Source organism: Procambarus clarkii, chromosome 37 (assembly GCF_040958095.1).
Source record: "Procambarus clarkii isolate CNS0578487 chromosome 37, FALCON_Pclarkii_2.0, whole genome shotgun sequence".
In the NCBI taxonomy this organism is placed as follows: domain Eukaryota; kingdom Metazoa; phylum Arthropoda; class Malacostraca; order Decapoda; family Cambaridae; genus Procambarus; species Procambarus clarkii.
Window position 1 is genome coordinate 20,576,166 of NC_091186.1, and position 72,089 is coordinate 20,648,254.

The following is a 72,089-nucleotide window of genomic DNA, read 5'->3' on the forward strand; positions in this document are numbered from 1 at the left end:
GATGGATGGATGGAGGGAGGGGATGGATGGAGGGAGGGAGGGGATGGATGGATGGATGGAGGGGATGGATGGATGGATGGAGGGGATGGATGGATGGATGGATGGATGGATGGATGGATGGAGGGGATGGATGGAGGGAGGGGATGGATGGAGGGAGGGAAGGAGGGAGGGGATGGATGGATGGATGGAGGGAGGGAGGGAGGGGATGGATGGATGGATGGATGGATGGAGGGAGGGAGGGGATGGATGGATGGATGGAGAAAGGGGATGGATGGAGGGAGGGAGGGATGGATGGAGAGAGAGAGAGAGAGAGAGAGGGGGGAGGGAGGGCGGGATGAAACAAGCATGGTGTGTGTACAGGGATTAGACCCGTCCACTCACGCTAAAGTTGTTCCAATAACATAGTAATTTCTCAAAGAGCAGATGTCTATCATGTTACAGCATATTTTCGGTTTTATTTAGTTTAGTTTAATTAGGATAATAAAAAGCTATTAAAACACTGGTTTTAGAAATTATTAATTAATATGAAACTTTCAAAAGTCATGGGTCACTGAACTATGACGACACACAGACGAAAGTGAGTGAAACCTCACTGTAAAGTGAGGTTTACAGTATAGTATTCTCTTATCCGTCCACCCTCACTCATCTTGTTTCATCACAGAAAATGTCTATAAGGAGATTTTACCACATGTAGCTAGGTAATCACGCTTCATCCTTTAAATTAATGTACAAAGATACTTGTGCCCCAAATCAGTGAACGAAAATCATGGAAACTCAGTTGTTCACTTGTGTGGATCACTGGCTGGTGTTTGTGTGGACCATTTTGGCTGGTGTTTGGTTCATATGGTTCACTTGTGTGATCCAACTTCTTATGAAGGAATTATTAATTGTAATCTGTGATAGAATGAGAAAGTTTTCCACCACTCTGTGAACTCTGTCCCAAAATCGTAAGCTTGTGGACCACTTGTGGTCCACATGTGTGGTCCATTTGTGTGGTCCACTTGTGTGATCCACTTGTGTGATCCACTTGTGTGATCCAACTTGTCATATGAGAGAATTATTAATTGTAATCTGTTATAGAATGGGAAAGTTTTCCACCAGTCTGTGAACTCTGTCTGGACATCGTAAGCAAATCCGAACATCCCTCGCTTCGGCGAACCATTGTTCGTCGAACCGGGCGAGTAAATTCGGCCTGAAAAGTGTGCGAACTAGCCGGAGATTCGTTGAATCGGGGTACGTTGAATCGAGGTTGTACTGTATAATATAAATATATATAAATATATATATATATATATATATATATATATATATATATATATATATATATATATATATATATATATATATATATATATATATGTCGTACCTAGTAGCCAGAACGCACTTCTCAGTCTACTATGCAAGGCCCGATTTGCCTAATAAGCCAATTTTTCCTGAATTAATATATTTTGTTAATTTTTTTCTTATGAAATGATAAAGCTACCCATTTCATTATGTATGAGGTCAATTTTATTTTATTGGAGTTAAAATTAACGTAGATATATGACCGAACCTAACCAACCCTGCCTAACCTAACCTAACCTATCTTTATAGGTTAGGTTAGGTTACGTAGCCCAAAAAGTTAGGTTAGGTTAGGTTAGGTAGGTTAGGTAGTCAAAAAACAATTAATTCATGAAAACTTGGCTTATTAGGCAAATCAGGCCTTGCATAGTAGGCCGAGAAGTGCATTCTGGCTACTAGGTACGACACACACACATATATATATATATATATATATATATATATATATATATATATATATATATATATATATATATATATATATATATATATATATATATAGATAGGAGCATGAAATAAACTCCTGTGAAGGTGTCCAACAAGGTGACCCCTTAGCCCCCCTCCTTTTCTGCCTAGCTATCAAAGAGGTCACTGATAGTCTGACAAGCGAGCTAAACATCTGGTACCTGGATGATGGCACTCTCGCTGGAACTCCGGAAACCATTTTGGAGGATATAAGGAAAATCCAGGAGCAGGAAGCAGCTTTAGGCCTCATTCTCAATGCGTCCAAATGTGAAATAATCTCCCGCAACCCAGACATCACTGGGCAAATGCAAAATGTTCTTCCAGAAATTCTTGTTGTCGAGCCACCGGACTGCATTCTCTTGGGTGCCCCCATTGGCCCACGAGAAATCGAGGTGGTCCTGGATGCAAAAATCACTGATCTAAAGAGAATGCTGGACAGGATTAACAAGATTGATGCCCATGATGCTCTCTTTCTCCTCACAAGATGCCTGTCTCTCCCTAAGTTGACCTACTTTCTGAGATGTTCTCCATCCTACAGCAGCCCTAAGTTAAATGTGTATGACACCCTTCTGAGGTCCATGCTGGTGAAAGTCCTTAACCTGCCATTGGACGACTCTCAGTGGGAGCAAGCAACCCTTCCTGTAAGACTCAGCGGCCTTAGTGTCCGCACAGCCTCCCAAATTGCTCTACCAGCCTTCCTTTCCTCCTCCCACGACCTCGTCGTCATCGTCATCGCACGACCTCGTCATTTTGGGTGAGGTGATATGCGGGTATAAAATGAAAGCTGTTTAAATCATAGCATAAGTAAGAACTCTGTTTAGTGTTTGCACGTTATAGTTGTGTGTGTGTAAACTAAAATTCTTTGAAAATGTAATAAGTTATTACAAAACGCGTTCAAGTATCGCGTCAGACTAGAAATAAAAATGAATTTTGGAGAATTGATTTTTCAGTTACCATCAACAGTGAAAAGAAACATAAGAAATATTGAGAAAATTCGTGTTAGAATTATTAATCTTACTTTTCCGGTCATATTTATTAATATATGTCTAAAGGAAAGACTGCTACCAAAGTATACTAAAATAAATAAATAAATAAATAAATATATATATATATATATATATATATATATATATATATATATATATATATATATATATATATATATATATATATATATATATATACATATACATACACACATACACACAGTGGTACCTCGGAATGCGATTGTCCCTGTATGCGAGGTTTTCGGAAGGCGAGGTGTATTTACTCCAAAAATTTGTCTCGGAAGGCGATGGTTACTTCGGGAGGCGAGTTTGAACGCGAGTTTGTTGATACGCGTACAGCCGACCTAGCGCGTGGTCGTTCGGCGATCGTCGCCCCTCTGCCCCGCTGCCCCTCAGTTCACCATTGTCTCGCGCTCAGTGACTACCCCCACATCAATTCTTGTCGTGGATTTTCAGTGTTTTGTTGGATTTTTGGTGATTTGTCTATACAATTTGTTATTATATATCTCACCATGAGTCCCAAGAAAGCCAGTGGTAAGGATAAAGGCCAGAAAGTTCATGTGAGGATGACAATAGAGGAGAAACAAGAGATCATTCGGAAGCATGAGAACGGTACACGTGTTGTTGATCTTTGTAGGCAGTACAAGAAAGCGACATCAACAATATGCACTATACTTAAGAAGAAAAATAAGATTATGAGTGCTAATGTGGCAAAAGGAGTAAGAACATTAACGACACAAAGACCACAAATACTTGAAGAAGTGGAAAAAGTTGTTATTAATTTGGATACACGACAAGGAGTTGAGGGGTGATAGTGTTTCGGAGGCCATTATTTGTGAGAAAGCCAGGGTGTTGCACGAAGACCTTCTAAAGAAGACCCCTGCAACGAGTGATGCAGATAAGAAAGAGTTTAAGGCAAGCAGGGGCTGGTTTGAAAAATTTAGAAAGAGAAGTGGTATCCATAGTGTTACAAGGCATGGGGAGGCAGCCAGCTCAGACAAACCAGCCGCTGGACGATTTATTGACGAATTTAAAGAGTTTGCAGAGACTGGGGAATACTTACCGCAACAAGTGTTTAATTGTGACGAAACAGGACTGTTTTGGAAAAGAATGCCTAAGAGGACATACATTACCAAGGAGGAAAAATCCTTGCCTGGACACAAGCCTATGAAAGATAGGTTTACGCTTGTGCTGTGTTCAAATGCGAGTGGCGATTTGAAAATTAAACCCTTGCTAGTGTATCATTCTAAAAATCCAAGGGTTTTCAAACAGTATAATGTGCAGAAAACCCGTTTGTCTGTGATGTGGAAGTCTAATAAAAAAGCATGGGTCACTAGGCTTATTTTTTCGGAGTGGGTGAATGAAGTGCTGTGCCCTGCCATAGAAAAATATCTGCAGGAGAAACAATTGCCACTCAAAGCCGTGCTTCTCCTTGACAATGCTCCTGCTCATCCTCCAGGCTTGGAAGATGATTTGATGCCTTAATACAATAAATTCCTCACAGTTAAATTCCTTCCTCCTAACACCACTCCTCTAATTCAGCCTATGGACCAGAAAATCATAGCGAATTTTAAGAAACTGTATGAAAGGGCACTTTTCCGGAAATGTTTTGAAGTGACTGAAGCCACAAACCTCACCCTCAAAGAGTTCTGGAGAGAGCATTTTAACATTTTTAGTGCTTTAAAACTCGTTGACAAAGCCTGGCAAGAAAAGACTCAAAGAACCCTGATCTCTGGCTGGAGAAAATTGTGGCCTGAAGGTGTGAGAGAACTAGACTTTGAGGGGTTTGAGCCTATAAATGATGCGCCTTTTGTTGAGGAAATTGTTAGTCTAGGCCAGCAAATGGGCTTGGAATTGGATGGTGATGATGTGGAGGAGTTGGTGGAAGAACACAACGAAGAACTGACCACCGAAGAACTCCTAGCCCTTCAACAGGAACAGCAAGCCAACACAGCAGCGAATGATTCTGCAGTGGAGGAGGAGGTGGCAGCAGCACCAACAGCACCAGCGAATGTCCCTTCTGCAGTAATTAAGAAGGTGTGTCAGATGTGGGAAGAGATTCAAACAACTATTGAACATACTCACCCAGACAAAGCTGTAGTTGGCCGTTGTCTTAATCTTTTCAATGACAATGTGATGCCTTACTACAGAGAGAGCTTGCGAAGAAGGGAAAAGCAAGCTTCCATGGACAAATTTGTGGTGAGGAAATCGAGCAGCGAGCCTCAACCAGGACCTAGTGGCACTCAGGTTAAACGTCCCAGGGAGAGCACACCAGAAAGGTCCTCACTGCCTGATGTGATTATGGAAGGGGACTTCCCTTCCAAACAGTAACTCCTCGATCTCCTCCTCCCCCCTCCTCACCATCTTCCATACGCCTACAGCACTCGACAGTAAGGTAAGTAATAACTGGAACATAGTTTTGTAGGTTTATTTAGATGAATTAGGTAAATTAGGTATAAAAATTTAGTTTGATGTGGGGTTTTTGGGGTAGTCAGGAACGGATTAATTCATTTCCCTTTATTTCTTATGGGGAAATTAACTTCGGAATGCGAGTTTTCGGAAGGCGAGGCGTCTCCAGGAACGGATTAAACTCTTATTCTGAGGTATGCCTGTGTATGTGTGTGTGTGTGTGTGTGTGTGTGTGTGTGTGTGTGTGTGTGTGTGTGTGTGTGTATATATATATATATATATATATATATATATATATATATATATATATATATATATATATATATATATATATATATATATATATATATACTGTATATATATATATATATATATATATATATATATATATATATATATATATATATATATATATATATATATATATATATATATAACTGTGCTTGGGGACCCACCACCCTTAATTACCCCTACTCCAAATTAATCAACAAAAATCTGAAATTACAACCATCACACAAAAATAACCTGCACACGTAAATAACATCACATGAAACAAGAAGGTATGACAGGATGTGCAGAATACCCCCGTTGAAAAGCAGAGGTGCAACAGGAACTTCTGAGAGAAGCACACATGTGCAGTATGTGCAGTATGTGCAGTATATGCAGTATGTGCAGTATGTGTACCACCCAGGCTGTGGTACTGCACATACTGCACAAGGATGGATTGATAAATTAATATATGGACTACTGACTTTAAACACAAGTTTATTGATTTTATTAAAAAAATATATCATATATGTTACAAAAATACTTAGGAATTTTTTCTTAGAAATTATATTGTTCTGTAAAGGAAGTAAGATTGATGGGAGTCACCTCTGACTTAATTACATAAAGTTTATTGATTTTATTACAAAAATAAATCATATTTTACATAAATAATATTTTGTTTATATTTATTTTTCTGTAAAGGAAGTAAGATTGATGGGATTCACCTCTGACTCAATTACATTATCAAAAAATAGTTTATTATCTGCTATCAGACAAATAGTGCGTTATTTTCTTCTGAACCATCATGACTTGCCCTTTTCCAACAGATTCATCTTCCTTCTTGACTATCTTCAAATTATTTCTTTCTTCTTTTCTATTTGATGACTTCAAAATAATGGACGTCTTCGACCCTTCTAAGATATGATCTTTGGGAACCCTGATGAAGGTACTTGCTTCAGCAGTAAGTGGACACTGATGTGCTGAAAATGTGGAAAACATAACATATATAATAAATATATATTTCTTGCAAAAAATAAAACACCAAAATCACAGAAATTTGGAACCATAGTAGTCTGTAGACAGAGGCCACCAGGCATTACAACAATCGGTAGACAGAGACCAAGAAGGGCAATTGTGGTGCCACAATGGTTTCCAAGAATCCTAGCATAGATTATTTGAGTTAAAATTGGTTTACTTTTACCAAGGGGCCATTTGGAGGTAGGCCCACCCCAGTACCCACTGTGTGTGTATTCTTCCAAATAGTGTAGAGGTGCCATAGGCACAATCAGAGCACTGTATAAACATCAGGGGTCCGTGGTTGTTCAACGTCCTACCAGCGACTATAAGAAATATTGACGGAACAACCGTGGACATCTTCAAGAGAAAACTGGACTGTTTTCTAAGAGAAGTTCCAGATCAGCCGAGCTGTGGTGGGTATGTGGCCCTGCGGGCCGCTCTAAGCAACAGCCTGGTGGACAAAACACTCACAATTTGAGCCTTGCCTTGGGCCGGGCTTGGGAAGTAGAAGAACTCCCAGAACCCCATCAAGCAGGTGTAATGTACTCAGGTAACTAGTGCCCAGACACAGAAACTAGACACCTCTAGACACCAAACTAGACACAGACACTAGACAGAGTTCCACATAAGAGGTTGTTCTGGAAACTGGAAAATATTGGAGGAGTGACAGGTACGCTTCTAACATGGATGAAAAATTTTCTGACTGATAGAAAAATGAGGGCTGTGATCAGAGGCAATGTTTCGGACTGGAGAAATGTCACAAGTGGAGTACCACAGGGTTCAGTTCTTGCACCAGTGATGTTTATTGTCTACATAAATGATCTACCAGTTGGTATACAGAATTATATGAACATGTTTGCTGATGATGCTAAGATAATAGGAAGGATAAGAAACTTAGATGATTGTCATGCCCTTCAAGAAGACCTGGACAAAATAAGTACATGGAGCGCCACTTGGCAAATGGAATTTAATGTTAATAAATGCCATGTTATGGAATGTGGAATAGGAGAACACAGACCCCACACAACCTATATATTATGTGAGAAATCTTTAAAGAATTCTGATAAAGAAAGAGATCTAGGGGTGGTTCTAGATAGAAAACTATCACCTGAGGACCACATAAAGAATATTGTGCGAGGAGCCTATGCCACGCTTTCTAACTTCAGAATTGCTTTTAAATACATGGATGGCGATATACTAAAGAAATTGTTCACGACCTTTGTTAGGCCAAAGCTAGAATATGCAGCAGTTGTGTGGTGCCCATATCTTAAGAAGCACATCAACAAACTGGAAAAGGTGCAAAGACATGCTACTAAGTGGCTCCCAGAACTGAAGGGCAAGAGCTACGAGGAGAGGTTAGAGGCATTAAATATGCCAAAACTAGAAGACAGAAGAAAAAGAGGTGATATGATCACTACATACAAAATAGTAACAGGAATTGATAAAATGGATAGGGAAGATTTCTTGAGACCTGGAACATTAAGAACAAGAGGTCATAGATATAAACTAGCTAAACACAGATGCCGAAGAAATATAAGAAAAATTCACTTTCGCAAACAGAGTGGTAGACGGTTGGAACAAGTTAGGTGGTGGAGGCCAAGACCGTCAGTAGTTTCAAAGCGTTATATGACAAAGAGTGCTGGGAAAACGGGACACCACGAGCGTAGCTCTCATCCTGTAACTACACTTAGGTAATTACACTTAGGTAATTACCTCTACTGTAAGATAACTAGTGGGAAAATGCAAGTAATGCAATCTAACAAGTGAACAAAACAAATTAAGAGTGCGACACGTGGTAGCAACACTGCCACTATGAAAACACCCACTACTCCATCGACTGGGATAATTTTTTAGCAAGAGGAGGAGGAGAAGAATGGCTAAAAATGACCAGACTCTTCCACCAACTCGGTCAAATGCTAGAGAGGACGCAAACACAGTGGCCTCCTTACCAGAGCCTCAGATATTATCACGAAGTAAGGCATCCAGCACTTTCACTAACACGATAACATCATTTATATTTGCCAACATCCAGGGTATAAGAACACGCAAATCCAACTAAGTTCACTTTATAGATGGTCTCCTTCATGAGGCAAATGCAGTGTTTGCAGCCCTAACAGAAACCCACACAAAGGACTACCATGATGGTGAAATATGGATCTCAGAGTACAATCTTTTCATATGTGATGGAAACACCGGCTTCAGGGTGGGGTCAGCCTCTACATCAAAGACACACTCATCTGTACTGAGCTGCTAAACACCTCAAATGATATGGTGGAAGTGCTAATAATCAAAATAGAGATCCTAAATGTACTTATTGTCCTTGTATATATGTCACCGGAGGCAAACCCTCAGCGGTTTAAACACCAACTAATGAAAATAGAACACTGCTTGGAAAACCTCACAAATCCAGCTCCGATCATCATCCTGCTTGGGGACTTCAACCTACGGCACCTGAAATGGAAGCACCTGGCTAATACAGTAATATCAGAAAGAATACCAGGAAGTAGCCTAAATGAACAGGCACATGCAAATGACCTGCTACGGATGTGCGACAGGTTTGCCTTAAACAAGCAAATAGTAGAACCAACTAGGAAGGAGAACACGCTGGACCTCATTTTCACTAATAATGATGAATTGATCAGAAACATAATGATTACAAATACCTGTTACTCAGATCACAACTTAATTGAAGTTATGACAACCATGGGGAATAGATCTTCAAAACCAGTCCAGATTCCCGGTGGAGGAGATTTCAGCAAATTCAACTTCAATAATAAACAGATAAACTGGGAGCAAATAAACAAGGACTGCACAGAAATAAACTGGGAAGAACAGCTAGAAAATGCATATCTGAACCAGTGCCTGGAAAAAATAAGCTCAGTAGCACTAAAAATATGTTTAAACCGCATACCCCTAAGAAAAAAGAGGAAGAGATGCAGATTGGAACGAGAACGTCGTTCCCTATATAGGCAAAGAAAGCGAATCGCGGAACAACTTGAGAGTCGCACCCTATCTCAAGAACGGCGAAGAAGGTTATGTAGAGAAATAGAAACAATTGAACTCAAGCTACAAGAATCATACAAAACCCAGGAGAGGCAAAGAGAGCAAAAGGCCATCAGTGAAATAGAGAGGAATCCGAAATATTTTTTCTCCTATGCAAAATCAAGATCAAAAACCACATCTAGTATTGGGCCCCTGCGAAAGGGAGATGGAACTTTCACCGATGACAACAAAGAAATGAGCGAGCTACTGAGGAAGCAATACGACTGTTTTCTGCGAGCCATTAAACGCACTAAAGATTTCTAACCAAAATGAGTTTTTCATGGATATGATACCAACATCAAATCATATATCAGACGTCACCCTATCCCCACTGGATTTTGAAGAAGCCATAAACAGTATGCCTATGCACTCTGCACCAGGCCCGGATTCTTGGAACTCCATATTCATCAAAAACTGTAAAAAACCACTATCACAGGCCCTCCACATTATGTGGAGACAAAGCCTAGATACTGGCATTATCCCTGATATACTAAAAACAGCAGAGATAGCACCAATTCATAAAGGAGGAAATAAGGCAGAGGCAAAAAATTAGACCGATAGCACTAACATCGCACATCATAAAAATTTTTGAGAGTGCTAAGAAGTAAGATCACAAAATACATGGAATCACAGCATCTGCATAACCCCGGACAACATGGTTTCAGAACAGGGCGCTCTTGCCTGTCGCAGTTGCTGGACCACTATGATATGGCATTAGATGCTATGGAAGACAAACAAAATGCTGATGTAATTTACAAAGATTTCGCAAAAGCTTTTGATAAATGACCATGGTGTTATTGCACATAAAATGCGTTCAAAAGGAATTACCGGAAAAATAGGTAGATGGATCTACAATTTCCTGACTAACAGAACACAATGTGTAATAGTCAACAAAATAAAATCCAGCCCATCAACCGTGAAGAGCTCAGTCCCCCAAGGTACTGTGTTTGCTCCAGTATTTTTTCTTATCCTCATATCGGACATAGACAAGAACACAACCTATAGCACTGTATCATCCTTTGCAGATGACACTAGGATCTTCATGAGAGTAGGCAACATAGAGGACACAGCAAACCTCCAATCAGATGTAGATCAGGTCTTTCTATGGGCTACAGAAAATAATATGGTGTTTAACGAATATTAGTTCCAGCTCATGCGCTATGGACAAAATGAAAATATAAAAACTGCAACCACGTAAAAAACTCGGGCAAATCATAACATAGAACGAAAAGGCAATGTCAAGGATCTGGGTGTACTCATGTCTGAAGACTTTACCTTTAAAGAACATAATAAAGTAGCCGTCACAACTGCAAGAAAAATGACAGGTTGGATAACAAGAACTTTTCACACTAGAGATCCTATACCGATGATGATACTTTTCAAAATGCTTGTGCTCTCTAGAGTGGAGTACTGCTGCACAATGACAGCCCCTTTCAAAGCTGGAGAAATTGCTGACCTGAAGAGCGTGCAGAGAATCTTTACTGCTAGAATCTACTCAGTAAACCATCAGTAAAAATTATTACTCAGTAAAAAAAGTAACACATCTAAACTATTGGGATCGACTAAAGAGCCTAAATCTGTACTCCCTTGAGCGCAGGCGGGAGAGATACATAATAATTTACACGTGGAAAATATTAGAGGGGCTGGTCCCAAACCTGCACACAGAAATAACATCACATGAGACCAGAAGACATGGCAGGATGTGCAGAATACCCCCGTTGAAAAGCAGAGGTGCAACAGGTACTCTGAGAGAGAACTCTATCAACATCAGAGGCCTGAGACTGTTCAACACGCTTCCGCTAACACATAAGGGGCATAACTGGCAAACCCCTCACAGTGTTCAAGAGAACTGGATAAGCACCTCCAAAGGATACCTGATCAACCAGGCTGTGACTCATACATCAGGCTGCGAGCAGCCGCATCCAACAGCCTGGATGATCAGTCCAGCAACCAGGAGGCCTGGTCGACGACCGAGCCGCGGGGACACTAAGCCCCGGAAGCACCTCAAGGTACTTGCCCTACCATCTCCATGATTTGATGCTCTGCAAATACAGCACACATCAATTCATTGCACACTTTTATAATAATTATTTGAGAATATATAACAAGTACTTTATATTTAAATTTTTTTTTTTTATATTTGTAGCTATACAATATTTGTATCCCTGGTTTCCATACAGTATATTCTAAACAAAATATATATTAACAAAACACATCACAACAAATAGTTGACAGCTGGTAGATTGCCAAACAACAAAAAGAGCTTTGAATATATGATCAGATATTCTTGAGATGGGACAGGAACCAAAGACTCGCCAGGTCCAAAAAGCACACTTGAAGCCTCCCCAAAACCTCCATTCATTCATTCACAAACTTCTCCCAAGACCATCATGAATTAATGAATGAATGCATGATGGTCTTTCCCCCAAGACCAAATGATCCAAGGTATGATCCAAATATGGAAATATATTCCCCAAAGATCAAAATATTCAAGATATGATCAAAATATTCAATCAAAACTAGTGACATCAAATCAGCTTATAGAGTGGGTATCAAATCAACAGGAGGGTATAAATAACAGGAGAATTTGAGTTAAACTAGATAGCTGCTTCCGCAAGTCAGACCTTTTCAAATCTGCAGTCTCTAGTAAATCAAATGTTTATGTGAATAAATGTCTGACCAGGTTCAGACAAAATCTCTTATTTAAACTGCGGGGTTTCTGGAAAAATTCCTCTGTAATTAAACATTGTTTTGTGGGAGACAATACAATTATAGCTAGGGGGACTGACACTGGAAAAACCTATTTTATAACAACTGAAGCTCACCTCAATTCTCCTGAATGACTGTGGGATAGCTGCTGAATAACCAGAGTTCAAATTATAACCTCATTTAACTACCAATGTGTACTTTAGCTGTGCCTTTCCTTCCAAAAGGTTTTAACTTAAAAAAACCCAGCGTTGAATGTAATGAAACGCCATTTTCTGGGTGAGACCCAGAGGCTCCCCGGAGCTTTACCGGCTGATATGCTAATGTCAGACTTTGGCATCAGTCATGTGTATGGAGTTCTAGGGCCTACCGGGGACCACGAGCCAGAACCTGGCCCCCTCAGAGAGGCAAGGGGAGCAATGGCCTATAGAAACCCCCGTGTGGTTGGAAGCATTCTATGTCTGCCATCGACCGGGTCAAGCATCCAGAAAGGTAAGCATTCCAAAACAAACTCCCTATTCTGGTGAAAATTGCTACCTAAGTGAATAGAACTCTTCAACAGAAAACAAGGAAACTAGTGTGACGTCATACGTCACCGCGCCGCTGTCTGCGCAGCTCCCCCCTCCCCGGGAGGGGGAAGGGGGAGCCCCAGACCTCCCACGCCGGCTATCCACCCATCAGTTCTGAGGCTGGATGTCAAAACACGCGAAAAAACGCCGACCGGAGGGAGGGAGGGTTGCCGGGGAGCCTCCGGGTCTCACCCAGAAAATGGCGTTTCATTACATTCAACGCTGGTTTTCTGGGGGGAGCCCCGTCGGCTCCCCGGAGCTAACTACCCACAGAGGAAGGTCAAAGGGACAAAACCGGGAGGCGGACACCACGCACCCTTCAAGGAGGCGAGACAACCGGCAGCAAACGCCAACCCAAGGCGCCACAGCCCCGAAAATCCCGGGAACAACACGAGAACCACGAAGCAGCAAGGCCCCTGCACGAACACCAAAAATCCATGCCTGAAAGACTGCAAGGCCACGTCGCCCAGACGGCAGCGAGAGCAGCGAAGCCACGAACGCCACAGGCATGAGGGAAGAACACAGGCAGCTTAGCCGCAAGAACACGGCTGACCACCCGGGACACCATCACCCGCGAACCGGGAAGAACAGAACCGGATCAACGCAAAACGCGCTCCGGACCCAAACGCCGTGGCACGCAAACAACAGCAGAGGGCCGCCACTGAACACAAAAACGACACACCCCCGGCCCGACCAACGAAGCACCAACAAACCCTGGACCCCTCCAGAATGCAGCAGCCCCACCCCGCGCCAGAAAAGATGGAGACTGCTGCCATCAAACAACCAAAACGCTAAAACCGAAGGAGCAAGAAAACACAGCGAACCGATCCCCAGAGGCAAAGGCCCAAAGGAAACAGCCGACGAAAAAACACACCGGAACCGAAGGGGCACTACCAACCGAGGAGAAGACAGAGCACGCTGACCAGAGACCAGGATGGTGCAAGCGGCGCACGAACAGGCCGGAGGTGAAATGACGCACAAGACAGCTGACTAACGGTGCAGAAGCAACACCAAGACCGAAAGCAAGCTGAAGCGGCTCCGCCTGCGCCGCACGAAAAGAGGCGACAGTATGTGGCAAGATGACGGCCCCCAACCCCCACTAGAAAACCAAGCCGAGAGTAAACCAAGCTAACAAGAGGAACCACCTAAGAAGGGACAGGAAAAGGAAGGACCGCCAAAATACCCCATACTGCCGCCAAGAGAAGCACGCAGGTGGGACACCAACCACGAAGCCACCCGACCACCAACCGGAGGCGAGACCACGAGGCAGAACATAAGCAGCCCCGACAAGGCCCCCCCCGAGCCCAGGAAAAAGGCGGAGCCGCGAGAAGATCTCGGGCGCGACCACCGAAACCCAGGCGGCACAAGGAGATGGAACGTCTGCCGAACAGAAAAAACTCCCCGAAGCATGCAAGCCCGCCAGGAGTTCAGAAACGACGGGTCCGACGCGAGACATCGCAAGAACCCCCCCCCCCAAAAAAAAAAAATAAAACAACAACAACCGGCAGGGCAAGATAGAAAAACCAAAGAAGGCGGAAGGGTCGCCGCCAGAACAGGACCCGAACCAAGGGGCACGAACAACTGCAACAGACCGAGACAAAGAAGCACATCACAGGACACAGGCTGACCAACGCCTAAGAACACACGCAGAACATCCCTGCTGCAGAAGAGGCAGGAGGAAAGAGCAGAAGCACAAAAAAAAAAAAAAAACAGGAGAACAACCAGGGGTGGACAATCAGGCAGGGACAAAAACCCCACGCAATCCCCAGGCACAAAACGGCAGCAAAGTGCCACTCCACAACCGGACACAGGAACAAGGACACGCCACCGTGAAACACGGTACCAATGCACACGTGCAGCAGCAGCAGCAACAGGCACCACTGCAACATGCAACATGTAAATAGCAACTCCCCTCTGCAAAGGCAGAGAACGGAGCAGGCAGACCCCAGACAGGGCCAACGGAGACACGACAAAACCCTGCAGGCCCAGAAACCTGCACCAGGTGACCGACGGCGGAGAAACCCGCTCGATACCTGCTGGATGAGGTACTGGGAGCTCTTTTACACCTCAAGCCCGGCCCAAGGTCAGGCCAGACCGGCCAGAGGATGGCCCACCAGGCAGCTGCTAGGAGCAGTCCACCGGCCCACATACCCCCACAACCAGGACGGGCCGGAACTGCCATACGAAAACAGGCCAGTGCGCCCTGGAAGTCCACGGACGAACCAGCAAGAAGGCTTATGCTCGCAAGTAGGTCGTGTAACAAGCACAGACCACTGATGGTAATACAGTGTTCCCCAAAAGTGCCAATAGCACCACTGCACTCCACTGGTACTATCCCGCAAGTTCTACCAGATAGGCGGGACCCAAGAGCCAGAGCTCAAATCCTGCAAGCACAGCCAGGAGCCTCACCAGGTGAGTACAGAACCAACCCTACAACCCCCACACCTCACAACATTAAAAAAGGAGGGTCCCCTGAATGACTCCAGCATAGGTTGGACATGCACATGAGGGGGACAGGAAGGGGTGATAAAGGGACAGTCACTGGTGTGCGAACGGTCTCAGTCGTACAAAAATATACCTAAATAAAGACAGGTATAGGAAACACCGCCGCATCCAGCGCCCGGCCAAAAGACGCCAGACCGCAGAAACTCACCTGGCGAATGGTGGCTCGAACTTGACACGACTCAACCGCTCCCAGAAGAACTTGGGAGCACTGCCAGGTGAAGACGCCAGAGCCGGACTCTGCCGGACCCGCAGGAGAACAGGGAGAGGCGAAGGAGGCGGTCCACACCCATGACACAGGGAAAACCGCGGTGTCCTCCCCACAACTGGGAACCAGGACACCCCCGGCGCAAAGGGGCACATACCGCAGCCAGGGAGAAGAACGAGAGGCGAAGCACTGTAGCAAAAAAGGGCGCAAAACCCCAGCACTGAACCACCGCCCAGACCAAAACAAACTCCACGGCGCATGCGCATAACACGCTGGCCGAACCGCACACCCTCCCTGCGGGAAGGCGCCAGCCAGGACTATTGCACGAGAAAAGGAGCCAAAAGAGGAAGCAGGAACAATAAAACCGGCCAAAGAAGCCAAGAGCCCAAAAAAAGGGAACCCAAACGGGCGACAAGTAGCCCAACCGGGCGACAAGTAGCCCAACCGGGCGACAAGTAGCCCAACAGGGCGACAAGTAGCCCAACAGGGCGACAAGTAGCCCAACAGGGCGACAAGTAGCCCAACAGGGCGACAAGTAGCCCAACAGGGCGACAAGTAGCCCAACAGGGCGACAAGTAGCCCAACAGGGCGACAAGTACTAGGAGCCGACAGACGTTCCAATAATGCGGGAAGTAGCGAAAAACCTTCCCGTACCCTCGAGAACACAGAAGCCAACACTAGTCCCGAAGGCACACGAAGGCGCAGGCGCACCCGAGATCAGAAGTCACGCAGAACCCCATCGAACGGGGAAAATGACAAAAACACCGTCCCAAAAAGCGGGGGAGGAAACATCCACCCACAGGACGGAACCAACCGACTCAAAGGCCAAGGAACCGAGCCCGGGGAGGGGCCGATGTCCAACAGCACGTACGGCGAATGGGGAGGAAAGACCCCACTCCGCGTAACCACAAGCCCCGCCTAGAGGGGGATAAAACCCCCCACGGGGTCTAACGGGGCCAAGGCCCCCCAAGTCAGCCCCTCCCCAGCCCCGGGAACCTACACGACAGGCCCCGGGGCCGAGCCGTTCCCCCAAAGCCCCGGCCGTACCAGAAAACTGGGGCAGCCGTGAAAACACTAAGGAAGGGAGCCCACTGGCAGACTCATACAACACGGCTGGAGGAACAGGCCCAAATGCCCCCGTCACTACCCCGGAAGGGGAATTCCCCGAGACCGCCCGAGTCTCAACACCACCAAACACCCCGCCCTGAACCTACAGACGGTAAGGAACCGGATGCAGGCAGGAAGGGTGAACCAGGGGAAAGACAAGGGGGCGTGGATGGAACCGAAGCAACCAACACCCCCAAGTCCCAAAACGAAATACAACGGGGCAGCCCCGGGGCTCCCGGGGAGGAAACCACGAGAACGTTGCCACCACCAAGGCTCAAGTGCAACGCCCCTGCTGCCCGCACCCGCTTTGTTAGCACAACTGGGGAACCGAGCCACAACGAGCAACCAAACTCGCAGGACACCGGGTCGAAGGTGTCACCGACCCCACAGGCAGCAGACGGAGGCAAAACAGAGAGTCACCCAGAGACAAAAGGTGAGAGCAACCCTCAAACTCGCTGGAAGCGAGGGGGGGGCTCTGGGGTCACATCCATCGGACCCGCGCGCCCCCAGGGGTTTCCCAGGGTCCCGAGCGTTTACTTTAAGAGGACTCGCGCTCAGGTAATCCCAGGCAGGGTACTGCTAACCAGCACCCAAGCTACCAAACAACTTTCTAAGAGCTGAACCCCCGGGACGTGTACACTCACGGGGACCTAGCAGGGGGTACCACCAGAAATACTCAGAACACAAGGGACACAAGGGGCAAGAACGAAGGCAGACCCCCCCACCAGGTATATAAACAAAAGAAAAAGAAAACCCCGCAAGAGGACAGCGTACCCAAGCGGAACAGAGCCGGCCGCTATGATTGGTAAAGACAAGCTGCACAGTACCCCGCGCCCCACCAGTGCAAACACTGCCCCTTACTCGAAGGCGAACAAGGGAGACAGAACACCCGAGCACACAAAGAGCGGCCGAAAACCAAGCAGTAAACGGCCAAGCAGGGGCAGGACCCAAGGAACTTGTGGAAGGTGGCCCCAAGCCCCAAGGGCAGTACTTACAGGGCACCTAGGGAAGGGAACCCTAGGCGCATGCAGCCCGAGTACTGAAGAATCACACCCGGCTCACGCACCACCTAGAAAACAGACACCACACTCTAGGTACAGTGCTGAAACAACCACTGGAGCCGGAGCACATAACCATTGCCTATAGCATCAGCCGAAGAACTGATGGGTGGATAGCCGGCGTGGGAGGTCTGGGGCTCCCCCTTCCCCCTCCCGGGGAGGGGGGAGCTGCGCAGACAGCGGCGCGGTGACGTATGATGTCACACTAGTTTCCTTGTTTTCTGTTGAAGAGTTCTATTCACTAGTTCGGCTTAGGTAGCAATTTTCACCAGAATAGGGGTTTGTTTTGGAATGCTTACCTTTCTGGATGCTTGACCCGTTCGATGGCAGACATAGAATGCTTCCAACCACACGGGGGTTTCTATAGGCCATTGCTCCCCTTGCCTCTCTGAGGGGGCCAGGTTCTGGCTCGTGGTCCCCGGTAGGCCCTAGAACTCCATACACATGACTGATGCCAAAGTCTGACATTAGCATATCAGCCGGTAAAGCTCCGGGGAGCCGACGGGGCTCCCCCCAGAAAAAAATGGGTCTTCTTTATTATTGTCTCTTTTTTTTCTTTTTTTACTTCCTTGTTCCATAGTACACTGGCTTTGCCTGTGTCCTCTAGTATAAACTTTATCATCCAGTGTACCTGAGTGTATCTCAATTTAATCTACCACATTTTGTTTTAGTGTTTTAGTGTAACTTTAATATTAAACTATAGTGTACTTATTATATTATAGTAAGTAAGCTATTCATTTTATAGATTTCATAATTGCTTTTTGACTTTTATTGGTCATCCATTGTTATTAATTATTCTAGTTCATTTTTACTTTAAGTTCCAATAAGTTTTCATTACTTAAATTACCATTAAGTTTATATTACTTTACAATTTTTAAATCTTTAAAATTTATAACTAAAACTGGACAAACTGCAGGAATGGCCCAAGAATATATTCACCAGTTGATTGATAGTTGAAACACGGGACCATAGAGCCAATCCTCAACCCCTGCAAGCACAACTAGGTGAGTACAAGTTTTGCTTAGAAATCGAAGAATGAGTTTTGATTACTTGTCACAGTTGTATCTTGAGAAAGTCGGTGTTTCTTCATTTTTTTCAAGGACTTATCCTCTTGCTCTACATTCTTGTCTTTCGCTTCCCTGATCTTCCTATTTTGATTTTCCTGAATGTGAACTGAAAATAAGGAAAACCTGAATAAAATATATATCCTCATTAAACAAAAATTGTGTTTCTCTACAGCTGCAGCTACAGATAACACACAGCCACTCTACTTGAATTAATGCACATGCTACACACACAAACACAATACTTCAAATCTACAAAAGTGACAGCAGAGAAGACCCACTCAATTATAGACCTGTATCATTGACAAGTGTAATAGTCAAAATATTGGAAAAAGTAACAAAAACTAAATGGGTAGAACACTGGGGGAGAAATGATATAATATCAGACAGACAGTATGGTTTTTGATCTAGAAGATCCGGTGTATCGAATTTACTCGGTTTCTATGATCGAGCAACAGAGATTTTACAGGAAAGAGATGGTTGGGTTGACTGCATCTATCTGGACCTAAAAAACGCTTTTGATAGAGTTCCACATAAAGAGGTTGTTCCGGAAACTGGAAAATATTGTAGGGGTGACAGGTAAGCTTCTAACATGGATGAAAACTTTTCTGACTTACAGGAAAATGAGGGCAGTAATCAGAGGCAATGTATCAGACTGGAGAAATGTTACAAGTGGAGTAGCACAGGTACATAAACCTGTGGTACATAAACCTGTCTACATAAACAATCTACCAGATGAAATACAGAATTATATGAACATGTTTGCTGATGATGCTAAGATAATAGGAAGAACAAGAAACTTAGATGATTGGCATGCCCTTCAAGATGACCTGGACAAAATAAGTGTATGGAGCACCACTTGGCAAATGGAATTTAATGTGAATAAATGTCATGTTATGGAAGGTGGAATAGGAGAACATAGACCCCACACAACCTATAAATTATGTGAGAAATCCTTAAAAAATTCTGATAAAAAAAGAGAGATCTAGGGATGGTTCTAGATAGAAAAGTATCACCTGAGGACCACATAAAGAATGTTGTGCGAGGAGCCTATGCTACTTTTTCTAACTTCATAATTGCTTTTAAATACATGGATGGTAAAATACTAAAGAAATATTTCTATATAAATGTACAAAAAAATATTTCTTAATGTTAATCCGGATCTGAAATTCTTCCTGGCCATGTAATAGAACCCCAATAAATCAATATGAAAATATATTTAAAAATTCTTTGATAAACGGATGAGACTTTGTTGGGTAAAGAAGGCATGAACTTCAGGTTCATGCTTGTTCAACATTTCTCTTGTTAACAAGAGAAATGTTGAACAAGAATACTTGCATAATAGACAAAACCCAAGATTCAAGAAGATTACAAATTCTTGAGGCAATTCACATAAGAATAGAGCGACCTACCATGAACACCCAAATCACGGAACTATTTACTCTACCCACCATGAGAGTAAGGACAAGACAAGAACATATCGATGCCAACACAGAAGACAATGTCCAACATAACAGGCCAATTACACTGGATTAATCTTTGTGTTTAGATAGGAGATGCCTCGTATGGGCCAATAAGCCTTCTGCAGCCCCTATGTTTATCCCTTATGTATCCCCCCATGTTTTCACCTTCATTGTATTATCACCTGACCTAATGCGGGTATAAAATCAACTAGTATTGTAAGATCTGTTCACTTGAGAATGAACCATGGAGGTTCGAAACGTCGTGCAAATTATACAAATAAGTGTAATACACTCTATAGTAAATCACTTCTTTTCTTCACCTTAAAAGTACGAAAATGAGTTTTGGAGAACTCCTATTTCAATTAAGCCCTGATGCTAAGAAAATAGTTAGAGGGATAGAAGCCCTAAACCAGAAAATAATAAATACAGAATATGCGGTCATATTCAATGATATATATATATATATATATATATATATATATATATATATATATATATATATATATATATATATATATATATATATGTCGTACCTAATAGCCAGAACGCACTTCTCAGCCTACTATGCAAGGCCCGATTTGCCTAATAAGCCAAGTTTTCATGAATTAATTGTTTTTCGTCTACCTAACCTAACCTAACCTATAAAGATAGGTTAGGTTTGGTTAGGTAGGGTTGGTTAGGTTCGGTCATATATCTACGTTAATTTTAACTCCAATAAAAAAAAATTGACCTCATACATAATGAAATGGGTAGCTTTATCATTTCATAAGAAAAAAATTAGAGAAAATATATTAATTCAGGAAAATTTGGCTTATTAGGCAAATCGGGCCTTGCATAGTAGGCTGAGAAGTGAGTTCTGGCTACTAGGTACGACATATATATATATATATATATATATATATATATATATATATATATATATATATATATATATATATATATATATATATATATGCGAACAAGCCTGAATGGTCCCCAGGACAATATGCAACTGAAAACTCACACCCCAGAAGTGACTCGAACCCATACTCCCAGATGCCACGCAACTGGTATGTACAAGACGCCTTAATCCACTTGACCATCACGACCGGACATAATGAGGTGATAGCCGAGGCTATTTGAACCACCCCACCGCCGGCACTCGGATAGTAATCTTGGGCATAGCATTTTACCAAATCACCTCATTCTTTGGGGCACATGTGAGGAACACAAATGCGAACAAGCCTGAATGGTCCCCAGGACAATATGCAACTGAAAACTCACACCCCAGAAGTGACTCGAACCCATACTCCCAGATGCCACGCAACTGGTATGTACAAGACGCCTTAATCCACTTGACCATCACGACCGGACATAATGAGGTGATAGCCGAGGCTATTTGAACCACCCCACCGCCGGCACTCGGATAGTAATCTTGGGCATAGCATTTTACCAAATCACCTCATTCTTTGGGGCACACGTGAGGAACACAAATGCGAACAAGCCTGAATGGTCCCCAGGACAATATGCAACTGAAAACTCACACCCCAGAAGTGACTCGAACCCATACTCCCAGATGCCACGCAACTGGTATGTACAAGACGCCTTAATCCACTTGACCATCACGACCGGACATAATGAGGTGATAGCCGAGGCTATTTGAACCACCCCACCGCCGGCACTCGGATAGTAATCTTGGGCATAGCATTTTACCAAATCACCTCATTCTTTGGGGCACACGTGAGGAACACAAATGCGAACAAGCCTGAGTTTTCAGTTGCATATTGTCCTGGGGACCATTCAGGCTTGTTCGCATTTGTGTTCCTCACGTGTGCCCCAAAGAATGAGGTGATTTGGTAAAATGCTATGCCCAAGATTACTATCCAAGTGCCGGCGGTGGGGTGGTTCAAATAGCCTCGGCTATCACCTCATTATGTCCGGTCGTGATGGTCAAGTGGATTAAGGCGTCTTGTACATACCAGTTGCGTGGCATCTGGGAGTATGGGTTCGAGTCACTTCTGGGGTGTGAGTTTTCAGTTGCATATTGTCCTGGGGACCATTCAGGCTTGTTCGCATTTGTGTTCCTCACGTGTGCCCCAAAGAATGAGGTGATTTGGTAAAATGCTATGTCCAAGATTACTATCCGAGTGCCGGCGGTGGGGTGGTTCAAATAGCCTCGGCTATCACCTCATTATGTCCGGTCGTGATGGTCAAGTGGATTAAGGCGTCTTGTACATACCAGTTGCGTGGCATCTGGGAGTATGGGTTCGAGTCACTTCTGGGGTGTGAGTTTTCAGTTGCATATTGTCCTGGGGACCATTCAGGCTTGTTCGCATTTGTGTTCCTCACGTGTGCCCCAAAGAATGAGGTGATTTGGTAAAATGCTATGCCCAAGATTACTATCCGAGTGCCGGCGGTGGGGTGGTTCAAATAGCCTCGGCTATCACCTCATTATGTCCGGTCGTGATGGTCAAGTGGATTAAGGCGTCTTGTACATACCAGTTGCGTGGCATCTGGGAGTATGGGTTCGAGTCACTTCTGGGGTGTGAGTTTTCAGTTGCATATTGTCCTGGGGACCATTCAGGCTTGTTCGCATTTGTGTTCCTCACGTGTGCCCCAAAGAATGAGGTGATTTGGTAAAATGCTATGCCCAAGATTACTATCCGAGTGCCGGCGGTGGGGTGGTTCAAATAGCCTCGGCTATCACCTCATTATGTCCGGTCGTGATGGTCAATTGGATTAAGGCGTCTTGTACATACCAGTTGCGTGGCATCTGGGAGTATGGGTTCGAGTCACTTCTGGGGTGTGAGTTTTCAGTTATATATATATATATATATATATATATATATATATATATATATATATATATATATATATATATATATATATATATATATATATGTATATATATATATATATATATATATATATATATATATATATATATATATATATATATATATATGTATATATGAATGAAAACTCACACCCCAGAAGTGACTCGAACCCATACTCCCAGAAGCAACGCAACTGGTAACTACAGGGCGCCTTAATCCGCTTGACCATCACGGCCGTCAAAAGGAAGTGATAGCCGAGGCTATTTGAGCCACTTCCCCGACGGCAACTCGGATGGTAATCTTGGGCATAGCATTTCACCAAATCACCTCATTCTTTGGGGCACACGTGAGGAACACAAATGCGAACAAGCCTGAATGGTCCCCAGGACTATATGCGAATGAAAACTCACACCCCAGAAGTGACTCGAACCCATACTCCCAGAAGCAACGCAACTGGTAACTACAGGGCGCCTTAATCCGCTTGACCATCACGGCCGTCAAAAGGAAGTGATAGCCGAGGCTATTTGAGCCACTTCCCCGACGGCAACTCGGATGGTAATCTTGGGCATAGCATTTCACCAAATCACCTCATTCTTTGGGGCACACGTGAGGAACACAAATGCGAACAAGCCTGAATGGTCCCCAGGACTATATGCGAATGAAAACTCACACCCCAGAAGTGACTCGAACCCATACTCCCAGAAGCAACGCAACTGGTAACTACAGGGCGCCTTAATCCGCTTGACCATCACGGCCGTCAAAAGGAAGTGATAGCCGAGGCTATTTGAGCCACTTCCCCGACGACAACTCGGATGGTAATCTTGGGCATAGCATTTCACCAAATCACCTCATTCTTTGGGGCACACGTGAGGAACACAAATGCGAACAAGCCTGAATGGTCCCCAGGACTATATGCGAATGAAAACTCACACCCCAGAAGTGACTCGAACCCATACTCCCAGAAGCAACGCAACTGGTAACTACAGGGCGCCTTAATCCGCTTGACCATCACGGCCGTCAAAAGGAAGTGATAGCCGAGGCTATTTGAGCCACTTCCCCGACGGCAACTCGGATGGTAATTTTGACGGCCGTGATGGTCAAGCGGATTAAGGCGCCCTGTAGTTACCAGTTGCGTTGCTTCTGGGAGTATGGGTTCGAGTCACTTCTGGGGTGTGAGTTTTCATTCGCATATAGTCCTGGGGACCATTCAGGCTTGTTCGCATTTGTGTTCCTCACGTGTGCCCCAAAGAATGAGGTGATTTGGTGAAATGCTATGCCCAAGATTACCATCCGAGTTGCCGTCGGGGAAGTGGCTCAAATAGCCTCGGCTATCACTTCCTTTTGACGGCCGTGATGGTCAAGCGGATTAAGGCGCCCTGTAGTTACCAGTTGCGTTGCTTCTGGGAGTATGGGTTCGAGTCACTTCTGGGGTGTGAGTTTTCATTCGCATATAGTCCTGGGGACCATTCAGGCTTGTTCGCATTTGTGTTCCTCACGTGTGCCCCAAAGAATGAGGTGATTTGGTGAAATGCTATGCCCAAGATTACCATCCGAGTTGCCGTCGGGGAAGTGGCTCAAATAGCCTCGGCTATCACTTCCTTTTGACGGCCGTGATGGTCAAGCGGATTAAGGCGCCCTGTAGTTACCAGTTGCGTTGCTTCTGGGAGTATGGGTTCGAGTCACTTCTGGGGTGTGAGTTTTCATTCGCATATAGTCCTGGGGACCATTCAGGCTTGTTCGCATATGTATATATATATATATATATATATATATATATATAAACAGACGGACCCAGTCCATGGAACTCACTCCCTATTGAATTTAAAAGCTGTCCAACTTTTGCGTCATTCATAAACAATACAAAAAAGTACCTAATTTCACCTTCATAGTTTTTTACATTTTGCTTTAAAATTGCACTGTATCTATTGCTACCCAATCTCCAAATTTTTATGTACCCAATCCGAACATCTTTACCATTGTTATCATTGCTGTCTTCTTATATGTGCTGTCAATCTGCTGTATGGTGTCTATTAATCTTGTTTAAATTACCAATCAAGCTGTCAGTGTAATCAACCAGAGCTTTAATATACCAATGGGCTTTAATATACCTACTATTCTCTCTCATCTCATTTTTTTTCTTGCAATGTCTTTGTTATTTTATTAATTCTGCTAGAATTTTCCTAATTAAAATTATCTATTAGATAAAGGACCTGCCTGAAACGCTGCGCATACTAGTGGCTTTACAAAATTGTAAATACTATGCTATGTATTCTCACAAACCCAATGTACCTTTTTGTATATAAATAAATAAATAAATGAAATATATATATATATATATATATATATATATATATATATATATATATATATATATATATATATATATATATATATATATATATATATATATATATATATATATATATATATATATATATGTCGTACCTAGTAGCCAGAACTCACTTCTCAGCCTACTATTCAAAGCCCGATTTGCCTAATAAGCCAAGTTTTCCTGAATTAATATATTTACTATAATTTTTTTCATGTGAAATGATAAAGCTACCCATTTCAGTATGTATGAGGTCAATTTTTTTTTATTGGAGTTAAAATTAACGTAGATATATGACCGAACCTAACCAACCCTACCTAACCTAACCTAACCTATCTTTATAGGTTAGGTTAGGTTAGGTAGCCAAAACGTTAGGTTAGGTTAGGTAGGTTAGGTAGTCGAAAAACAATTAATTCATGAAAACTTGGCTTATTAGGCAAATTGGGCCTTGCATATTAGGCTGAGAAGTGCATTCTGGCTATTAGGTACGATATATATATATATATATATATATATATATATATATATATATATATATATATATATATATATATATATATATATATATATATATATATATATATATAAAAGATTTCTTACATTCTTGAACAGACACTAGCATGCATAGCTTTTTGGGCAAGTCCTTAATCCTAATTTTAACACTCACATTCCCAGTAAGCAGCCCATATCAGCTGTCTAACTCCCAAGTACCTATTTACTGTTAGGTGAATAGGTGCATCAGGGCAAAAGAAACTGCCCATTTGTTTCAGCATCTAATAAAAATAGATCCTTGACCCTTAGGATTACAAACCCAGAGCACTGTCCACTGAGCCGTCAGGCTCTGATGTTAATTTTAATATTACTGTGAACTGGAATACATGAAATAAACTATATCAGCAGTCAAGTATAATACAACTAACAATTGAATTAATAGTGGTCCAGAACGGACTGAAACGTCTTTGTATTTTCATCTTTTTGTGTGTGGTTAGGACAACATTCTTCAGCAACATTATTGTGACTCATCAGCTGTATATAATACAACTACTTTATACAACAAATCAGTTATGTAATTGTGGAACCTAAAAACTTGTCTAAAATATATACAAGTTTTGCTTTGAATTTAAAAAACGAAGAATGAGTTTTGATTACCTTTAATAGTTGAATCTTCAGACAGTCTTCGTTTTTTCTTCATTTTCTTTAACTTAAGCTCTTGCTCCCCATTCTTTTCTTTTGCCTCACTGATGTTGATATCTTCTTGGGCATCTATATTATTTGTTGGTATCTTGTTGACACTTGATCCATTGTCCTGCATGTATGCTGAAAATTAAGAAACATGCGTAAATTTAATATGGTATCATCATTACAAAATATGTCCTCCAAAAAACTTTAATTGAAAGAAACACTGAAATGTGAAATTTGGCAGCAATGAGGAACTATGTCATTATGGGAATTTTGGTACCCATATGTAAAGGAAGTCTCATTATCTGATGACATAGACCTGATGCAAAGTAAAGTGTGTCAAAATTATTTGCACACCCTCCTCCACTATGTGATGGAGTGAAAAAAGATATGTGAATTCGGATAATTCTATAACAAATGTTCAAGATATGAGGAAATATTTCATTCAAAATGATCTGCTGCCAGAAATCTTGGTCAAATATCACCAGTTTGCTAACTGTATGTAGTAACTAAGTGATTGTAACCTATCCACCACTGTCCACTGGATGGAGGCAGTGTGCAAGATAAACATATCAATTGTGACACTAGCTCTCCACACGTCAGTTGCTTAATTTAAAATCTGTACTCATGGTCGGTCTCGAGCCCCTTGTCAATGTGGTGATGTGCATGGAATTATGTAATTAGGTCATCAAGATTGAAACTTGCTTAGCTAAAATGAATTGCTTGGTTCAGTCCCAGAGCCAATTAATTATGTGCCTCTGCAACCATTTCCACTACTGCTAACAACATGGATATGGGATGCATAATATATGAACTAAACTACTGTACTAGGTAAATGCTTTTCATTATTGCCAACACAAAGGAACATGCAGGTTTTATGATTTTCATTGTTAGCTTATGCAAAATAATAATAATAATAATTACCAAGATAAAACAATTCGGTGAGATTATTAACATTTTTGCTTGACAGACCACTTCCTGGTAGCATGCCCTTTGTGGTATTTCTATTGCCGACCTTAAAATAGATGACAGCAACTTGCTAACCACCACCTTGTAGTTTAGAGACCTGCAATACAACAAAATAATTACAAATATAACTAAAATATTTTTAGTGTTAATTTGAACACAGTGTTCAAGAGATATGGCTTCAATTATAAAAAAAGAGATTAACTTTATGATTACAGAATATAAGATGGGATAACCATAAGCTTCTGAAACAGACAGCATCCCTCCCTCATACAGCATTGGGTACATCTGCAAAAGTGCAGAAGTACTGAAGTAGCTTAAGATGTACTTTTCTTACCTAGTTTAAGAGACCTACTGATAGTTATATCATTAAAGTATAATTACATAACTAATGGAAATTAAAAAAATATAAAATAACACAAAAATACTTATATAATGCACATTACTTTATTATTAACATCAATAAGTACAGTATCCACCAAAATTGAAAATGTTAATACTGATTAATTATCAAATGGCTTAAAATCTGTTTATTTGTGGGAAAATTTAAAACCTAACAGAATGGATATTAATACAATATGATACAATTCTAATTGAAGAAATAACAGAATGCATGAAATACTTACAGATTTTTTCATGGCTTTAAATGATCTGCAAAGGTTTTGATGCTTAGCAGCTCTTCGACCCATTTCCTTATATTTCTCCTCCCGCTCTACATCACCCTTACGCTTTTCATCTATAAAGCTGTGTCCACAGTTGCAGAAATGTCGACGAACACTAATGGCATTATTGCAGATGGGACAACACCGCTGGAAAGGTTTCTTCTGGCCTGTAAATAAAGATAATCTGGGCAATCATAAAAAAGAGTAAAATGTTTAAAATGTAATACAGTGGTACAAAAAACACAGTAGCAGCATAATGAAAGACCACAAAGCAGTACAGTGCTACAGAAGACTGAGCGGAGAATTGTGATTGTATTATTGAGAACCTGTACAGCACCAGATTTTATTAATTACACAAGTAAACCAAATTTAATATGTTTAAATAAGAGAAGAATAATCTGGAATTTTCAATGTAAATCAAAATTGCAATTTGTGAACTGCAAATAATTGAATTGGGACTCAAATACTTATTTGACTAAGTTTTTTGATCTTCCAATAATATTAAATTAATATTCAACTTAACTAACATTTTGTGGTATTAATAAAGTTTGAAATAGATATGCAATTCTAACAGACAAAATTGACAAAACAAAATTAAGATTTTATACTCTATATCTAATGATAATATGAACTTACACCCAAATAAAATTAAAAACATACAAAAATAAAATTTAAAGTATATATTATAAACAAATCACAATTATAATGTAACTTACTTGAATTACTGGAAGCCATTGCTGTAATGTTCTCTCAGATAGAATTGTTGACAATGTTGTAATGTTGCAATTGATAATGTTGTCTGATTTAAATTTTACCTAAAAAAAACAAAAATAAATTATTAACAGATATACAATAGCATCAGTTTAGTTTAATTATAAAAAAACAAAAATGCATATTTTTCATATATATTTTTTCATGCATATTTTTCTACCTTGCATATAAATGCAAGGTAGAATGCATATATGCACCACTAGGATGGTGGTGCATGTATTTTATAACACATTTGAACAATGAAACTCTACAGATGATACAGAAGACACAAGTAAATTGGCACTGTAGGAGACATTGAAAAAACAGAAATAACATGATTTTAACAGTGATAAGTTACAGGTGCTGAAGTATGGTAGAAACGAGGAAATTAAATGAAACAAGGAACACAGGACACAATCAGACCTACTCTATGAAGGAAAAAAAAACATGCAAGAGATCTGAGAATTATGACGTCTGACGACCTCACACTTTGTGAACATAACCGAGCAAATATAGTGGCGGCCAGAAAAATAATGGAATGGTTTATGAGACTTAAAATTCAAAGACCTCACCCACAGTAATGCTAATACTATTCAAATAACTGGTGCTGTCCCATCTTGAGTATTGCTCGGTACTGACTCCCCCTTTCTGAACAGGAGAAATCTCTGAATTAGAGGAAATAAAGAGACCATAAACAGCAAACATATAAATGATAAAACATCTAAATAATTGAGACCGTCTCAAAGCTCTCAAAATGTACTCTCTGGACAGGAGACAAGAATGGTATCAAATAATACATATATGTAAGATACTAGAGGGCCAGGTCCCAAATTTGCACAGCATAATATAACAACATACTGGAGCTAAAGATACAGAAGGAGATTAATAATAGGTGTCATAGGTACAATCAGAGAGCAGAGTCTTAACAGTAGGGGGTTCAAGGGCTGATTGCTAGGCTAGGCAAGGGTAGACTAGGCTTGGCTAGTGTTGGCTAGGTTATGCTAGGAAGAAGTAGGCTAGGCTGATTTACTCCACCAGTAATTGGCGGTCTGTCTAATTACAAGCTACCACAAGCTACACAAGCTTCACATAGCTTCCTGGCAATATGTTAGTAATGAATAAATAAGATATATTTACTCATTATAATGTTGGTACTGAATGTACAACACGAAAAAACATAATTTTAATCTGAAAAAGTATCTTTTTATAAAGAAATTAGACGAAAATAAAGAAATGGTGACACCAAATCAAGTTGACGATCCAAGCATCGGTTAGGTTAGGTTAGGTTAGGTTAGGTTAGGTTAGGTTTGGTTTGGTTTGGTTAAGTTAGGTTAGATTTGGTTAGGTTAGATTTGGTTAGGTTAGATTTGGTTAGGTTAGATTTGGTTAGGTTTGATTAGGTTAGGTTAGGTTAGGTCAGCCTAACATATCATATTTATTCATTACTAACGTATTGCCAGGAAGCTTTGTGAAGCTTGTGTAGCTTGTGGTAGCTTGTGGTAATTAGACAGACCCGTAATTGGGGGGGGGGGGGGGGAACCTCAATATAAGCCTAATTTGTTGCTTCCTGTTCTCCGACACAATGATTTATTTTACGTCAGGCTTTCAGCACAGCCGCATAAAAAACCCTGGTTATTTATTTATTAATATACGAGAAGGTACACTGGGGGTTAAGAGAGAAAATAGGAATAATGATGATTTTACAATCTTGCCCGAAACGCTATGCGTACTAGTGGCTTTAGGTATTGTATGTACTACCTCTATCTATAAATCAAACAGAATGTTTGTACTGTAACTCTGCATCTATGTATATATTTTTCCTAAATAAATTATTATTATTATTGTAAAGCCACTAGCACGCATAGCGTTTCGGGCAAAGATCCCGTACCCAGAAGCTGGGTATCTTTGGTTGCCCTGTGACTACTCTTATGACATTCCCTAACTCTTATGACATTCCCTAACAGTATTGTTAAACTAATAACAATGAACAGTAGTTCAATATTACCGGAATAATCCAACTCATGTGGCCATGTTTTTGTTGTGAAGCGCGGTCGTTCAGTTCGTATACATCATACCTTCTTACGAAGGTTAGAGTCTTAAAAATGTCTTACCATTGCTAATAAATCATAAGATATAATTATTTACAATAATACACTGGTTGTTTTTGTTGATTTAGGGGCGATGACATGAGTAAACTGGTTATGTTGTGTTGATTTAGGGGCAACGAACTGTGGTTCCCGCCAAACACACACCGAAACTACGACGTTGGTACAACGTTCGAACAAGTTTTAACACCTCCTAACCAGTTATAACAACCAATATACCATGTTGTAACAACGTTCTAATACGTCATAAAAACGTTAAGCCAAGATGTAACAACTTTATTACAAGTTGTAACAAGCGGAAAATAGAGACAGTTACGGTTTGTGTTTCCAGGGTTATTAGACTATGTTTTGTACATAAGCAAAAAACAAGATGTAATTCTTTTAATTATAACAATAATAACGACAAAAAGTTAATAATTAATGTACTTGTTAAGCAAAATTCGCAATATCTTAGTTTTCTTTAGGAAAAAATAATAAAAGACATCTGGAAAAAGATCTGCAGACTGTCTTACATTTTATTCCGTTATTTACACTAAAAGAACAATTAAAGGTACACTATCGCCCGTGCCTGGTGCACGAGCACCAGGCACGGGCACCGGGAGCGGATACAAGACACTCCGTACATTGACAACATCGCACACTAATATTTTTACCACTTCGGACACCAGCTTTCGATGTTTCGCATATGTGTACGTGTTCCACATTAAAACGACAATATAATGCTATTAACAATTAAAATCTTCTATTTAACAGGTATATAGTTATTAAATGAAGTTTAGTGATGTAATAGACATAATCCGGAGTTGGTAAGGACGCCGCCCGCCAGCGTAAACACAACACACCCGAATGCCCACAAACACGATACAACGCACAAAACACAACACTTCTGTCAGTTTTTAGATAAACTCCTTTTATATTTATTATGTGTGAGTTATACTTGTATAAAATGATAACTATTATAGGTAAGCGCCTAATATTTAATATTAATCAATAAAAAAGAAGTCAGAAGCCACACGCCTGTCTGTACATGTCTTTTGTGTAAAAGTATTTTGGGCGCTCATGTACTTGTGCGCTAGCTGGCGTTCACAACTGTTCTCGCCTACAAGCATTAGAATTAAACAAACGAATTTATTTTTTCATTTATATACAAGAAGAACATTTAGGTATTGAAGAGAAGGCTACCCTTGAGTCTGTAATATTCATCTGATCACTGGTCTCCCATTTGGTCCTCATTGCTTTATCTTACTATTATTGAATGTCAATAACCGTATTATGCAATTTCAATTCCTTCTATTTCTTTCTTTATTATGCACCCCATACCCATCCCGTGGGCCGTGGTGTAAAGGATTACAGAGGCACATAATCGGTTCAGGAACTGAACCCTCTAGTTCGTTTAGCTAAGCAAATAACAATGTTTGACGCTAGTTACAAAATTATTAATGTTGTATACACATGTACACACACACTCATACATACATATATATATATATATATATATATATATATATATATATATATATATATATATATATATATATATATATATATATATATATATATATATTTATACCAGTATAATCTAATAATATATACTGGTCTAATAAAATAATTATACCAGTTAATACTCTCACTCGTTGTGTTAGGATATGTTAGCTTGATAAAACTGACTGTTCATTGTTGAGAAATGTGTTAACAAACAATATATCTGACTTATCAAGACTGTAGCTTGCTTAGCAAAAGGAACTTTTTTTAAATTTGGGTTCAGTTTAACTACCGCTCAATGGATGAGTAATTGGGGCATAATAAAGGCACTAAGCTGATAAAATGAAAGATGGGAAAACAACATTAGAAAGATAAACTCAAGAGACGTTTTCATGTTAACCCGAAAATTATTTGAGGAGCAAGACGGACTGCGGGTCAGGCAATTGGTCTTTATGCTATCGTGATGGGGGATCAGCCATTACACGTGTTAATGACTCTTGTATAGTTGTGTAGTTAAGGACATCAGGGTAAAGGGGTAATGGGCATTGTAGTTGATTGTTCTACCTGGGAATCCTCCACTGTTTTATATCTTATGTATGTATGTATGTAGTAACCTAGTTGTGGTTGCAAGGGTTGAACTTTGGCTCTTTGGTCCCGCCTCTCAACCGTCAATCAACTGATGTACAGATTCCTGAGCCTATTGGGCTCTGTCATATCTACACTTGAAACTGTGTATGGAGTCAGCCTCCACCACATTACTGCCTAATGAATTCCATTTATTAACTACTCTGACACTGAAAAGTTCTTTCTATAATCTCTCTGTGGCTCATTTGGGTACTCAGCTTCCACCTGTGTCCCCTTGTGCGTGTACCACATGTGTTAAATAAATGTATGTATGTATGTATGTATGTATGTATGTATGTATGTATGTATGTATGTATGTATGTATGTATGTATGTATGTATGTATGTATGTAAGGAGAGAGAGAGAGAGAGAGAGAGAGAGAGAGAGAGAGAGAGAGAGAGAGAGAGAGAGAGAGAGAGAGAGAGAGAGAGAGAGAGAGAGAGAGAGAGAGAGAGAAAGAGATGAAGATCGAGACAGAGAAATAGATATAGACAGAGTCAGGGAGAGAATGTTAGACACAGAGACGTATAGATAAGGATATGCAAAGTCAGTGAGAGAATGACAGAGATAGAGCGAGGAAAGAGACAGAGAGATAGGCTGACACAGAGAATGTCAGAAACGAGGAGAGGCAGAGACAGAGGGACAGGGACAGGAGCAGAGGGACAGGGACAGACGGACAGGGCCAGAGGAGGGACGGGGGAACAGAGGGGGAGCAGTGGGACAGGGAGGGAGACAGGGACAGAGAGGGGGACATGGACAGCGACAGAGGGACAGGAACACAGGGACAGAGACAGAGGGACAGGGTCAGAGAGGGGGACCGGGGGACAGAGGGAGGAGAGGGGGGCAGGAGACCAAGAGAGAGGGGACAGAGGAGAGACAGGGGATAGAAAGAGTGGGCAGGGGGGACAGAGGGAGGGACAGGGACAGACAGAGAAGGACAGGAACAGAGGGACAGAAAGGGCGGACAGGGGGACAGAAAGGGTGACAGAGAGAGGGACAGGGGGCAGAGATAGGGACAGGGGAAGAGAGACAGGGACAAGGGGACAGAGATGGATAGGGGGACTGGAGGAAAGGGAGGGGGACAGATGATGGACAGCGGACAGAAAGAGTGGGCAGGGGGACAGAGAGGTACAGGGGACAGAGAGATGGACAGGGGGGCATAGAGGAACAGGGGGACAGAGAGTGACAGGGGGACAGAGAGAGGAACAGGAGGACAGAGAAGAACAGGGGGACAGAGAGAGACAGGGGGGACAGAGAGAGGGACAGTGGGATAGAGAGGGACAGGGGGACAGAGAGATGGAAAGGGGGGACAGGGGGACAGGGGGACAGAGAGGGGGACAGGGGACAGAGAGGGGGAAAGGGATCTGGGACAGAGGACAGAAAATGTGGGCAAGGGGACAAAGTGAGGGACAGGGGACAAAGATGGACAGGGGGACAAAGATGGACAGGGGGGACAGGAGGAAAGGGGGGAGATGTATGAGGAGAAATGTTTGCGGAAGATGGAGAAGGGGTATTTAGAACGGTAAATTAGAGAGGGGGCAACTAAGGCCCATCATTGAAAAACAAATGAGCAGCATTGCAATAGCAGGAGCCACGCACGTCTTTAGCCTGCGTTGTTGAGACATTGTCAATTAAGCGGTGTCCAATAGCAGTATCTTCGGTATTTAAGCGATACCTTAAAAAATACTGGAAATATTGAAAGATATTAATCCAGATATTAATCCCCTTGTGCAACGCACACAAGAGGCAACAGCTTCTAGCTCTACAAGCGGCAATATAAAATAGAGAATAGGCGATTGTTTTCACTCATAGTGTAATAAACCCACGGACCCACCCACCCGCTGAAGCCGTAAATGCCAAGACATTACTTCCGTTTAAAATTAAGCCGGAATAATCCTCAGGTATGTGGAGGATGTGGGAGGCCTTTGATCAACCGCCGACTTCCTGCCCCGTCGACGGGGCCATCAGCCCTCAGTGTGCCCTCAGCCAAAATAATGTGAAACATGTATGTGTGTGTATTAAATATTTTAATTTATTATTTCCAAGATTTAGCTGTTAGCTCTTGGACCCCGCCTTTCTAAGCGTCGGTTGTCTAATGTACCGACTCTCGGCCTCTTTTCCTCCAGCATATCTAAACAACATATATTTTTATCTAACACACTCACACATCCCCAAGATGCAGCCTTTAGCAGCTTCCTGACTTTCAGGTTCCTATTTACTGCAAGGTGAATAGAGGCATTAGTGTATGTTTGTGTCTGTGTGTGTGTGTGTACGTGTGTACGTGTGTGTGCGCGTGTGTGTGTTTGTGTGTATACTCACCTAGTTGTGGTTGCGGGGGTTGAGCTCTGGCTCTTTGGTCTCACCTCTCAACTGGCAATCAACTGATGTACAGATTCCTGAGCCTACTGGGCTCTATCATATCTGCATTTGAAACTGTGTATGGAGTCAGCCTCCACCACATCACTGCCTAATGCATTCCATCTATTAACTACTCTGACACTGAAAAAGTTCTTTCTAACATCCCAGTGGCTCATTTGGGTACTAAGTTTCCACCTGTGTCCCCTTGTTCGCCTACCACCCGTGTTAAACAGTTTATCTTTATGTACCCCTATCAATTGCTCTGAGAATTTTGTAGGTAGTGATCATGTCTCCCCTTACTCTTCTGTCTTCCAGTGTCATGAGGTGCATTTCTCGCAGCCTGTCCTCGTAACTCATGCCTCTTAGTCCTGGGACTAGCCTATTGGCATACCACTAAACTTTTTCAAGCTTCGTCTTGTGCTTGACAAGGTGTGTGTGTGTGTGTGTGTGTACGTGTGTAACACACACGTACTTATGTGGTACGTATGTACTACATAATTGTAAGGCGTTTGCTGAATTAGAAAAGTCGGCTAGCAGTCCACCCTTAACGACACAATTAACTCATTACATAAAAAAATACGTGGATGTGCAACAGTGTGTGGGAATTGGGGAACTGGTGTGCATTTAGACGACTGGTGAGGACCAACAATGACGTAGAAGGATGGCACCAGCGTCTGAATCAAAGGGCAGTGAGGGACAACTTGGCTTTATATATTTTAATCCCCTTACTATACCGTGAGGCGTCCCTGGTAACCTTGCAATACTAACTGGTTTCTGATCAAAAGCTAAAGTCCAGTCGCCGCAAGGGCAATAAAGAGAAACAGGAACATTTGTGGAAGCTTTGGGACCGTTACGAGGAAAAACAGATAAGCACCTCACAGTTCCCCAAGGAATGTTCGCGTTTTATCCCAGGAAGTGCCTGAACTAGAATTAGAAAAGAGCAGTCTGTTTACTGGTTGTTATTTAACTTAAGTTAGTTGTAAATGATAATGTAAAAATAGCCACTGAGAACTGATGAGTTGCCCAAGACTTTTGCTCGTAAAGAGGGAATTGATTACAAACTTGGACTGCCTTTGAGCAGCCTGAGGGCAGCAATATCCCAGGAACATCAACTAAATTTCGGAGACTTGAGGCAAAGTGAAATTCAAACCAGTTACTCCATCTATCATCATTCTATTATGCAGGAAGAACCGCACGTCTATGGGTCATCCAATAATGTTAGCAGACTTCTAGATGTTACCACTGCTAGGCTTAGACTCGGCTACAAGTACCTCTGGGAGTTTGTAACATCTGCTGATGTAGATTTGACTAAATGTAAACTCTGTCAGCAGAACTATTCGCATCCTTTGCGTCATTATATAATGGAATGTGAAAAATCGCGGAATTTAGAGATAACACCATCAATAGTGTCCAAGAAATGTGTAAGTACTTCATTCATAATGATGTGCTGCTCGAAATCTTAGCGAAGTATCCAAAATTTGCTTACTGTAGGTAATGCATGCACATGACTGTAAAGCTGCCGCCCAGTTGGGTGGGTGTGGAGCAAGACTAGTAACTGTGTGACTCACCATAGATGTAAAGTGCCTTGTATAGTGACTGTTGTGAGCCTCTTGTTGATCACTTGTGACACAAAGATTATTGATGTGTGTATTTGTGTAGGTGATTAGATATGTATGTGTATGTATATATGTATATATATATATATATATATATATATATATATATATATATATATATATATATATATATATATATATATATATATATATATATATATATGAGAGTGTGTACATGTATATATAATATTAATAATTTTGTAACTAGCGTCACAAATTGATATTTGCTTAGCTAAACGAACTAGAAGGTTCAGTTCCTGAACCGATTATGTGCCTCTGTAATCCTTTACACCACCGCCCACGGGATGGGTATGGGGTGCATAATAAAGAAAGAAATTGAATTGAATTGGTCTGATTAAGACTTTATGACCATGTAATCTATGTTTTGCTCCACTACTTACTGGTTGAGTATGGGGTGCATAACAAATAATAGCCTCCTTCGGGGGCGCCTTGTTTCTAATCGTGTTAGTCTTAAATCCTTTAATCTCAAATCTTGCTACAATGTACCTCTTAATAAATGTTATGTACTCTCGCAACCCAATGTACCTTCTTGTATATAAATAAATAGATTTAAACTGTAAGGGGATATGCTTTGCACCTTGTTATTCTAATAATGGATAAATAATTCTAATAATGGAAGCGCTAATTATATGAACAAGTGCCATGTATTTATTCAGACGAGAACAACAGCGAACACAAACCAGCGCATATACGAACGGAATGGTTTGTATGTACAAACTTCTCAGTGAACGAAGTTGTTTCTAGCCCGGTATCCGAAATTGCAGTATACGACTTGACCAGTCCCCCCGGGGGATTCCCAGACACTGCCTTTATCGACTGAGATTAAGGCAGTGTTATTTTCATTCCTTTAGAACAAGGAAATCTCATTCTTAAACTGTATAATATGAGCTGCGCAATAATTTTTTGCTGATCTTCAATAAAGAAATTCTGGAGGGCTTGTGCAAGGATTAGGATGAGTTAGCCTAGTTTTTACTGTATATCCGTTTCTGGTTACTCAAGGGTGACAGTGGCGGGCAACACGAGAATAAATATTTGTATAAATTCCAATTTCGATCAGATCTACTTGGGGATAGTTTACAAATGTTTGCCATGAAATTTACGTTTTCTCTAATAGCCGAAGAGCTTATTTGAGAAAACAGTATGGCATTGAATCAGCGTGGTAAAACAATTGTATTATTGACACGACGAGTATAATCGACGTAGTTTTTATATATGTTGCCGGTCGAACACATCCTTATGTGACGTTTTATACTTATGTTCTTCTAGAACATTCTATTGCGAACACATTGGTACAAAAATGAAATACGTACATCGAAAACTAATGTCAGAACAGTGACAAGAGTATACACTTTTAAATATGGCCGCTCGATCGCCGATACACTAATTTCATTTGGGGAAATTTATTTTTTCATACGCCGTTTCGCGACAATTATTTATAACTGATATAAATGTTGCAAAAGAAGTTTAGGATTAAGTAACATATTATACACATTAAAAAAAATGAATACATTAATACCTAAACAGTTTGTAAATACTAGTACAGTGATAAATTGTGCCAAACATTACACAATATTATTTACTGAGAAGCGTATGACAACTCAAAACGGCATGATTTCAACAGGATTTTTTATAGTTGTCAAAAAACTCTGATTTTAATTATCAAGTATTTGTCACAATGTATTTTATATAATTATGAGGCAGTGGAACGACCAAATTGTTCTGTATTATAAATGCATAATGCTAAATTTCTATATACATAACAGTAAAATAATGACCACCTACATTTAGGGATAACTAGGAAATAGTAACTGGAAACTTTATTTGAACGAAAATTCAATACCAAATTTCTTAGATGTTTTTCTTAATATAAAGATCAACAGTAACGAATCTTATTCATTATGGACAAATTAACAAAAAAAAAACATAATTTTCATTGAGGACCATGTATTAGAGCATACTTAGTCACTTATATATTAAAAGTATTGTGTTTTTTGAAACATTGGGGTTGTAAACAAACAGAACGGCCTACCCGAAAAGTCGTAACATAAGAAGTTGTACATGTTTGCTAATTTATTATTTGATAAATGATTATTACTAATTTACGACGACTATAAAGGTTTCCCCATTAGTTACATTACTGTAGTCTGACTAAATGCTACTACAAAACATATATAAATCCTGGGAAAGTCACAATGACCAGCGACATTAATACATAAAAGACTAAATAGTAACAAGAAACTGTCGGCGAACGAAAAATTCATTTCCAAATTTATTAGATGTTTTCCTAAATATAAAAATCGATGGGCTGGAATTTTCTGGATTATGGCCTAATTAAGGCAAAAATATATGTATTTTTACTTGAAGAACATATATCAGAGCATAGTCAGTGAGTTATAGAATAATAAGAGTGTGGTATTTCATTGTATAACAAGCGATAGTCCATGGAAGCAAAAATAGACGTAGTTTAAGACAAAATAACGTCCAAAAACAGCCGTAGAGTCAAACGGCAACTGTTGACGTTCTTTTTAAGAGGACAGGTTGAATTCAGATCCACCTTCTCAATAGCAATAACCACAACCAATCTGCAGACATTAGCAACGACAACCCACCAGCAGACATTAATAACAATAACCCACCAGCAGACAGAAGGAACCACAACCCACCAGCAGACAGCAGTAACCACAACCGACCGGTAGACAGTCATAACCACAACCCACCAGCAGACAGCAGTAACCATAACCGACCAGCAGACAGCATTAACCACAACCCACCAGCAGATAGCAGAAAGCACATCCCATCATTAGACAGCAGTTGTCACAACCCAACAAAAGGAAAAGTAACACACCACAAACTAGGGTTCAGGGAAGGTAAATTGTGCCTCACAGGTTTAATAGAATTCTGTGACCAGGTGACAAAAAATAAACAAGAAAGAGCAGGGTGGGCATAGGGCATTTTCTTTGATTGTCAGAAAGCCTTTGACGCAATAACCCCATAACAGGCTGTTACAAGAGTTGGAGAACCCGACAGTAGTAAAAGGTAAGGTGCTCCAGTGGATAAGGGAGTATCTAAGCAACAGGATACAGCGAGTAACTGTGCGGGGATGGGGGGGGGGGAGGAAAACATCTCGCCATCAGAATGGCTAGATGTCACCGGCGGAGGCCCAAAGGGCTCTGCACTTGGATCCATCCTCTTTCTGATATATGTAAATGATCTTTCAGAGGGTATAAACTCATTCCTCTCAATGTTTGCTGATGATGCAATAATTATGAGAAAAATCAATACAGATGAAGATAGACAGAGACTATAGGACGACCGGGACCAATTGGAGGAATGGTCTAGAAAATGGCTACTAAAGTTTAACTCAGGTATGTGTTAAGTACCATCTAAGTATGTATGGGATTGCACCATCTGGGATGTGCAATCCTACAAGAGTCATGTAGAGAGAGAAAGAGCTGGGGGTTGATATCACACCAAACCTTTCCCCTGAAACCCACGTCAAAAGGATATCATCAGTGGCATATGCCACGTTAGCCAACATAAGAACTGCTTTTAGAAACTTATCTAAGAACCTTGTATACCACTTATGTCAGACCAATCCGGGAGTATGAAGCTCCAGCCTGGAGTCCATACCTAGGTAAACACAACACAAAGTTAGAAAAGATTCAAAGGTATGCCACCAGACTAGTTCCAGAATTGAGAGGTATGAGTTACCAGAAAAGGCTACTAGAACTAAACCTCACGTTCCTGGGAAACAGAGGAGTTAGGGGAGACTTGATCACCAACAACATATATCTCAGATAAATTGACAGTGGACAAAGTCAAACTATTTAGCATGTACAGAACACCAACAAGGGGACACAGGTGCTGCTGCACTCCAACTAGGTGAGTACAGGTTAAAACGAGTACCCAAAGGAGTCACAGACACATTACAAGAATTTTTTCAGTGTGAGGGTAGTTAACAAATTGAATGCATTCGGCAGTGATGTGGTGGAGGCAAACTCCATACACGGTTTCAAATGTAGATATGATAGAGCCCAGTAGGCTCAGGAATCTGTACACCTGTTGATTGACAGTTGAGAGGCGGTACCAAAGAACAGAAGCTCAACCCTTGTAAACACAACTAGGTGAGTACAAGTAGTTGAGTACCAGTAGACAACAGTAACCACAACCCACAACAGACAGCATTAACCACAACCAAGCAGTAGACAGCATTATCCACAGCACTTCAGTAGACAGCAATAGGCACAAAACACCAGCAGACAGCAGTAACCACAACCTACCAGCAGACAGAAGCAACAATAACCCACCAGCAGACAGAAGTAACAATAACCCACCAGTAGACAGAAGTAACCATAACTCACCAGCAGACAGAAGTAACAATAACCCACCAGTAGACAGAAGTAACCATAACCCACCAGCAGACAGAAGTAACAATAACCCACCAGCAGACAGAAGTAACCATAACCCACCAGTAGACAGAAGTAACCATAACCCACCAGCAGACAGAAGTAACAATAACCCACCAGTAGACAGAAGTAACCATAACTCACCAGCAGACAGAAGTAACAATAACCCACCAGTAGACAGAAGTAACCATAACTCACCAGCAGACAGAAGTAACAATAACCCACCAGTAGACAGAAGTAACCATAACCCACCAGCAGACAGAAGTAACCATAACCCACCAGCAGACAGAAGTAACCATAACCCACCAGCAGACAGAAGTAACCATAACCCACCAGCAGACAGAAGTAACAATAACCCACCAGCAGACAGAAGTAACAATAACCCACCAGTAGACAGAAGTAACCATAACCCACCAGCAGACAGAAGTAACCATAACCCACCAGCAGACAGAAGTAACCATAACCCACCAGCAGACAGAAGTAACCATAACCCACCAGCAGACAGAAGTAACCATAACCCACCAGCAGACAGAAGTAACCATAACCCACCAGCAGACAAAAATAACCATATCTTACAAGCAACCAGCAGCATGATCAATTTACATTAGAGATCTCCAAGGAAAACTTACAGTTGAAGATGAGTTGCCAGCAGACAGCAGTAACGTCGACTAAGGTGAAGTCATCAGTAACAACAACTTCCCAGCAGAGAGCAGCGGTGTCATTACTGATTTAAGGAGTTGAACCTCAGTAAACATTATCACTCTTATCTCGCTCATACTGATAACTCTTATCATGGTGGTGCCAGTGTCACACTGGTCTATGTGGAAGTCACACTACTGTCACTCAGTAGTAACTTATCCACTCGCTGCCGGCACCATTGCTAGCTGGCCACACATTGTTTTGTTCCCTGGAAAACTTAAGATTCTGAGCATCCATCAGCTCAAATCATCGCGGTTTTGTGAGGAAGAACACAGCAATACTTCAAGACCCAGAGAATATCTTGTTTGGAAGAAAACAATACCGGTTTCGTCTAAACTTGATGGACAAACAACGTTGTTGATTATCTGCTCTCTAGCTGACTGGTATTGTGCGCAGCCCAGTACGCAGGCGACCCAAACTGTCGTACCGCACTCGTCGCTCATGACCGATTTTTTTGTGAGGACTATATGTCTGACCAAGCTACTTAGAGTCTTACCCTGAAGGGCGAGGCGATACCCCGAGGGCATCGCCACAAGGGGGCACCTTGCAGACAGAAGTCTGCAAGGTGCAAGTCTTACCTACTGAGCCTTACAGGGTAAGGTAGACCAAACTGCTCAATTAGGAGTTAGGTATCCCTGATTCCACCTGGAGGGATCATTTTACAACCTACGTTGGAGGGAAATAAATTTCTCCAGGTCTAGGCGTGTCTCAAGCATTGGTAGGGCAGTGAATTGGTCCTCACTATGAGGAGACATCATGGGGAAGTCAAAGAAAAAGCAGCAATGGAGGCAGCTTACAGACGAGAAAGGACAGTGGACCGAGGTGCAGCAGGCACCAAAGAAAACTGCTATCGAGGCTACTCCAGGTGCTTCAACTAGCAAGACACCAGGCATAATGGATCTAGAGAGGACAGCATCAGTCACACACCAGCCAGTGTCAGACACTGTACCTCTCTCCACAGCCAAGTCACAGGAATTATGAAACAGGAGAGGACTCCACCAGTCTCACACACCAGACATCGCCAGACTCTGCACATCTTCCAAAATTCAAGATAATGCAGACAGACCACATCCCTACATCAAATGGAGTAGTAACGACAGTGGAAAAGGAACAACCAGAGTTCAAACTTTCCATCACTGTCAACCTGAAAGGAGAAATAATAATGACACCACAAGACCAACACACTGCAAATTACTTAGAAAAAGTAACAGTCCTACAAAGGAAACCTGTTTGCTTGGAAAAGCTGGACTCTTCAGAAAGACGCACACGAGACGTGCTTTTGGCATACCCAATCGACTTTCCACTGGATCCAATACTAGAACACAAGCAAATCCTGAATGCGGAACGATGCCGCACAAAAGTAGACAAAGCAGCGACACGTTAGGTTCTGATGACCGTCATGGTACATGTGCCAGAAACACTCAATCTTGGAAACTGGGGAATATACTGACTGAGACCATACGTCCCGGAACCCCTGCGCCGCTACAGGTGTCAGAAATACGGCCACCATCAATCACGCTGCACCGGGCAGGAGAGATGCGGAGTGTGCAGCCTGAGACATCCAACCAAAGACTGTATAGCCAAGCACAAAGCAAACCAGACCACAACAGCCAAATGTTCAAATTGTGGAGGCAAACATCATGCCTGGAGCACAACCTGCTCTGCACGGAAAGAAAAAGTGCAGACTGCTCAGACCAGGATAAACACACAGACTCTAGACACAGAATAAAGCACTACATATACCAACTCCAACATCTGGAACACTCGTGCACAGCCACAACCGAGACCCACTCTCACAGAACCAAATTTTACGAAGCTATCAATTCCAAATCAGGAAATACACAGAAATGCTGCAGAAATTCAACAAAAGGAAAAAGCAGCTACTTTCGGAATCAACACAACAGATTTACAGTTTTTCCGAAGTCCAACTGAAAAACATCGTAAAGATCACTGATAACAAATGCCTACAGATGATGCAGAACGTCTTACAACAACAGATTCAAGAAATCACTTGTGTAATAATGTACAAGAACGTGCAGCAGACCACAGTTACACAAGAAATAGACAGACTGAGACAAGACAAAGCACATGAGGACAAACAACGCGACATGGATATACAGACTACCAACAACAGTCCAGTAGTTTAGACACAAGACTATCAACACTCACAAAACAACTACAAGAAGCAATGACCACTCAAGTTATATTAAACTTTAGTTATTATAATTGTTGTATTTAATAATTATCACTCTTCTGCTTGGTCTTAAAGGAAGCCGGCCTCGGGTGAAAGAGGGATGTAACGATCTCTGTCTGGAACCCGTGGGTGTGGGACTGGGACGTCCACCTCCCGGGGGTCGTGCGGCCCAGGCTCTGCCTCAGGGGGCTGGGGTAGTTTTTTCCCTTGATGAGGTGGTTCTTCTCCGGCCCCGACCACGGCGGTCTCCAGGTTTGGAGTCCCTGTGCCTTATTTCACCATCTTCGAGGTCAACTCCGGAGCTCACAGTTCCTGCGACGGCGCTGGAATCAATCGTATTGGTGTTGACCAGACCACACACTAGAAGGTGAAGGGACGACGACGTTTGGGTCCGTCCTGGACCATTCTCAATCGACTTGAGAATGGTCCAGGACGGACCGAAACGCCGTCGTCCCTTCACCTTCTAGTGTGTGGTCGGGTCAACATTCTTTAGCCACGTTATTGTGACTCATCGCCTGCAATCGTATTGGTGTTTGCCTTTCCATTGGAGACTTTCGGCACTGTGGAGGGAGGGACCTACTGTTGGGTAACAGCTTCTCCGTATCAACCTTCCCTGGCTTTGCACACTGGAGAGGCCACTCCAGATCGACAACCAGAGCGCAACTCCATAGTCTCCAGAGACTCATGTATGCCTACTACTACTACCTAGAACGGATTGTCGTAAATAGGCTACTGTGATAGACTGGAGACCTGCATAAGCACATATTTGGCTTTACTAGAGAAGTAGGTACTGCCAACTGCATAGCAACATTAATTCAGGTCCGGCCATAGTGATCTTTCTTGATCTAGAAAAAGCATTCGAACTGCAAGCCCAAAAGCAAATTTACACACCTTAGTTAAAAACATGTAAAGGGAAATATGCTAGCATGGATGCAAGATTACCTAAGTCACAGGTATGCCAGAGTAAAGTTGCAAGGACAAGTGTCGGACTACCACTTGCATGAGAAGGAGTCCTTAATCCTAGTCTTTTTAACATCATTATGAAAAACCTTGTTACCATGACATTTGCAGAAGGGGTTGAATTACTAAGCTATGCTGATGATATAGCATTAGTCATAACAGGTCCTTCACTTCTAAATAAATTACAAGGGGCTTTAGATAAAGAATATCAGATTGCAGCATTTTAGGGCTAAAGAATCGGGCTGTACAGATATTTTAGGCAATGAGACTAGGTGGCAACACTCCAGACAGGAACCTACGCATTCAAGACATTAACCTTCAGTGGGTTACACAATATCAATATCTCGAAGTGTGGATGGATTATAAAATGACATTCAACAAGCAAATTCAATATCTGAAGGAGAAAGCAAAATCATGACTGAATATAATGAGAACAATCACAGGGCCCTGTCTAGGAGCGAGAAACGAAGTGTTAAGAATGTTTTACACACTCACCGTTTGTTCCCTAGTTGATTATGCAGCGCCTGCCTTACTAACTCTTTTTCCTGGCCAGTGGGTAAACGTTGAGGTTATTCAAAATGATGCAATGCGAGTCATAACAGGGGACTCCCAGATGGACTAAAATACTGACCCTAAGACTAGAAACCAAGCTAACGTCAATTTAAATTATGGTAAAAGGGATTGTTGCCTGCATACTGACCAAGATATTGACTAGACCCAGAATCAGTACATTTAAAGAAATAATCACTGGAGCACTACAAAAAAGTTTTATTACAAAAGAGCTTCCAATAGCAAAAGGTGGACCCATTGTGCAATTAACACCATCAATACATTCGATATAACAAATACAGTCACTGAGAGCGGTGTCGACGAAATACATACAGACTTCGTTATGCAAGTCCCTTATGAATCGGTGCCAGCGGACTTTAAGTTTATGGCTCTTGAAGGAAAAAAAGAACCAGACTAATCCTCATCTGTTACGTAATATTGCACAGATGCATATAGAGGCAAACTTGGCATCCGACAGCTTCACATACTTCACAGATGGATCAGTAGACCAGCAGGGACAAGAAACTGGAGCTGCAGTTAAGGCAGGAAATTCTGAAAATAGTTGGAGACTCTCAAACGGGTTTACAACTTTACAGATAGTAGCCATTCAAAAGGCTTTGAAACATGCTCTTGCTGAATACCGACATGTTATCATACATACAGATTTGATAATTACCATTGAAACCTTGCAACAAGAACACATACGTGACAACATCCATCTGATCACAGATGTCATATCATTAATGCAAACACTCAAATGTCAAGACCGTCGGGTACTTATCAACTGGGGGAAAAGTCATGTGGAAATAAAAGGAAATGACATTGCAGACGATGCTGCAAAACTTGCAACTAAGTGAAGAAATGTAGACATTTACATACCATAGAGCCTATCTCAGATTAAGAAAGTAATTAGAAATTGAGAAATGCAGAAAATATACAGTGACCACAACACAGCAGTTGCAACATTATTATCTGCGGGGTTGGTACAAGAATTCAACCAACTACGAACCACTTATTTTAATGAAAGGGAGCATTAGAACAACAGAAGTACACTTACATTGCATCAGTCTTGGATACCCATGTGCATGAGAAATAGGGTTAGAGTTTCCAGAAGATAAGAGGAAGTGTCAGCACTGTGGAAAAATGCCCGACAGACCACTGAAATATTACACAGTGCACAGTTACAAACCAAATAAGATTTCAACTCAGATTCAATAGAGTAGAAGAAATTGTTAAACACATGGGGCAAAATCTTACTGAAGCTACCAGACAAGTCATAAATACTCATACTACGCCTAAGTAAAACAGAAACAAGTATCACTTAGTGGGCCAGCCAGACGCTTAGGGCCCACGCAGGAATATCTTTGCAAAAAAAAAAAAATTAACTTATCATGGTGATGACAGTGTCACACTGGTCCATGTGGACTTCACACTACTGTTATTCAATAGTAACTTATCATGGTGGTGACAGTGTCACACTGGTCCATGTGGACTTCACACTACTGTTATTCAATAGTAACTTATCATGGTGATGACAGTGTCACACTGGTCCATGTGGACTTCACACTACTGTTATTCAATAGTAACTTATCATGGTGGTGACAGTGTCACACTGGTCCATGTGGACTTCACACTACTGTTATTCAATAGTAACTTATCATGGTGATGACAGTGTCACACTGGTCCATGTGGACTTCACCCCACTGTCACTCAATAGTCCATTGTATGTGGCACCGTTCCACGAGAGTGAGACCCCTCGAAGTGGACGTTTCTCGACACGACCGATCGAGGTGGGAGTTCCTGTTCCTCTTCCTCCCGGTCCATCTGTTGCTCCGGTTCTGGCTTGGCTGGAATCCTATTGGGGGAGAGTTCTTTCCCTGGCCCCTTGGTGGCAGGCACATCCTTGGTTTTAGGCGCTGATTGCTCGGTGTCTGATCCTAGGTGTTTTTACGCGGCTCCGTCTCATCCAGCTGGTCGGGCCAGTGAGGTACCTCGCTGGTTCGCTTTATGTGCCTGGTATTTCTGCCCTGTGTGTATTGCCATTTGTTTTGTGATCACGTCGCTAATTTGATCGTGCCCCACGTGCGATGTTTTTCTTAGCGACAGTGCAAATTTTCTTGGTGGGCTTTCCGCCATTTTCTTTCTCTTTGTCGGGTTTCGTCAGTGTCGGACAAGGTTGTTTTGTCCTTTCTCTCTTGGGTTTTCCTGGATCAGCATCTCATGCCGATCACTTCTGCTCCATTCTGCAAGCTTTCTTATGCATTTTTCACCTCAGGCCTGCTCATGCTCCGCCTGAGCCTTCTTGGTCTTTGAATAGGGTCTTTCCTTTCTTTATTCTCATCGGGTTGTTGTGGCTCCTTCGTGATTGCTTTAGGAAATCTTAGGTTTTTGTGTTTGGCCTGTGGGTATCGATCGGGTTGGGGAGCTTCATGCTCTTTTCCGGCGCCGGGGGTTGAGTGTTTGGTCATGGTGGTTGTTTTGTTCGTTTGTAGCCGATTTGTACTTTTCTGGTGATGTATGAAACGCGGACTTCCGGAAGGGTCCTCGGGTTGTGGATGGTTGATTGGTTACGTTCTGTATCCAGTAGCTGATTTGCGCCATTACCTGCATGTCAACGGTCCTGTGTCGGTGGACGCCCTCTGGGTTGATCTGGTTTCCTCTGTTCCAGGGGTCGTGTGTTGGCCAGTGTCATTAAGTCTAGCCAGCCTGCAGTCTACCCTCATGCCAATTATATTAGTGAGTATGTCGTTCTTTTGGCTATCTTTGGCAATATGTCTTGGGACGATATTCGGGCGCAAAGATTTTGGAGGTCGAACAGGGTCCTGACCTCCAAGTATCTCGTGAACGTACCAGGGCCTCTGCGGTCTTGTGTTGCTTTAGGGTGCCTGTCTTTTGAGGACGTAGGTTGCAAGTTTAACCGGACTGTAGTCTGTTTTGTTTCGCCTACCTTTCTGGGTGCCTTCCCTGGTCGATGGCAAGTATGACATACTTTAAATGAAAATTATTCATAGGCACCTCTCTGAGGGGGGGGGGGGGGTGCCAGGTTCTGGCTCGTGGTCCCCAGTAGGAATAAGAACTCTGTAACTGATGACCACAACTAATATAGCACTATATCAGTTCTGGATAGCGTCTGGGAGACTTTTGGGCTCTCCAAGAAACTGGCGTTTCATTACATTCAATGCTTTTTGTGTGTGTGTGTTACTCATACAATAAATTTGTATTTACTAATAATTGTCCTTTCTTCGTTGTCATTTAATCTCTGCATTTTATTTATAAAGTGTTTTTCAGGACCTTTATGACTCTTGTATATTTTTAAGTGTCGACCCCATTAAACGTTAATTATACTATACTACTCTTATGTAATGTTCCAGTTGCTTCTCTAAATTACATCTTAGTATTTCTTTTCTGTCAATAATGTAAATAAACTACTGTACTGTTGTTAGAACAACTGACTCCATAATGTAAAAGTCTATACCTGTCATCAATAAGTGAAACTAGTGCATGCTAGTTTGCCCCCCCCCCCCCCCCTCATTTGGGGTATGGAGGGAGGCATACCCGGTAATCTAACTTACCTCACCGTCAGTTCTATTCCGATATGCCTGGTCGCAGTTTGAGATATATACAAGAGTTGTTACATTCTTGTACAGCCACTAGTACGCGTAGCGTTTCGGGCAGGTCCCTGGAATACGATCCTCGCCGCGAAGAATCGTTTTACAACCAAGTACACGTTTTACTGTTGAGTTAAACAGAGGCTACAGTTAAGGATTTGCGCCCAGTAAATCCTCCTCGGCCAGGATACGAACCCATGACAAAGCGCTCGCGGAACGCCAGGCGAGTGTCTTACCACTACACCACAGAGACTATAAAAGTCGCTGAGTCGACTTTTGAGTTGTGTTGCTGAGAAAAAGTTGAGTCGCTCTGGCTCCGATCTCCCGTTTCCAGTGTTGTTTTGCCTTCGAAGCTTTTCCTTTCACGCGTTGAAGCGTGAACCAAGAGTTTAGAATAATAATAATAATAATAATAATAATAATAATAATAATAATAATAATAATAATAATAATAATAATAATAATAATAATAATAATAATAATAATAATATTTTATTTACAAACAGGTACAATGACTTAGTGAGATTACATTAGAGGGATATTTTTACATTCTTGCAATGTTACTAACACACATAGCGTTTCAGGCAGGTCCTTAAGCTAACATATCAGGTAAGGTGAAAAAGTACATTATGGTAAGATTATATTTCAACAATATAAACTGATTTAGGTGATTACACTTGTAGAGATTAAGTACTTAACTAGTCGTAAGTATTAATATTGGGAAAGTGGGTAGTACAAGAACAGTGTGAGTTTGAAGCACAAGGTAGGAAACTATGAGGATGTAATTAGGTTCATTTTGGTCTTACTTTTGAACCAGGTATAGTTTGGAACATTTTTAATTCATCAGGCGGTAACTTCCAAAGACTGGAACCTTTCATTTGCATAGAGTATTTGCTCAGATTTAGCCTGACTCTGGGGATAACAAAGATATGTTTATTTCTGGTGTAGTTATTTCATGGGTTCTATTACACCAATCATGGAAAAGTTTCAGATCAAGATTAGCATTTTGGAACAAGGTTTTGAACATGTAGATAGCACATGAGAATGTGTGGAGGAAGTGTATGTTTAGCATGTTAAGGGATCTAACAGAAGGGGTGTGTGTTGTCTTTAAAACAGAGATTGTTATAGTTCTGAGAGCAGATTTTTGCTGAGTGATGATAGGCTTGAGGTAATTTGCAAATGTTTATGAGTTACAAACATAATGTTGGATTTCTAGAAAGAGCTAGTATATACAATGCCTAAAGCCATTAATACGCACAGCATTTCCGGCTGGGAGTGGGGAAAAACACTTAGACTAAAACGTAATACTAATTGAGATCAAAGGATAAATTGAGTTGAAAAAGGTTAAAATGGGGGAAAAAAACATGATGGAAATCAGCAATTATACAAGTTAGTCAACAGTATTGTTTGAAAATAGCAAGACTTGGGGTTGACATTTAGGGGTTAAGGTAGATTTCATAGAGTTTATTAGGCAGTACTTAGTTTTTCTCTTAAACTGGTTGAGAGGGTACAACCTCAGACGTAATTGGGAACGTCATTCCACATTCTGGGTCCCTTGATTTGCAGAGCATTTCTAGTTTGGGTCGAGTGCGACATTTCCAAGTCGCACTCTTGGAGCATCAAATAGGTATTTGTTTTTGGTGCGGTGCCCATGGGTTCTGTTACATCCTTCTAGGAAGTGTTTAAGGTCAGGATTAGCATGACAGTTCAGAGATTTAAATATACAGAGTACACTTGAGAGAATGTGCAGTGACTTAATATCTAACATATTCAAAGATTTAAGGGTGCAGTGTGCTGTCTGGGGACAGAGTTTGTTATTGTTCTAATGGCAGATTTGTGTTGAGTAATTAGAGGACGTAGATCATTTTGGGTAGTAGAACCCCAAGCACAAATACAATAATTGAGATAAGGATAGATGAGAGAGTAATAATAAGAGAGGGTTACCAGGGCAGGGCGAGGTACATAATACCTGATATTAGAAAGAATGCAAAAAGTTTTAGAAACTTTTTTGCTATATTGTGAATGTGTCCCTGGAAATTCAGCTTGTTATCCACAAGAACATCAAGGAATTTACCATCTACTTTGATACTAATTTGGATAATGTTTATTCTTAGATTAGTTTGATCTGAGGATTTATTACCAAACAAAATAAAGAAGGTTTTGTCAATGTTAAGGGTGAATTTGTTTGCAGTTAGCCAAAGATGGACTTTATTTAGTTCAGTATTCACTGTATAATTCAGAGTAAGAGCGTTAGGACTGGAGAAAAGGAAGGTTGTGTCATCAGCAAATAAAATTGGGTTAAGGTGTTGAGAGGCATTTAGAAGGTCATTCATGTAGATGAGAAAGAGGAGAAAGCCAAGTATGCTGCCCTGTGGAACACCGATGTTGATGGGAAGTGTGGGAGAAATGGAATTATTTACAGAAACATACTGGAGCCTGTCAAGGTAAGACTAAAGGCATTGGAGGGTGACTCCATGACCTCTTACTCCATAATGATGTAATTTAAGAAGAAGGTTTTGGTAGTTGACAGTGTCAAAAACATTGCATAGGTCAACAAATTAGCCAACAGGGAACTCATTTTTATGAAGAGCTGCATGTATCAAGTTAATCATACTGATCAGTGCATCGTTAGTGCTTTTTTTTAGGTCTGAGGCCATGATGGCAAGAGCTAAGTATATTGTGTTTAGCTAAATAAGAGTAAAGATGCTTGTGGATTAGCTTTTCAAATATTTTTTACATGGTTGGCAGAATTTATATAGGTCTGAAATTGTTGATATCAGTGAGATCACCACATTTATGGACTGGGGTTACTCTTGCTTTTGTTTGTGTGTGTGGGGAGGGGGGGGGGGGATATCCAAAAAGGTTTGGAGTTCAAGTGATTTGTTCTAGAGCAGTGCAATGGCTGGAGTTAGAAATCTAGAGACTTTTTTGTAAATCAGAGTTGGTATCTCAGCAAGGGCACTTGACATTGTTTTAAGAGAAAGGCTTATCTCATTAACATCAGAGGAATTAGTGGGAATTAGGTACAGAGATTCTGGATAGCTTCCTGTTAGGTAGTCCATAGCATTAGTTAGGGAGGATGGAATATTATTTGCAAGGAATGTGCCAATGGACAAGAAGAAACTATTGAATTCAATAGCAGTGTCAGAGGCTGAAAGCACACCATCGTCATTGGATAGGAGTATTGTATTTTTATTCAAAATCTTTTTTGATCCTAATATTTGGGAAATAGTGCTCCATGTTTTCTTAATAATATTGTTAACAATAAATAAAAAAAAATATTATTATTATATTATATGATTGGGATTGATTAGTGCGTAGTATAATGAGAGGAGAACAGAGTGTGGAGCATAATATCTGATTTTAGAAAGTATACAGACCGTTTTTGAGACTTTTATAGCAATGTGTTGTATGTTAGTGCTGAAGTTCAATCTCTTGTCTGTGTATAGGCTAAGGAACTTTCCCTCACTTTTATTGCTAATGTTAACATTGTATATCTGAAGTTGAATCTGATTTGATGATTTACTATCAAATAAAATGGTGTTGGTCTATTTATAAGAATTATTATAATAATAATATAATTAATTAATAATTATCACTCTTCCCTCTGCTTGGTCTTGAAGGAAGCCGGCCTCGGATGAAAGGGGGCTGTGACGATCTTTGTCTGGAACCCGTAGGTATGGAACCCGTAGGTATGGAACCCGTAGGTATGGAACCCGTGGGTATGGAACCCGTAGGTATGGAACCCGTGGGTATGGAACCCGTAGGTATGGAACCCGTAGGTATGGAACCCGTAGGTATGGAACCCGTAGGTATGGAACCCGTGGGTATGGAACCCGTGGGTATGGAACCCGTAGGTATGGAACCCGTAGGTATGGAACCCGTAGGTATGGAACCCGTAGGTATGGAACCCGTGGGTATGGAACCCGTGGGTATGGAACCCGTGGGTATGGAACCCGTAGGTATGGAACCCGTAGGTATGGAACCCGTAGGTATGGAACCCGTAGGTATGGAACCCGTGGGTATGGAACCCGTGGGTATGGAACCGGTAGGTATGGAACCCGTGGGTATGGAACCCGTAGGTATGGAACCCGTAGGTATGGAACCCGTGGGTATGGAACCCGTAGGTATGGAACCCGTAGGTATGGAACCCGTGGGTATGGAACCCGTAGGTATGGAACCCGTGGGTATGGAACCCGTAGGTATGGAACCCGTAGGTATGGAACCCGTAGGTATGGAACCCGTGGGTATGGAACCCGTGGGTATGGAACCGGTAGGTATGGAACCCGTGGGTATGGAACCCGTAGGTATGGAACCCGTAGGTATGGAACCCGTAGGTATGGAACCCGTGGGTATGGAACCCGTAGGTATGGAACCCGTGGGTATGGAACCCGTAGGTATGGAACCCGTAGGTATGGAACCCGTGGGTATGGAACCCGTAGGTATGGAACCCGTAGGTATGGAACCCGTAGGTATGGAACCCGTAGGTATGGAACCCGTGGGTATGGAACCCGTAGGTATGGAACCCGTAGGTATGGAACCCGTAGGTATGGAACCCGTAGGTATGGAACCCGTAGGTATGGAACCCGTGGGTATGGAACCCGTAGGTATGGAACCCGTAGGTATGGAACCCGTAGGTATGGAACCCGTAGGTATGGAACCCGTGGGTATGGAACCCGTAGGTATGGAACCCGTAGGTATAGAACCCGTAGGTATGGAACCCGTAGGTATGGAACCCGTAGGTATGGAACCCGTAGGTATGGAACCCGTAGGTATGGAACCCGTAGGTATGGAACCCGTGGGTATGGAACCCGTAGGTATGGAACCCGTAGGTATGGAACCCGTGGGTATGGAACCCGTGGGTATGGAACCCGTAGGTATGGAACCCGTGGGTATGGAACCCGTAGGTATGGAACCCGTGGGTATGGAACCCGTGGGTATGGAACCCGTAGGTATGGAACCGGTAGGTATGGAACCCGTAGGTATGGAACCCGTGGGTATGGAACCCGTGGGTATGGAACCCGTGGGTATGGAACCCGTGGGTATGGAACCCGTGGGTATGGAACCCGTAGGTATGGAACCGGTAGGTATGGAACCCGTGGGTATGGAACCCGTGGGTATGGAACCCGTGGGTATGGAACCCGTGGGTATGGAACCCGTAGGTATGGAACCCGTAGGTATGGAACCCGTAGGTATGGAACCCGTGGGTATGGAACCCGTAGGTATGGAACCCGTAGGTATGGAACCCGTAGGTATGGAACCCGTGGGTATGGAACCCGTAGGTATGGAACCCGTAGGTATGGAACCGGTAGGTATGGAACCCGTAGGTATGGAACCCGTAGGTATGGAACCGGTAGGTATGGAACCAGGACGTCCACCTCCTGGGGATCGTGCGGCCCCGGCTCTGCTTCAGGAGGCTGATGGTAGTTATGGTTTACAATATCAAAGACCTTTCTCAGGTCAATGAAGAGGCCAACTGGAAACCCGTTTTTATTAAGCAGACAAATAATAGCATCATTGGAACTCTTTTGGGAACAGAAGACAAACTGGCAGAGACTTAATATGTTGAGTTTACAAAGCTGGAATAAAGATGTTTGTAAATAATGTTTTCAAATATTATTATTAGTAATGGTAGATTTGATATTAATCTGTAATTGTTTATGTGAGCTGTCTTACCTCCTTTATGAACTGGCATCACTCGTGTTTTTTTTAAGGATATCAGGAAAAATATGACACTTTAGAGATTTGAATAGCAGAACTATGGCTGGTGCAAGAGCAGGAGCAGCACTCTTATATTTCATAGATGGTATTTCAATAATGCTACCAGCTTTGGTTATAAGTCATTGAATTATTGATATAAAGTCTGTCGGGTTGACTGGTAAAAGGAGTAAAGAGTTATGATAGCTGCCTGTGAGATATGTAGTAACATGTGTCTGGGTCTCTGGGAATTTTCTGGCAAGGTTAGTACCAATTGATGAAAAGAAGCCATTGAATTTAGTTGCAATATCTAAGCCTAATTCAAGTATGTGACCATTTTTGGAGAGTTTTATCTGCTTGTTATGTGATTGTTGTTTAGACCCTAGGATGTTAGAGATTGTTATGTGATTGTTGTTTAGACCCTAGGATGTTAGAGATTGTTATGTGATTGTTGTTTAGACCCTAGGATGTTAGAGATTGTTATGTGATTGTTGTTTAGACCCTAGGATGTTAGAGATTGTTATGTGATTGTTGTTTAGACCCTAGGATGTTAGAGATTGTTATGTGATTGTTGTTTAGACCCTAGGATGTTAGATTGTTATGTGATTGTTGTTTAGACCCTAGGATGTTAGAGATTGTTATGTGATTGTTGTTTAGACCCTAGGATGTTAGAGATTGTTATGTGATTGTTGTTTAGACCCTAGGATGTTAGAGATTGTTATGTGATTGTTGTTTAGACCCTAGGATGTTAGAGATTGTTATGTGATTGTTGTTTAGACCCTAGGATGTTAGAGATTGTTATGTGATTGTTGTTTAGACCCTAGGATGTTAGAGATTGTTATGTGATTGTTGTTTAGACCCTAGGATGTTAGAGATTGTTATGTGATTGTTGTTTAGACCCTAGGATGTTAGAGATTGTTATGTGATTGTTGTTTAGACCCTAGGATGTTAGAGATTGTTATGTGATTGTTGTTTAGACCCTAGGATGTTAGAGATTGTTATGTGATTGTTGTTTAGACCCTAGGATGTTAGAGATTGTTATGTGATTGTTGTTTAGACCCTAGGATGTTAGAGATTGTTATGTGATTGTTGTTTAGACCCTAGGATGTTAGAGATTGTTATGTGATTGTTGTTTAGACCCTAGGATGTTAGAGATTGTTATGTGATTGTTGTTTAGACCCTAGGATGTTAGAGATTGCTGTCCAAGTACTTTTCATATTTCCTTTTGTGCTTGGAGCTGCCTGCGCTCAGGGTTATTGTTGTATTCGGCGGGAAGAGCAACGAACATGTGATCCTTATGACCATTTGTCCAAGTCATAGTTTATTTTATTTCATATATTATGCCTGTGTTATATATATATATCAAATATATATCATATATAATATATATTATACATATAATATATGTAATATATTTTATTACGCCCATCCTGTGGGCGATAGTAGAAAGGGTTACAGAAGAACATAATGGGCTCAGGGACTGAAACCCACAATTCATTTAGCTAAGCAAGTTACAGTCTTGATGAGCTAGTTATAAAACTCAGTGCAGTGAGGAGGGACGTGTCTGCCAGTGCCAGCTTGTTGCATCCTTATTAAAAATTATTTGTTCACTTAAGTCTTTTCAGAGTGTTATGAGTTTAGTTACGCTACCAGAATGTATATATTATTATGGTTGTGTGATTAAGTCTGACTGAGAATGATTACTTCAGTCTTTTGTGTGTTAGTAAAGATATATATTCAACACTTGGTAACTGGGGGGAAGGGGGGGGGAGTAGTCCAGAGGCGCGCATAAGGAGAGCTTGAACCTGAAAGGGGGGTAGAAATAGCCTAAGCTACTCTATCCCTTTGAGATGTATTTCTTTCTTGTCTCAATAAACATACTTAAACTTGAAGGAGAGCTTTCCACCCCCACACCAGTCGAAATCGGTGGGGTCTGGTGGACAGATGTCTGTCAAGTTAAAGTTCAGTGTATTCTTTGGTCTATTGTAGTTGATAGTTATTTATGGAGACATTAAATGTTACAAGCAATATGAGGCCTAAACTTAATAGATTATCTTGGGGATGCTGTTGTGCCATTTATTTTGATTATATATGTATATATACACACATTAATTTTCTATGTACATTATTCCTTTTATTCTTTAATTATTAAATTGTATCTACTCGGAGCATCCTGGTGTATTTTTTACATGCATATTATTATTATTACCCCTAGAAAATACCCATGCCGACAGGTTCACAAGCCTTGCTGAACTAGTTAGAGACAAATTATAAAGGCTTGTGTCCGGAGAGTTGTTCCAACATAATAATTACTTCTATTAAGTGCCAATTCGTAATATTTTTGCCTTCCTAAGTACAGAGTGAACGCTTATTACACAGCAAGTAGATGTTCATTGTGCTTTTCTCTTATTATTCCATTGCATGTGTGCTACAAACGCTTCACGATTTGAGGTAAGTATTATCCTCTGTGCCAGGGGCCAAGGTGTTTACATGTTTGTTAGTGAAGTGTTAATAATTTTCTTAGTGCTAATAATGAAAAAAACAAGCAGAATTGCTGCTTGTGGAGGCGCACTTTGAAGGGATTAAGATCTTGACAAAGTCTGCCTTGATTTATATGGCAGGTAAATTAGATTTAACAGCTAATAACAGAATGGTGAAGGTCCAGTTAGTAAAGCTGACAGTCACCCACTTAGTGGACGACGGTAGACTTGAGGAAGATGTTCTAGACGAGTTACCACAAGGGTCAAATGACCAATTATCAATGAAGTGTCTTAAGTTAGAGGCTCAAATAAAATTAACTAAAATAGAGGCTCAAAATAAACAGTTAGAGGTAGAGGCTCAAAATAAACAGTTAGAGCTAGAGGCTCAAAATAAACAGTTAGAGTTAGAGGTTCAGCATAAGTTAGAGGAAGCTAGGCAAAAGCAAGCAGAACAAACTAGACAGTTAGAAATTCAAGGACAAAAGGCAGCAGATAGTAACATAGAAGAACAGATAATCGCAGCTGGACATGGTAATACTAGTAATATTTCAGGTAGTAACAACCCTCAGCCTAGAATGAATAAATATGTAGAGTTACCTATGCTTAATGAGGAAGACCCTGAGATCTTTTTTACCCATTTTAGCAAAACCGCCTTCAGCATGAATTGACTAGTAGATCAATGGGTTGCCATTATGCAAAGTTAGTTAAGGAGCAAGGCTCAGGAGGTCTTTGCATCACTTCCTGATGCTACGAGTTTTGATTTTGATTTTGTTAAAACGATCATCTTAAATGCTCATCAATTAAATCCAGAGGCACAAACAAAAATTTCGTGGATTAAAAAGGCACATGATCAGACTATTTATGACTTTACTAGGTTAGAAGAAAATTACTGTGAGAGATGGCTTAAATCTTACTTAGCACTAGTCTCCGTGGTGTATTGGTAAGACACTCACCTGGCGTTCCGCTAGAGCTTTGTCATGGGTTCGTATCCTAGCCGGAGAGGATTTAGTGGGTCCATATCCTTAACTGTAGCCTCTGTTTAACTCAACAGTAAAATGGGTACTTGGTTGTATAAACGATTCTTCGCGGCGGGGATCGTATTCCAGGGACCTGCCCGCAATGCTACGCGTACTAGTGACTGTACAAGAATGTAACAGCTCTTGTATATATCTAAAAAAAAAAAAACTTTCAATTACAGAGTTTGAGGCTCTTAAAAACCTCCTGGCTACTGAAAAGGTATTATCTTGTCTCTCGGACAGCTTATCAATCTATATAGTGGAACAAAAGAATATTACTGACAGTTATGAGCTCGCAAAGCTTGCGGATGAACATGAGTTACTCGCAAGAGGGCGTTTTTGGGCCACATAATAATCCTCATAATAATAAATTTAATCAGCATGTTCAGAAATCTAACGTTCACCAGACCAAACCAAGTTATAACCCACTGACTACTCACATGAACTCTTCTCCTGCTAAGACTAAGAGAACACACAGTCGTGGATGCAACATCCCAATAATGTAACTACCAAATCCTCAGTGGGTGTGACAGGGTCCACATCTGACAATAGATTTTGCACACATTGCAAGAGAAGAGATCATGTTGTAAATTCCTGCTTTATTCTTCACCCTAATTTAAGACCTACAGTGCTCATATTTAGTAGAGGTGTGCAAAATAGATATAATAAGCATGTTACTGTAGATCCCAAATAGATAGCCACTTATAATCCCTATATGTATGCAGGGGAATTATTTTATAAAAATGGTAAATGGAAGCCAGTTATAATTTCAGGGACACGGGGGCGTCTCAAACATTGATTACCAAGCATGTACTCTCTATTGTTGCAAAGAGAGATATTGGTGAGTTTGTAGTTCTTCAGAGCATTGCAGGTTATTAAACTGTACCTCTGATAGATATCACTTTGATATCCATCTTTACTCCAGGCTTGTGCACTGTTGGTGTCAGTAAACGCTTGCCTGTCCCAAATGTTGAAATCATACTGGGAAATGATATAGCCATAAATAATGTTGTTGGGAAGGTTCATCCCATTTTGTTTCCTAAACCAGTTTATGTGAGTGGCCAGCCAGCTGTAGAGGATGGTGTTATCTACCCTACATGTGAAGGATAGGAAAGGTTCTGGTGAAGGACAGGGAAGGTCCTGCTGTAGGATACACAAGGTGGTGAAGGATAGGGAAGGTACTGGTGAAGAGTTGGGAAGGTACTTCTGAAGAATAGGGAAGGGGGAGAAGAATAAGGACGGTACTGGTAAAGGGTAGGGAAGGTAGTGAAGGATAGAGAAGGTTCGGATGAAGGATAGGGAAGGTGGTGAATGATAAGGAAGGTGGTGAAGGAGAGGGAAGGTTTAAAAGAAGGATAGGGAAGGTCTTGGTCAAGGATAGGGAAGGTACTGGTGAAGGATAGGGAAGATGGTGAAAGACAGGGAAGGGGGTAAAGGACAGGGAAGGTGCTGGTGTAGGATAAGGAATGTTCTGGTAAAGGATAGGAAAGGTAATGCTGAAGAATAGGGAAGCTACTGCTGAAGGATAGGGAAGGTGGTGAAGGATAAGGAAGATACTGGTGAAGGATGGGGAAAGTGCTGAAGAGCTGGGAACGTTCTGGTGAAGGATAGGGAAGGTTCTAGTGAAGGATAGAGAAGGTTCTAGTGAAGGATAGGGAAGGTTCTAGTGAAGGATAGGGAAGGTACTGGTGAAGGATATGGAAGATGGTGAAGGATACTGTGAAGGTGGTGAAGAGTTGGGAACGTTCTGGTAAAGGGTAGGGTGAAGGATAGGGAAGGTACTGGTTAAGGTGTAGGGAAGGCGGTGAAGAATAGGGAAAGTGCTAGTGAACGGTAGGGAAGGTGGTAAAGGATAGGGAAGGTTTTGGTGAAGGATAGGGAAGGTTTTGGAGAAGGATAGGGAAGGTACTGATGAAAGATAAGGAAAGTGGTGAAGGATAGGGAAGGTACTGGTGAAGGATAGGGAACGCACCAGTGAAGGATAGGGAAGGTACTGGTGAAGGATAGGGAACGCACCAGTGAAGGATAGGGTGAAGAACATAAGAACATAAGAACAAAGGTAACTGCAGAAGGCCTATTGGCCCATACGAGGCAGCTCCTATTCTATAACCACCCAATCCCACTCATATACTTGTCCAACCCGTGCTTGAAACAATCGAGGGACCCCACCTCCACAATGTTACGCGGCAATTGGTTCCACAAATCAACAACCCTGTTACTGAACCAGTATTTACCCAAGTCTTTCCTAAATCTAAACTTATCCAATTTATATCCATTGTTTCGTGTTCTGTCCTGTGTTGATACTTTTAATACCCTATTAATATCCCCCCGGTTGTGTCCATTCATCCACTTGTAAACCTCTATCATGTCACCCCTAACTCTTCGCCTTTCCAGTGAATGCAACTTAAGCTTTGTTAATCTTTCTTCATATGAAAGATTTCTAATTTGGGGAATTAACTTAGTCATCCTACGCTGGACACGTTCAAGTGAATTTATATCCATTCTATAATATGGCGACCAAAACTGAACTGCATAATCTAAATGGGGCCTAACTAGAGCAAGATATAGCTTGAGAACCACACCAGGTGTCTTGTTACTAACGCTGCGATTAATAAATCCAAGTGTCCGATTTGCCTTATTACGAACATTTATGCATTGATCCTTTTGTTTTAAATTCTTACTAATCATAACTCCCAGATCCCTTTCGCAATCCGACTTCGCAATCACAACACCATCTAGCTCGTATCTTGTAACTCTATCATCATTACCTAACCTCAGAACTTTACATTTATCAGCATTAAACTGCATCTGCCAATCCTTTGACCATTTCAAAACCCTATCTAGATCAACTTGAAGTGATAGTGAGTCCTCCTCCGAATTAATTTCCCTACCGATTTTCGTATCATCGGCAAATTTGCAAATGTTGCTACTCAAACCTGAATCTAAATCATTTATATATATTATAAACAACAGAGGTACCAGGACAGAGCCTTGAGGCACTCCACTTACAACATTTTCCCACTCATTTTCGACTTGATTCCATTTATACTAACTCTCTGTTTCCTTTGGTATAGCCATGCCCTAATCCAGCTTAATATAGCACCCCCAATACCATGAGACTCTATTTTTTTAATCAGTCTTTCATGTGGCACTGTATCAAAAGCTTTGCTAAAGTCAAGGTATACAACATCGCAATCCTTACCACTATCAACTGCCTCAACAATGCTAGAATAAAAAGATAACAAATTTGTTAAACATGAACGGCCATTTATAAAACCATGTTGCGACTCAATTATTAATTTATGTTTTTCAAGATGAAGACGAATTTTATTTGCTATTATAGATTCGAGTAACTTTCCCACAATAGACGTTAGGCTAATTGGTCGATAGTTAGACGCAAGTGATCTATCTCCTTTCTTAAAAACTGGTATCACATTAGCAACTTTCCAAAACTCTGGCACTCTGCCTGACTCTATTGATTTATTAAATATGGTTGACAGTGGGTCACAAAGCTCCTCTTTGCATTCTTTAAGCACCCTAGCAAACACTTCATCCGGCCCTGGGGATTTGTTTGGTTTGAGTTTTACTATTTGTTTAAGAACATCCTCCCTGGTAACTGCTAAACTCGTCAACCTGTCCTCGTCCCCACCCACATAGACTTGTTCGGCTGAAGGCATATTGTTAAGTTCCTCTTTAGTAAATACAGATACAAAATATTTATTAAAAATACTACTCATCTCTTCATCACTATCTGTTATTTGACCTGTTATTTGACCTGAAGGATTGGTTCTTAAGCTTTGTTAATCTTTCTTCATATGAAAGATTTCTAATTTGAGGAATTAACTTAGTCAACCTACTCTGGACACGTTCAATTGAATTTATATCCATTCTATAGTACGGCGACCAAAACTGAACTGCATAATCTAAATGGGGCCTAACCAGAGCAAGATATAGCTGAAGAACCACACCAGGTGTCTTAAGTTGCATTCACTGGAAAGGCGAAGAGTTAGGGGTGACACGATAGAGGTTTACAAGTGGGTGAATGGACATAACAAAGGGAATATTAATAGGGTATTAAAAGTATCAACACAAGACAGAACACGAAACAATGGGTATAAATTGGATAAGTTTACATTTAGGAAAGACTTGGGTAAATACTGGTTCAGTAACAGGGTTGTTGATTTGTGGAACCAATTGCCGCGTAACATGGTGGAGGTGGGGTCCCTCGACTGTTTCAAGCGCGGGTTGGACATGTATGTGAGTGGGATTGGGTGGTTATAAATAGGAGCTGCCTCGTATGGGCCAATAGGCCTTCTGCAGTTGCCTTTGTTCTTATGTTCTTAAGGATGGGTAAACGTGGTGAAGGATAGGAAAGGTGGTAAAGGGTTGGGAAGATACTGGTTAGGAATAGGAAAGGTGGTGAGGGTTAGGGAATGTTCTGGTGAAGGATAGGGAAGGTGATGAATAATAGGGAAGGTACTGGTGAAGGATAGGGAAGGTGGTGAATAATAGGGAAGGTACTGGTGAAGGATAGGGAAGGTGATGAAGGATATAGAAGGTACTAGTGGGGGACAGGGACGATAGTGAAGGGTAGGGAAGGTACTGATGAAGGATAGGGAAGGTGGTGAAGTGTAGGTAAGGTACTAGTGAAGGATAGGGAAGGTGAAGGGTAGGGAACGTTGTGAGGGATAGGGAAGATTCTGGAGAAGGATAGGGAAGGTACTGGTGAAAGACGGTAACTGCAGAAGGCCTATTGGCCCATACGAGGCAGCACCAACTTATAATTACCCAATCCCACTCATATACGTGTCCAACCCACGCTTGAAACAATCGAGGGACCCCACCTCCACTACTTTTCGGGTAATTGGTTCCACAAATCAACAACCCTATTTCCGAACCAGTAAATAACTTTTAAATGAGTTTTATTTTGAATCCACATCGAAATCCCATTTTTACGTCACCTATCGCTGGGTTCACGTCTCATTCGAAGAGCGGCCCCCCCCATACCCAACACATTCTAGTCTATTTGACCCAAAAAATTTATTAGGCTATTGAAATCAGCTTTTCGAAAATCAGGCACTTTAACAGAATTTCCTCCTACAGATCTATTCCATTCTATGCTAAATCTGATTTCTCTGTGATCACAGTTCTCTAGCTCACTCCCTATTTCGATGTCAGTAATTTGTGTTTCCCTGTTAGTTAACACTAAATCTAAAATATTATTTTCCAGTGTTGGTTCCTTAATGTGTTGCGTAAGAAAGCACTCATAAATTAATTCAAGAAAATTTTCTGCTTCATTATTCCCTGTTCTGTTAAACCAATTTATTCCTCTAAAATTAAAGTCACCCATGACACAATCAAGATGTTCTATATATATCATCCCATAGGTGCTTCACTGCCATCCTGTCTAAGTTTGGTGGCCTGAATATAACTCCCATCACTAGATTATTTGCTTTTTCGTTTAATTCTATCCAAATTGTTTCTATGTTTGGCTCAGTTTGATTCCCTCTTTGAGACTACATTTCAAATTTTCCCTAACCTTAGGGATAACATAAGAACATAAGAACAAATGTAACTGCAGAAGGCCTATTGGCCCATTCGAGGCAGCTCCTATTCTATAACCACCCAATCCCACTCATATACTTGTCCAACCCGCGCTTGAAACAATCGAGGGACCCCACCTCCACCACGTTACGCGGCAATTGGCTCCACAAATCAACAACCCTGTTACTAAGAACATAAGAACAAAGGTAACTGCAGAAGGCCTATTGGCCCATACGAGGCAGCTCCTATTCTATAACCACCCAATCCCACTCATATACTTGTCCAACCCGTGCTTGAAACAATCGAGGGACCCCACCTCCACAATGTTACGCGGCAATTGGTTCCACAAATCAACAACCCTGTTACTGAACCAGTATTTACCCAAGTCTTTCCTAAATCTAAACTTATCCAATTTATATCCATTGTTTCGTGTTCTGTCCTGTGTTGATACTTTTAATACCCTATTAATATCCCCCCGGTTGTGTCCATTCATCCACTTGTAAACCTCTATCATGTCACCCCTAACTCTTCGCCTTTCCAGTGAATGCAACTTAAGCTTTGTTAATCTTTCTTCATATGAAAGATTTCTAATTTGGGGAATTAACTTAGTCATCCTACGCTGGACACGTTCAAGTGAATTTATATCCATTCTATAATATGGCGACCAAAACTGAACTGCATAATCTAAATGGGGCCTAACTAGAGCAAGATATAGCTTGAGAACCACACCAGGTGTCTTGTTACTAACGCTGCGATTAATAAATCCAAGTGTCCGATTTGCCTTATTACGAACATTTATGCATTGATCCTTTTGTTTTAAATTCTTACTAATCATAACTCCCAGATCCCTTTCGCAATCCGACTTCGCAATCACAACACCATCTAGCTCGTATCTTGTAACTCTATCATCATTACCTAACCTCAGAACTTTACATTTATCAGCATTAAACTGCATCTGCCAATCCTTTGACCATTTCAAAACCCTATCTAGATCAACTTGAAGTGATAGTGAGTCCTCCTCCGAATTAATTTCCCTACCGATTTTCGTATCATCGGCAAATTTGCAAATGTTGCTACTCAAACCTGAATCTAAATCATTTATATATGAAGCAACGAAGAGAAAGGAAGCGCAGGCCCCTCAGAAAGTAAAGGAAGTACCTAAGCAAACATTAGTTGTGGGAGATTCCCAGATAAGGTATTTGGATAGAACGTTTTGTGCTAGAGATAGGGGGAACAGGTTAAGGGTTTGCTATCCCGGAGCTGGCATTGGTGATATTATAAACAACATGAATGATATTATGGCTGGTAATGGGAACAATCCCATTATTTGCATTAGCGTGGGAGGAAATGATGTTGGTCGAGTCAGGAGTGAGGAACTGATTCAGAGGTATAAAACAGCCATAGAGTTAGTTAGGAGCAAGGGAGGAATCCCGATCATATGTGGCATTCTTCCAAGAAAGGGAGTGGGAAATGAATGGATATCGAGGGCACTTGGTGTCAATTGCCGGCTGGAAAGATATTGCAAATCAAATGCAATATCTTTCATAGACAACTGGGAACACTTCTATGGAAGAAATGAAATGTATGCTCGTGATGGGGTGCATCTATCGAGAGCTGGGGTTGTTGCTGTTGCGAACTCGCTAGAAGAAGTGGTTAGAGGTGTTTGTTTGGGTTTAAACTGTTAGTAGATAGAGGTATGGGAATTGATTTGGAGGAAGGAGGTAATAAAAGTATGTGTTTGTGGGAGAAAGGAATTGGCAAAACGATCAGGGAAAGAGAAGGTCCGCAAAATAACAATTCACTTAGGGTATATTACACTAACAGTAGAAGTCTAAGAAATAAAATTAACGAATTAAATGCTCTTGTCTGCACAGAAAAAATAGATATTATTGCACTTACCGAAACGTGGATGAATGTAGAAAATAGAGAACTATTAGCTGAATATCAAATATATGGATTTAAACTATTTCACACAGATAGATATATTAGACGAGGAGGTGGAGTAGCCATATATGTTAGGGACAATTTGAAATGTAGTCTCAAAGAGGGAATCAAAACAGAGCCACACACAGAAACTATTTGGATTGAATTAAACGAAAAAGCTAATAATATTATAATAGGAGTAATATATAGGCCACCAAATTTAGACAGAATGGAAGCAAAGCATCTATGGGATGAAATATCTAGAGCATCTAGATCTAACAGTATTTATGTCATGGGTGACTTTAATTTTAGCGGAATAAACTGGTTGAACAAAACAGGGAATAGTGAAGCAGAAGATTTTCTAGAATTAATTGACGATTGCTTTCTTACGCAACACATTAAAGAACCAACACGGGAAAATAATATTTTAGATTTAGTGTTAACTAACAGGGAAACGCAAATTAATGACATCGAAATAGGGAGTGAGCTAGGGAGCAGTGATCACAAAGAAATCAGATTTAGCATAGAATGGAATAGACCAGTAGGAGAAAATTCTGTTAAAGTGCCAGATTTTCGAAAAGCTGATTTTAATAGCCTAAGAAATTTTTTGGGTCAAATTGATTGGAAAAGCTTGGGTATGGGGTGTGGGCCGGTCTTGGAGCGAGACATGAACCCAGCGATAGGTGACTTAAATGGGGATTTCGATGTGGATTCAATATATAACTTATTTAAGAATATTCTAAACAAAGCACAGGAACGTAGTATACCATACAAATTGAATAGATCGTATACTAATGACCCAAAGTGGATAACAAAGAATTTGAAGAACCTTATAGGTAAAAAGAGAGCTTGGTACAAAAGGATTAAAAATGGGGAGGTCACTTTAGAACAGGAATTCGTACAACTGGTTAGAAATGTTAAAAAAGAGATAAGGAAAGCAAAAAGAAACTATGAAGTTCGCATAGCAGGGCAAGCAAAGACAAATCCTAAAGGGTTTTTTTCAGTTATATCGTACTAAGACTAGGGAAAGGATAGGTCCATTAAAAACTGAGACAGGTCAAATAACAGATAGTGATGAAGAGATGAGTAGTATTTTTAATAAATATTTTGTATCTGTATTTACTAAAGAGGAACTTAACAATATGCCTTCAGCCGAACAAGTCTATGTGGGTGGGGACGAGGACAGGTTGACGAGTTTAGCAGTTACCAGGGAGGATGTTCTTAAACAAATAGTAAAACTCAAACCAAACAAATCCCCAGGGCCGGATGAAGTGTTTGCTAGGGTGCTTAAAGAATGCAAAGAGGAGCTTTGTGACCCACTGTCAACCATATTTAATAAATCAATAGAGTCAGGCAGAGTGCCAGAGTTTTGGAAAGTTGCTAATGTGATACCAGTTTTTAAGAAAGGAGATAGATCACTTGCGTCTAACTATCGACCAATTAGCCTAACGTCTATTGTGGGAAAGTTACTCGAATCTATAATAGCAAATAAAATTCGTCTTCATCTTGAAAAACATAAATTAATAATTGAGTCGCAACATGGTTTTATAAATGGCCGTTCATGTTTAACAAATTTGTTATCTTTTTATTCTAGCATTGTTGAGGCAGTTGATAGTGGTAAGGATTGCGATGTTGTATACCTTGACTTTAGCAAAGCTTTTGATACAGTGCCACATGAAAGACTGATTAAAAAAATAGAGTCTCATGGTATTGGGGGTGCTATATTAAGCTGGATTAGGGCATGGCTATACCAAAGGAAACAGAGAGTTAGTATAAATGGAATCAAGTCAGAGTGGGAAAATGTTGTAAGTGGAGTGCCTCAAGGCTCTGTCCTGGGACCTCTGTTGTTTATAATATATATAAATGATTTAGATTCAGGTTTGAGTAGCAACATTTGCAAATTTGCCGATGATACGAAAATCGGTAGGGAAATTAATTCGGAGGAGGACTCACTATCACTTCAAGTTGATCTAGATAGGGTTTTGAAATGGTCAAAGGATTGGCAGATGCAGTTTAATGCTGATAAATGTAAAGTTCTGAGGTTAGGTAATGATGATAGAGTTACAAGATACGAGCTAGATGGTGTTGTGATTGCGAAGTCGGATTGCGAAAGGGATCTGGGAGTTATGATTAGTAAGAATTTAAAACAAAAGGATCAATGCATAAATGTTCGTAATAAGGCAAATCGGACACTTGGATTTATTAATCGCAGCGTTAGTAACAAGACACCTGGTGTGGTTCTCAAGCTATATCTTGCTCTAGTTAGACCCCATTTAGATTATGCAGTTCAGTTTTGGTCGCCATATTATAGAATGGATATAAATTCACTTGAACGTGTCCAGCGTAGGATGACTAAGTTAATTCCCCAAATTAGAAATCTTTCATATGAAGAAAGATTAACAAAGCTTAAGTTGCATTCACTGGAAAGGCGAAGAGTTAGGGGTGACATGATAGAGGTTTACAAGTGGATGAATGGACATAACCGGGGGGATATTAATAGGGTATTAAAAGTATCAACACAGGACAGAACACGAAACAATGGATATAAATTGGATAAGTTTAGATTTAGGAAAGACTTGGGTAAATACTGGTTCAGTAACAGGGTTGTTGATTTGTGGAACCAATTGCCGCGTAACATTGTGGAGGTGGGGTCCCTCGATTGTTTCAAGCACGGGTTGGACAAGTATATGAGTGGGATTGGGTGGTTATAGAATAGGAGCTGCCTCGTATGGGCCAATAGGCCTTCTGCAGTTACCTTTGTTCTTATGTTCTTATGTTCTTCTTATATATTATAAACAACAGAGGTCCCAGGACAGAGCCTTGAGGCACTCCACTTACAACATTTTCCCACTCTGACTTGATTCCATTTATACTAACTCTCTGTTTCCTTTGGTATAGCCATGCCCTAATCCAGCTTAATATAGCACCCCCAATACCATGAGACTCTATCTTTTTAATCAGTCTTTCATGTGGCACTGTATCAAAAGCTTTGCTAAAGTCAAGGTATACAACATCGCAATCCTTACCACTATCAACTGCCTCAACAATGCTAGAATAAAAAGATAACAAATTTGTTAAACATGAACGGCCATTTATAAAACCATGTTGAGACTCAATTATTAATTTATGTTTTTCAAGATGAAGACGAATTTTATTTGCTATTATAGATTCGAGTAACTTTCCCACAATAGACGTTAGGCTAATTGGTCGATAGTTAGACGCAAGTGATCTATCTCCTTTCTTAAAAACTGGTATCACATTAGCAACTTTCCAAAACTCTGGCACTCTGCCTGACTCTATTGATTTATTAAATATGGTTGACAGTGGGTCACAAAGCTCCTCTTTGCATTCTTTAAGCACCCTGGCAAACACTTCATCCGGCCCTGGGGATTTGTTTGGTTTGAGTTTTACTATTTGTTTAAGAACATCCTCCCTGGTAACTGCTAAACTCGTCAACCTGTCCTCGTCCCCACCCACATAGACTTGTTCAGCTGAAGGCATATTGTTAAGTTCCTCTTTAGTAAATACAGATACAAAATATTTATTAAAAATACTACTCATCTCTTCATCACTATCTGTTATTTGACCTGTATCAGTTTTTAATGGACCTATCCTTTCCCTAGTCTTAGTACGATATAACTGAAAAAACCCTTTAGGATTTGTCTTTGCTTGCCCTGCTATGCGAACTTCATAGTTTCTTTTTGCTTTCCTTATCTCTTTTTTAACATTTCCAACCAGTTGTACGAATTCCTGTTCTAAAGTGACCTCCCCATTTTTAATCCTTTTGTACCAAGCTCTCTTTTTACCTATAAGGTTCTTCAAATTCTTTGTTATCCACTTTGGGTCATTAGTATTCGATCTATTCAATTTGTATGGTATACTACGTTCCTGTGCTTTGTTTAGAATATTCTTAAATAAGTTATATATTGAATCCACATCGAAATCCCCATTTAAGTCACCTATCGCTGGGTTCATGTCTCGCTCCAAGACCGGCCCACACCCCATACCCAAGACTTTCCAATCAATTTGACCCAAAAAATTTCTTAGGCTATTAAAATCAGCTTTTCGAAAATCTGGCACTTTAACAGAATTTTCTCCTACTGGTCTATTCCATTCTATGCTAAATCTGATTTCTTTGTGATCACTGTTCCCTAGCTCACTCCCTATTTCGATGTCATTAATTTGCGTTTCCCTGTTAGTTAACACTAAATCTAAAATATTATTTTCCCGTGTTGGTTCCTTAATGTGTTGCGTAAGAAAGCAATCGTCAATTAATTCTAGAAAATCTTCTGCTTCACTATTCCCTGTTTTGTTCAACCAGTTTATTCCGCTAAAATTAAAGTCACCCATGACATAAATACTGTACATAAGAACATAAGAACATAAGAACAAAGGTAACTGCAGAAGGCCTATTGGCCCATACGAGGCAGCTCCTATTCTATAACCACCCAATCCCACTCATATACTTGTCCAACCCGTGCTTGAAACAATCGAGGGACCCCACCTCCACAATGTTACGCGGCAATTGGTTCCACAAATCAACAACCCTGTTACTGAACCAGTATTTACCCAAGTCTTTCCTAAATCTAAACTTATCCAATTTATATCCATTGTTTCGTGTTCTGTCCTGTGTTGATACTTTTAATACCCTATTAATATCCCCCCGGTTATGTCCATTCATCCACTTGTAAACCTCTATCATGTCACCCCTAACTCTTCGCCTTTCCAGTGAATGCAACTTAAGCTTTGTTAATCTTTCTTCATATGAAAGATTTCTAATTTGGGGAATTAACTTAGTCATCCTACGCTGGACACGTTCAAGTGAATTTATATCCATTCTATAATATGGCGACCAAAACTGAACTGCATAATCTAAATGGGGCCTAACTAGAGCAAGATATAAGAACATAAGAACAAAGGTAACTGCAGAAGGCCTATTGGCCCATTCGAGGCAGCTCCTATTCTATAACCACCCAATCCCACTCATATACTTGTCCAACCCGCGCTTGAAACAATCGAGGGACCCCACCTCCACCACGTTACGCGGCAATTGGTTCCACAAATCAACAACCCTGTTACTGAACCAGTATTTACCCAAGTCTTTCCTAAATCTAAACTTATCCAATTTATACCCATTGTTTCGTGTTCTGTCCTGTGTTGATACTTTTAATACCCTATTAATATCCCCCTTGTTATGTCCATTCACCCACTTAAGAACATAAGAACATAAGAACAAAGGTAACTGCAGAAGGCCTATTGGCCCATACGAGGCAGCTCCTATTCTATAACCACCCAATCCCACTCATATACTTGTCCAACCCGTGCTTGAAACAATCGAGGGACCCCACCTCCACAATGTTACGCGGCAATTGGTTCCACAAATCAACAACCCTGTTACTGAACCAGTATTTACCCAAGTCTTTCCTAAATCTAAACTTATCCAATTTATATCCATTGTTTCGTGTTCTGTCCTGTGTTGATACTTTTAATACCCTATTAATATCCCCCCGGTTATGTCCATTCATCCACTTGTAAACCTCTATCATGTCACCCCTAACTCTTCGCCTTTCCAGTGAATGCAACTTAAGCTTTGTTAATCTTTCTTCATATGAAAGATTTCTAATTTGGGGAATTAACTTAGTCATCCTACGCTGGACACGTTCAAGTGAATTTATATCCATTCTATAATATGGCGACCAAAACTGAACTGCATAATCTAAATGGGGCCTAACTAGAGCAAGATATAGCTTGAGAACCACACCAGGTGTCTTGTTACTAACGCTGCGATTAATAAATCCAAGTGTCCGATTTGCCTTATTACGAACATTTATGCATTGATCCTTTTGTTTTAAATTCTTACTAATCATAACTCCCAGATCC

The 72,089-nt window shown here is 41.2% G+C and overlaps 1 protein-coding gene across 4 annotated transcripts; it reads right to left on the reverse strand.

The window, feature by feature from the left end:
• Positions 1–5,970: 5,970 nt before the first annotated feature.
• On the reverse strand, positions 5,971–42,600 carry LOC123765802 (myb-like protein V). 4 transcript variants are annotated; one of them, XM_069337237.1, is made up of 7 exons: positions 42,169–42,600; positions 28,894–28,992; positions 28,142–28,344; positions 27,474–27,615; positions 26,520–26,687; positions 18,749–18,871; positions 5,971–6,469 (listed from the first exon to the last, which is right to left on the reverse strand). In XM_069337237.1, exons 4-7 carry the CDS (start codon positions 27,535–27,537, stop codon positions 6,249–6,251), a joined length of 576 nt encoding a protein of 191 aa, XP_069193338.1. In that variant the 5' UTR covers positions 27,538–27,615; positions 28,142–28,344; positions 28,894–28,992; positions 42,169–42,600; the 3' UTR covers positions 5,971–6,248. The 4 variants fall into 4 exon arrangements, with proteins under 4 accessions (XP_069193338.1, XP_069193337.1, XP_069193339.1 ...); XM_069337236.1 differs by lacking the exon at positions 42,169–42,600 and adding an exon at positions 30,933–31,306; XM_069337238.1 differs by lacking the exon at positions 42,169–42,600 and adding an exon at positions 29,504–30,003.
• Positions 42,601–72,089: the final 29,489 nt, after the last annotated feature.

Excerpts from the sequence above, each read along its gene's own strand:
- LOC123765802 (XM_069337237.1), bottom strand. The coding sequence starts at position 27,537 with ATGCTACCAGGAAGTGGTCTGTCAAGCAAAAATGTTAATAATCTCACC. Across the intron at positions 26,688-27,473 it reads CACCGAATTGTTTTATCTTG|CATACATGCAGGACAATGGA; the intron begins GTAATTATTATT and ends CTTAATTTTCAG. Across the intron at positions 6,470-18,748 it reads TCAAGATACAACTGTGACAA|CACATCAGTGTCCACTTACT; the intron begins GTAATCAAAACT and ends CCACATTTTCAG.